The following is a 57,126-nucleotide window of genomic DNA, read 5'->3' as shown; positions in this document are numbered from 1 at the left end:
AATTAAACACGAAGGAAGAAAAATAATATACATATTTGATGATTAAGCTGCAAGTCGTAAAAATAACCTCCTCCTTTTTGGAAGTCGGTTAACAAATTATTTTAACGTCACATTAACACAAAAATAATCGGCCAAGTGCGAGTTGGATTCGCGTTTCGTACCACTATAGAGCAAACATAGGAAAAAACGTGTTTTTGTATGGGAGCCGCCCTTAATTATTAATTTTATTTTATTATTAAATATTGAAGTATAAATATAACAAAGTATTTTGTGAGCATCTCAGGTGGATAACTGTTGTCATCATTGATACCGAGCAAAAAATGTTTAAATAATCACTTTTGTTGTATGGGAGCCCTTAAATATTAATTTTATTTTGTTTTTAGTATTTGTTATAACCTGTGACGTACTTGAGTTACAGCCTGGAGACAGACGGACAGACGGACATACGGACAGACAGACAGACATCGAAGTCTCAGTAATAGGGTCCCGTTTATACCCCTTGTACGTAACCCTAAAAATACATGACGCTAAAGGTGTTATAATTGAGAAAGGAGTTAGAGAAAATCTTTTTTAAACCATTAAATTAAAAATATTTAATAATTGAAACCAATCATTTTCTGTAAACAGGTAAAGATAAAATGAGAAAAATATATTCTTAGGAGGGAGGCCATGCATATTTTTAACCGAGTTCAAAAAAGGAGGAGGTTATATGTTCTGCTGTGGATAAAAAAAAAATCTGTATGTTCTATGATTATTGTACTTTAGCAAGAATCTTCCCGTTGCGGTCAAAATCCCCGCTACGAGTACTCACCTCCGTGACGTAGCGTTAATCCGTAACCTTTGTGACAAACCCGCGCCGGCGAAACAATCGAATTGCACTTCTCTGAACTGATAAGGCAAAGCCTTTGTCATTTGATGACGAATTTTCATAGAAAGCATAAAGATTTCGTTTAAAATGAATTATTAACACGTAGTTGTAATTAGGTTAACTGTACCTGTTGTAAAGAGCATGTACTGTACCTGTTGTGAATGTTAATATTTTGGTTTTATAAAATAGATGTAATATAATATGTATCGAGTCCAATATAATACCAATGGATCATCAGATGACGGTTACCTGCATTACCTGTGGTGAGGGTCCCGACGCATCATCTACCGACCTTCGAGAAGGAGGAGTTCTGGCCGATTGGAGTCGTCTACAGGAGGTTCCGAGGACGACTTCCGAATACGTCGCGCCCCCGGCCCCACGTCGCAGACAATACGTGTTTAGTGTTTAGTGCTTAGTGTTAGTTTTAGGTATATAATATAATATGGGCCAAGATGCCTGATTTAAATAAAAAATTAAAAAATTACTAACTTACAAAACATGCGCTTTCTTGGCTTTAATATACTAAGGATGCGTTCTGCGTATATCAGATTACAACTAATATTGTATGAACTATATTTTCGGATGGCTTTAAACGGCTGGAGCAGTACATAGTACCTGGCTGCCTGGCGAACAAATTCTTTGTGGCATTCAAGTTTTTAGTGGATGGCTGTTTGACAAACACTCAAGCATATTTATTATTAAGCATGTGAATACTATTGCACGTCTTGTGAATAATAATGAGGAAGAAACTTATAGGTACTAGGGATGAATGATTTTCGGGGCTTTCCTTTTCCATCATGACTAATTCCTACGATGTTTTAGACACTAGACACTAAGGACAAAAGGGTATTTGCATAATTTATGCAAGTAAGTTTTATGAAAAACATAGGAATAGCATTTAAGATGTACAAGACATGCATTACCTACACCTACGCAGAGACTGTAGGAACGTGCTTCTAGACTTCTAGAGGTATAAGAAAATATAGAGATAATACTTTAGGGTGTGTATACCCTACCCTACCCTACCCTACCCTACCCTACCCTACCCTACCCTACCCTACCCTACCCTACCCTACCCTTGCCTACCGTTCACTGTGAAACAAGCAGCGCGGAAAGAGGGCTAGCGCCCCTGCGTCATGACTCATGACTTTTTCCATACAAAGTTTAAAACAGTTACTCTTTCAGCGCTGCTACTTTCACAGTGAACTCCATTACACCCCCTAAAGTATTATCACTCAGTTTTTTTACACCTTGTATAGCAATATTCACATAATTGTATTGGTATTTGATACCCGTAAGGTATTTACTATTTCGTATCTACTACTCGTATCTCCTTATGAATTTGGTTTAATAACAGCTATGATCTATGTTTATTCAGTTCCTAAACCTATTGATACTAATATTACAAATGCGAAAGTATGTAAGTACGTCTATTTCTTTGTTCTCCTCTACTTAAGCTGAAGCCTGAACCCATTTTGATGGAACATGGCATGGAGATCATATTTTCAGTCCCGAAGAAATACCATCTGAAAAATTGATTCTCAGGTGGACCTATTTAATTTGGTTATTGGTAAAGATACCTACAATAGGACTTTCAATTTCGTTTAAGAAACTCTCAACTCACAAGCAAGTATGTAGCATCTTTGCTAGTATAGAGATATTATCTAGTAAGTAACTAGCAGCTGATTCACCAATATTTCCATATCCTCCAGGAAGCATCTCATCTGCCAGATCTGTCGGGTCTCTGGCGCGGCGCCATCTGTCTCGTGGTCAGCAAGATTGTAAAGGCTTATACGGCTAGTAGGTATATCACAATAATACTAGAATCTAGTATTATTAGCCTAGTAACTAGATGATGCCCGCTACTCCATTGCGCTAAAATTTTCCATGATAAAAAGTATATCCTAATATGTCCTTTCCCGGGACTCAAAGAGTGTACCAAATTTCGGCAAAATCGGTTCAGCGGTTTGGGCGTGATGAGGTCACAGATACACTTTTGCATTTGTAATGGATTTGAAGTATGGATTATAGTGTGGTTATAGAGGTATCTACATTTATTTAAAATACGTAACACATTGATATTAATTTTTTGCTTTTGAATCAATACTTTTCTGTACTTTCAAAAAATCGGCCAAGTGTGAGTTGGTGTCGCGCACGGAGGGTTCCGTACCATTATAGAGCAAAAATAGGTAAAAAATATGTTTTTTTGTATATATTAACATTACTAGCTATTTGGCCGAGCTTAGCTCGGTATTCGATAAAACACGAATAAAATGACATTTTCTAAAAATGATTCCTAGCTAGATCGATTTATCGCCCCCGAAACCCCCTATATTATTAATTTCATGAGAATCGTTGGAGCCGATTCCGAGATTCCAATTATATCGTTTAAAGATATAAGATTTAAATTTTATTTAAATTTTATTATTAATTATAAATAAATAATAAAATAAATAAATAAAATAAAATATCTTTTTATTCAAAATGGGTATCATGATACACTTTTTGAAAGTCGAACGAAGAAACTACGTTGTCTACCACCGGTTCGGGAAATTATTAAATCATTAATACAACTAAGTATTTTGTGAACATTTCAAGTAGGTACCTACCTAATGTCATTATTGATATCGAGCAATAAATAGCAAAAAAAATATGTTTCCTGTATGGGAGCCCTTCTTAAATATTTAATTTATCTTGTTTTTGGTATTTGTTGTTATAGCGGCAAGTGGTAATAGTTACACACAATCTGTTCAAATTTCAGAAATCTAGCTATAGCGGTTTTTGAGATACAGCTTAGAGACAGACAGACGGATAGACAGACATCGAAGTCTTAGTAATAGGGTCCCGGTTTTGCCCTTTGGGTACGGAACCCTAAAAAGGAAAGAGTACAGTAACTTAGTCATGCCATTAAAATCTTGAAAGTCGCTAAACACAGAGACTAAGTTTTACATTCATGCGACGCGGTGCCCGTGCTCGTCCTGTATTGTTTTGATGAGAATGAAGATACTGAAAATAAATTATTTATTTAAATCAGGCTACGTAGACCCATAAAATAAATACCTTAATGACTAACAAATATAAAAATTATATAAACTTAACAACTACAATTTATCACGAATTAACGGCGTCACGTCGCCGTTAATTCTTGCGCGCTTCATTCCGGAGTCTCCTCCGGAATACTTCGGTAGACCACACCAGTCGGCCGAAATTCCTCCGCTTCTAAATTATACTTAGGGCCTGTTTCACCACTTCCTGATAAAGTGCTGGATAGCCTATCCACAATCCACCGGTGGTAGGCACCAGTAGTACTCGTATTTGAAAAAAAAATCTAAAAAAAAAAAAAACAACTTGACTTGACAGATTCTCCATACTCTATCTGTTAAGTTAAGTGGTGGATAGCCTATCCGGCACTTATCAGGAAGTGATGAAACAGGCCCTTAATGTTCTGTAAATACTATAAAGCGTGTTTTTTTTTCGCTAGACTGGTCATTTCGATCCATGGTAATTGCACTGGCTCTTAGGAAGCAGATATAGGTAGATAAGCAGTCGTGGCTTAAAAGAAAGTCGTATTTAAAGAGTTAAAGCTCCTGTAAACAGCTTCTACGACTCAACATGATGATGATGAGTGTAGTAGGAAGCGCGTGTCATATGTAATATAAGGTCTGTGGAGGAAAAGTCGGCTCATTCATACCACAACGCCGATTCTGCCCGTACTGCGATGGCGGTCTTACTCGTGAGTATTTTACGTTAATTTAACAGCAATTATAACTCAATACTCTTACTTGATAAATGAAAATGGCGCTTATTCCAAAGAAAACTTAATTTTCAGTTTTGCTAAATTTTGAAAAATACACCTATTTTGGTTAAAATTGATTTTAACTTATATAGAACAACCTTAATGTAATTTTTTTACAAATACTATGGTTTATGACACATAAAGTCTATACGCGTTAAGTTTGCAGTGTGTTACCTATATAAGGGTCAAAATGGCTACATTTTATTGGTCAATGGAAACACTTTCCTTTATTGAAAGTGCTACTAAAAGTAAACTCGAGCAGGCTGGCAACTAGGGCTTCTGTTGTCCAGTTCTCTGAAAGCTCTAATCATTTTTTTTTACCACACAGTCTGACAAATCACCCAAATATAAATTTAACACTTGTACGGTATACCAACCTATTGATTAAACTATGCTTTCTTTTGTTTTCTTCCGCACTTTAAGGTGCCGAAGTATTGTCACCCTAAAACAATTAATTGTTTTCGCGTGTTCGAATTATTGTTAAGTTTCGAAAATTGGTGTGTTTGATAATACCTTCCAAATGACATAAACATTATGTCACTGATGTAACATAAATATGAGACATTTCTGGACAATAGTATAATTGGAGTAATTAGCACGAAACTGTAACATATAGCTACCGTCGCGTGCCATTGCGACAGTGGTAGTGGTGACAGTGGTGTAATGCCCTATAATTATGGTGGTCACCACCTGACACACATACGGGAAAACTCTGAAAAAAGTTTTGAAGTCAGTTACTCTAACTCGAAAGTCAGTTTAAAAGTGTTTGCAAAGTTTGGTCTAGTACACACGCAATAACTATGTATGAGTTGAAGTATCAAAAGCCTGAACCATATCGTACTCCCAAAAAATGCGAAAATCGGATTACGATCTGTTTGTATACTAAGCATAGGTCGTGACTCGTGGGATCCAAACAAAGTTTAATAAACCAGTACTATGAAACAGTTTTAAGACTCAAACAATCGGATGAGAATGCCGCGTCCCGCTCTAACAACGTAATTTCTCGTTCCTTAGAGTAGGACGTGACATTTGTTTGAGTCTCAAAACGGTTTCGTGGTACGGCCCCAGGCTCGCGAGCTAGAAGATAGAGCCTCTATGTGTAACGAGGACAGCGTCGAGGTAGAGATACGAAATTCCAAGAAAATTATATTTTTCATTTTTCAAGTAAAGTTATTCGAAAACGAGATCACTTGCTGGCACTTGATTAACTTATCAAATGAAACTATGACAGGCAAACTTCTGATTCTACGATGCCAAAACTCTACATCGCATAAATATTCGGAAATACACGTCTTCAAATAAAATTCCATTTACCTGGGTGTAAGGCGAAATATTTTTTTAAATAGTGAATGTTCTACCTCATACTTATTTATTTTAATAAATATTAGATTGATTTTAATTTTATAAGACCGAAAAGACGGAACCAAAATATAATAAACGACCAGAGGGCATACTGCCTTCTGGTCGTTTAGTATAATATTATTTCGAGTAATAATAGAGTATATAATAACATCTGCTTCATATTTTATTTCTCTCGTGATCATGTTTTACTTTATGTTAATGAACTCTATATTTTCCGCAACCGGGTAGCAAACATCTTGATCTAGATAACCACCCTCCTACTGGGAACTAAAGAAACATCACATTTTTTTGCTCCAAACTGTGATAGACATAATATAATACAAAAATATTCCATAAACGTGCGCTTCTCAGATCAGAGATATGTCATAAGGTGTTAAAGCTACGTGGGACATTTTAATAGCAATATTACCGACTATTACATAAATAACATAATAATAATTATTATTGCATGTATAATATAATAAAAATTATAATATCAACGGCCTCATTAATACTAGACTTATGTTTGTAATGCTGAGCCTACACTAGAAGCTTTGTTATCTTAGTTGACGACCTCTGTGGCTCAGTGGTGAGCGCGTTGGTAGCTCAAGCCGGGGGTCATGGGTTCGAATCCATCGCCGACGGAACAAAAAAGTTTTCAATGTTCCCGGGTCTGGATGTGTATTAAATATGTGTATGATATAATAAAAATCTTAAATATATGTATAGTATAAGTATTAAATATATTTTTGTTGTCTGGTACCTGTAACACAAGTCCTTTAGGTACTTAGCACGGGACCAGACTGACGTGGTGTGAAGCGTCCATAAATATTATTATTATTATTTAGTACTAGAAATTACCGGCAACTTCGTCCGCGCATAATAAAACAATGTGCTTGCTACGAGCTGTCCATAGACACTTTATTAATTGTGAATAGACAAATATATTACCTAGTACAAATAAACTAATACAGATTAAATACACAAGGTGTCTTCTTCTTATTATTTTTATATATTACTAACATCGCAGAAATTCCTTTATCGTGCAGTAGATACACATCTTACTGCAATAAAAACTTATCTGCGTACCTAATTTTACCTAACTCGGTTTAGCAGTTTAGGTGACAGACAGACAAACACGTTTTCAAAGTTATAAAAGTAGAGTTAGTTACTCACGGTTAACTTAGAGATAAAACTTCTCAGCAAAACTATTCCAGTTTAGCTTTTTAATTTTACAATATACCCTTAATATGGCTTTACAGTCAACCATATCAGGACCTTTTGTTTCTTGAAACTTTCAGTTTCATCCAATTACATTTTTCTACCTAATACATTGTTTCTACCGAAGCATGGTACCTCCTGAGATAAGCACAACAATGCGAGTTCACACAATAAGATGATATCTCGTGTGTCAACGGACTGAGCCTTATCTACCTTTGTGCTGTCATACCACAGGTCACACCGTGCTATACGGTGGCTTCGTCCATGGACTCATTTTTACAGTCCTTGGGAATTACATACTAATATTGTTAATGGGTGTATTGATTCATTAGTAATACTTTATTAACTACTATAATTCAAAATTACGTTGAAGAATAATAATTAAGTAAGCAACTTATTTTCAAAAGTAAATCGTCTTCAAGAGGGTAGCGAGGGGCTTTTAATTTTGACGATTCTAAATGATTTTCATACAAAATATAAGTATCATAACAAAAAATAATTTAGCATAATATTATAGTTACATAGCTGTAGTTTTGGTAAATCCATAAAGCATTTACAACAAAATTATAAACAATAAACATGTTTTACACATATTTAAATATCAGCTGATTAACAGTTTTGCAAAGTAGGCCGTGCTGATCCAAATCCTTGAAGGAAAGATTCGCGAAGTTGTAGGTCGCGATTGAAACACATTGAATGTAAAACACACGGTTAGGTCACATGTGGGTGAAGGCTGCAGCCTTCCTTCCGACAAATAACAGAGTCCACGTCCGGACTTGCAGAACACAACTACTAGAAAGTACTCATCCGCTGTGACAAACAACATGTATTACCTTAAACAATAAAGGTACTTTGTTAAATTGCGACAACGATGTTGGATATCCAAGGTGTATGGAATTTGATGTAACGCATCGCAAAGTGCCGTGGCCTAGCTCTATGCAATGCTATGCAAAATCCATCCATCCAACCAGTCCCACTTTTTTTGCAATGTAAAACTTACAACAGCTGCTTTTCATTGTCTATTAGAGGCACAAAAAACCGTGAAAAGGCTTTCAGAAAAAAAGATATCAAAACTGTTGGTTGACCGAATTTATAGGGATGGTAAAAGCATCTTTTGAAACACAAAGTCATTTGTATCAAAAATATTACGGTGATATCGTTTCGTAGACCCTTTTAATCACAACTATGTGATTTAACATAGTATTGTCCTTACAACTTTATGTTGTTAATTGTCACTTACTATTCCCCTCAGTCGGTATTACGTAGCGGTCGTAACTCGTATTTATATCGATTAGATAAAAACGACATGTCTAAGTAATTTTAATTGTGGACAGACAAACAAACTAATGATTGCTAATATATTCCCGCGGCTTCCGACGTACGATGTCCCGATGACTCGGCTGTTATTGCATTATTCAAAAATCCATTCTTGGTCGATAGTGATAAGAGCTTACTTTGATGTCCATCTGTTGACTAGATAACAGAATCTGTTCTGCTATCTAGTCAACAGTTCCGAAGTCTAGATCTTGACATAACTCAACTATGTGATAAGCATAATATGGAAATAATGGAAAGCTAAGTTAGCAACAGTCAGGCTAATACGGGTGTAGGGAACCACATTTTTTTTTTCCTTTTCCATAACAAGTGTTACTTATAGTTGAAGCTTCCTTAATTTTGTTAATTTCAGCAATGTAAGTATTGAACTTATAATAGAATAAGTTTTGGAAAGTAATTAAATATTAACTCTAAAAGAGTGAGTTCCTAAATCCTAACTTAGAATTAAGCAAGTTTTTCATTTCACTACATTTCTGTATCGCTAGATTTTCAACTAACCACAGTGACATCTGTTAGGAAGTCTCTATCTTCTCAGAATTGGCTCCATGCCACCATATGCCAGCTATTATCTCGGATGCGAGCGCCAGCAATGTGTCATGGAGCTTGTAATTACGGATGGGCATGCAAATGATCGCTCTGGAATGCGGTTCTACTGTACCACCATGCGATGAAGATATCTGGTACATCTTTAGCTTTGGAACAAGTGGAATGCATGTAAACAATGCAAGAAAAACCCATTTTGGCAATGAAGATGCACGGAATATAATTAAAATGCTGCTTTTGGAAAATACCAGTGTATAAGGGGCATAATTACGATGTTGGAACTCGTTTCCACGATGCGATGTAGAGATGCAAACGACAATGAAATATCATACAATCCAGACAAACAGTAGAAATCGAATGTAATTTATGTATAGTTTATAATAATTCAGATATTGGCTACAAATTTGCAGCACTTTCACACATTTGTAATTTTTTTCCAGGGTGAAAACTCAAAATACTAAATTTTATCAAAATCGTTTCAGTGGTTCAAGCGTGAATAAGTAACACACACAATGAAAAAAAATAAATATCCACAGCCGAACGTATAACCTCCTCGTTTTTGGAAGTCGGTTAAAAAACAGTTTGATGCACTTTCGCATTTAATATGTTTTTGTAATGTAGCTACAGATATACAGACGTACGAAACAAAATTTAGTACGACGGAACCCTGCAAAGGATTTAGCCATAAGCCAACTGCTAACATTATAATAATAATAATAATAATAATATCTATGGACACTTTACACCACGTCAGTCTGGCCCCGTGCTAAGTACCTGAAGGACTTGTGTTACGGGTACCAGACAACGGAAATATATTCAATACTTTTATATTTATACTATACATATATTTAAGATTTTTATTATAGGATACACATATTTAATACACATCCATGACCCAGGAACTTTGAAAACTTTTTGTTCCGTCGGCGGGATTCGAACCCGCGACCCCCGGCTTGAGCTACCAACAGCCCACCAACTGAGCCACCGAGGTCGTCAATTATGACATGTTCAAGAGAGTGCCATGGTCAAAAACCTCTCATTTTCCTGCGGCCTGACCTAGGGAGCACTGACATGAATGTCAAGCGACGATTTGAATAGGCGTTTGGTCTGAAATCTGATAGACAGCCCGTCTGTAGGTGAAACGTGATAAGAAATTATTGCTTTTTATACCGATGATATTATGTTTTACTAACGTAACTGCAACTTTTCAGGGGATTGTCTTATAAGTGAACTATTATGAAAACGTTGTTATAAACAGAGTTGTTTTAGAAATTAGATTCATTTCAGAAAATTACCATTAAAACTTTTGGATTACAAATTAATAAGCATTTGAAAAATCGTTTTTCATTTTTTATAATATTCACAAACAATTTTAGACAGCTTTACTGTACTATTATGTTCTATAGCATAAAGTTATTTACAAAAAAATATATATAAAATACCTAAAAATATATTTTACTAGCTGTTGCCCGCGACTTCGTCCGCGTTAACATAGTTATACTTAATAACAAAGATGGATAGTTTTCCCCTTTTTGTGGTTCCTTATACAAAGGGTAAAAACGGGACCCTATTTAAGCAAACGTCAAACGCAAACGTCAATAAACTTTCATGTTTCTAATTTAAGAAATGACGGAATTTCACCCCCTTGGGGGTAGAATTACCAGAAACGCATAAATACGTATCCATTAATTTTTAAGCAGTAGCACAAAAATAAAGTTTCATGTTTCTAACTCAAGAAATGACGGACTTTCATTCAAAGTTTCAACCCCAATTTCACCCCCTTGGGGGTAGAAATTCCAAAAACGCTTAAATACGTATCCGTTAATTTTTAATCAGTAACTCAAAAATAAACTTTCATGTTTCTAACTTAAGAAATGATGGACTTTCATTCAAACTTCAACCCCTATTTCACCCCCTTAGGAGTAAAATTTTCACAATTCCTTCCTTAGTGGGTGTCTACTTAATAAAACAACCCTACTCACCAAATTTCGTTGCTGTAACTTTAACAGTTTTTGCTCAGCGATGATGAATCAGTCAGTCAGTCAGTCAGTCAGGACATGTAATTTTATAAGTATAGATCAATAGGTTTTTCATACTAACTTTCAACCCTTATTCCACCCCTTTAGGGGTAGGTTTTTCGGAAATCCTTAAATATGTATCTTTTTGTTTTTAATCAGTAGCCCAATAATAAAGCTTCATGTTTCTAACTCAAAAAATAACGGACTTTCATTCAAACTTTCAACCCCTATTTCAGCCCCTTGGGGTACAATTTCCAGAAACGCTTAAACACGTATCCATTAATATTTAATCATTAGCCTAAAAATAAAGTTTCATGTTTCTAACTCAAGAAATAACGGACTTTCATTCGCACTTTCAACCCCTATTTCACCCCCTTGGGGGTAGAATTTCCAGAAACGCTTAAACACGTATCCTTAATATTTAATCATTAGCCTAAAAATAAAGTTTCATGTTTCTAACTCAAGAAATAACGGACTTTCATTCACACTTTCAACCCCTATTTCACCCCCTTGGGGGTAGAATTTCCAGAAACGCTTAAACATGTATCCATTAATATTTAATCATTAGCCTAAAAATAAAGTTTCATGTTTCTAACTCAAGAAATAACGGACTTTCATTCACACTTTCATTCTCACTTTCAACCCCAATTTCACCCACTTGGGGGTAGAATTTCCAAAAACGCTTAAATACGTATTCATTCATTTTTAATCCGTAACTCAAAAATAAAGTTTCATGTTCCTAACTTAAGAAATGACGGACTTTCATTCAGACTTTCAACCCCTATTTCACCCCCTTCGGGGTAAAATTTTCAAAATTCCTTCCTTAGTGGGTGTCTACTTAATAAAACAACCCTACCTACCAAATTTAGTGACTGTAACTTTAACAGTTTTTGCTCAGCGATGATGAATCAGTCAGTCAGTCAGTCAGGACATGTAATTTTATAAGTATAGATAGTAGCCTGTACGGGGCCACCCTATTCCCAAGGTGTGTTGTCGTCAATGAAATCATTGCTTTGAGTAAACGTTATGTTACAACTTTCTCTTAATTTGTTAATTAAAGAGGCACATTGGCACTTTGTATATACACATCACAAGGGATAGAAGATTTATTCAGTGTCAGTAATATTATTTCACATGTATTTATAATTTGTCCCAGGTATTTCTGGCTGCTTGTCTGCTAGTAGACGCGGCGCCACCGTCCCAGGGCTTCTTCCCTCAGTCGCAGCTGCAGCAGAATCCGTGAGTATCCGCTCTACTTAGAGACTAGAAGATGCATTTCATCACTATTTTTTAAATGCGTTTAGTTTATAACGAAATGTTAACAAGATTTTTGTTACTTTTAGGTTGGACTATTACTTGGACAGCCAGGAGCATGAAAACTATCAGCAGCACCAAAAGCAAGGTAGTTATTTTTTTTGTAAAATTATATTTCATATTCAAGCTATCTGAATTCTTACGAAACTCTTCTACATTTGTGATAAAATTCTCAATTCGTTATTTTTTCTATAGCAACATCGCGACAGAATGTGGCTCCCGCCCGGTTGGAGAACCTCGATCCTAAAACTGAGGTGGAACTGATACCAGGCGCGCAGCAGCCGCAGCAGCCTCCACAACAAGTATGTATAATATCACTACATCAGCTGTACATCAATAGATTATTATTACAATAGTAGGTTCAAAACATAGTCGCTTTTCGTTATCTTTTCAAATTATTTAAATACTTATAATAATTAATAATTATTATAGCTTTAAAAAACTATGCACATTTTTTTCGTAAAATATAGTATACAGTGGAGCACGGGAAAGGCCATAATATCCTACTTATTACTGCTAAAAAACGCACGGTTCCAAAGTAATTTTATTTTTCGAAATTGCGGGAAAATTTCATGTTAACAAAAAAATATTCACTGCCTATTATTTTTACCGAGCAACGATAATTATTACTTATTGCATTTAGATTTTCACAGGCGTATTTAAATTTTTTTCCTGTTTCACAGAACCCAGTAGCTCCCAACATTCCCGGTCTGATACCCGGACAGCAAGTGTTCATAGTACACATGCCCATCCCTGGATACAGGTAAGATTAAGGATTTGAGTGTGGCGACTCTGTCGCAACTGTAGTTTAAGTTTTATAATGTATAGATTAATTATAGATAGCAACACTAGATAATTTGTTTAATGTTGGCCATCTGCAATTATTATGTTGGCAATACTGCCACGCTTGGCGTCACGTCTTGGCTTGGCGTTACACAACAATAATAATGATACACATAGACAGTCGTTACAGATTTTGAAAGTGATTAGTGAAACAAGTACGTTAACAACTTTTGTGGACTTTTGTGAATTGTAATGTACCAATTTAGAACTGTTGCACGGAATACTGAACACGTTTAATAAAATTAGTGGTGTGATTGTGTAAAGAAGACTTTTCTTTTGCCCTATCACCCCAAAGTGGTGACCGCCTTCGTTTAGTCAAGCCTACTTTTCCGGCACTGGGTATACCTAACTCCTGGCTCATTTGCTACACGACGCTTCCATTCGGACTTCGGGAACAGGAACTACACCTGCCCGCTACACTCCGTGCCTCGGCGTTAGCTGTAAAACGTGCGGGCGAAGCCAATTTTCGCCGACGCAAACAGGACCATTTCACCGGAATTTCCAAGACATTTGACTCAAGAATTAATTTCCTGCAAAGTTCTACGTTTTCCCAGCTGAAACACATCAATCCAGTCATTCTCAGCAGAATTTGGAAAAAAAATCTGTGAAGCATTCAGGAAGTTTCAGACTGGTCGCGCCATCTTTCGGTGTCTATTGAAACTTTCTCCTCGGCAATCGACGGCATCGGTACGTCTGTCATCCTATCTGACGTCTGTCATCCTATCTGACGTTTGTCATCATATCTGACGTCTGTCATCCTATCTGACGTCTGACATCTGTCAAAGACTCGAAAACGTAAACAAACACTCGTGAAAAAGTGCAAAGTGTTTTTCGACTTCTGTTTTCACTTTTAATTATGTTTTTTTTTAGGAAATTACAGTGAGTATTCAGTTTTAAGTTACAACAACATTATTTCGGTAAGCTTTTTTGATATTTTACTTATTTAACGAATTATTATCGGAGTTGTTATAGCTCGAAACTAACTTTTGTTTTCTAACGTTATACCGTACTCATATTTTTCCTCATTATTTGCCGCTTTTCGGTGAGGGTACGCTTTCTACCTTAATTTGTTGTGTGTTTTCGTGGTTTTTGCCTGATTTATATTATGTTTTGGTTTTAGGATATTTTACAAACATAAGTTTTGTTTTTACACTGTTTCGCTGTAAATATTACATTTTGTTTGCCTTACCTGCTAACTATATTAACAGGCAAGTTTGCCAGTGGTTTTGGATATTATTATTATTTTTTTTAACATAATTTGGTAAAACTTATTTTTTTTTTCCAAAGGTGTTACTCTTTTTTGAAAAATTGTTTATTGGTGTAACTTATAGTTACTTATACAAACTTACTAACTATATTTTTGTATCAGCGTTGCCACACCAAATTTTTTAAAAACTAATTTCGGGTTTATTTGGTTTTGTTTTTCTGCACTGCATGTCTGTGATCTTTGGTTGTGGTTTCTAATAGTTACTAACAATGGCTGAAACTCCTCAAGATATCATTCTTCGTTTGGAGGCCGAGAAGGCAGCTCTACAGCAACGGCTAGAACGCCAAAACAAACCCCTATCACCCCAAATGAGTTTTGACACACCGCGACCGAACTACGTAGGCACAGTATAGCAATATGACATAGGGACTAATATTGCTATACTGTGACGTAGGTCATCCATTTGTCTATGAATCAACTTCTCTGATATACATATTACTATGTACTAGTAGTCTGTGCTAAGCATTTAAACTAATTTATAGCCTTACGGCCATTCCCAATATTCAATCTATATCTGGTTTGACATACAACCGATCGCAGCTAACATTGAATTGACATAAAATGTATGTCTCTAATGTCTAATGTGAGTTATTCCTATCTCTAGTAGGGCAAAACCAGAGATAGATCAAATATTGGGAACGGCCGTTAATAAATAAGACGACAGATAACATTCCAAGTTTTTTTTTCTGTCGTCTCGTAGAGCTTAAACAAGTTTTCACTTCAAAGACCTAACTTTTTCAGCCCCGGGACAGTGGGTGGCTACCAGCCGGTGTATATAGTCGCGGCGGCGCCCCAGGGCAGCGCCGGCTATCCCGGTAATGGTGAGTTACCGTTTTATAGCTATAAATATAAAAAAAAAATCGTGATTTTTGTTCGCGCTCATAAAACACACTGTTCATAAGGTTTGAATTGAAATTTTTACGTTATGATAGTCAAATGATAGTACACTGTATTATTTACCGTTTCTGATTTTACTGTGGTGCCAAACTAAGGACTTGCTTATCCAGGCTCTATGTTTAACTAAAAATTGGACGTAGCATTTTAATTTTTTTTTGCTTACAAAAAGAAAATTTTGTAACACACCTGCTTATAAGCCTGAAACCTCAATTTCCAGGCTACCAGAACGGTGCACTCGACCCCGCCCAGGCTGCGTATCCCGGGCAAGCTGTCTATCCTGGGCAGGGTGTGTACCCTGGACAGGGCGTGATATACCCTGGGCAGGGTGCCATGTACCCCGGCCAGAATCTCCTGTACCGCACGCAGCTGCTTACTCGCCCTGACCTGCTGTATCTGCAGGACCCTAATGTGCAGTACCAGTAAGTTGATGGTTTTATTATCCGACTTACACGTCTAGTTCTAGCTAGAGCCTATCCTAGGATATTTTGAGCTTTAGAATCACCGTTAAGTACCCCGTACACGGTAATTCAGCATGACCATTCATTTACGTGAATTACATGCTGCATGATGAACGCTCATTTTTCATCATGCAGCATGATAATTCAGGAGGATAATTCAAGAGTATAATAATGTTATTTACTAAACTAAAAAATACGTGGGAGAGCCATGCTTCGGCACGAATGGGCCGGCTCGACCGGAGAAATACCACGTTCTCACAGAAAACCGGCATGAAACAGAAGCGCTGTGTTTCGCCGAGTGAGTGAGTTTACCGGAGGCCCAATCCCTTACCCTATTCCCTTCCCTTCCCATCCCTACCTTCCCCTCAGGGGCGTCTTTCCCATAGGTGCAACGTGTGCGGTGCACACGGTCGCCGCGGTCCTAGGGGCACCGAGCGCCGCTCGCACTTGGCGCGCGCCCGCGCTGGCCGGCCGCCACGGCCCACGGTTTATTGACCAACGTAAAAAGAACTCCAGTTTGCAAACATTTTTGGGTAATTTTTTTTTCTAGAAGGCAGGTCTCTGTAGCCCTGACGTCACTGCGACCCATGAGGATCTATTGTGACTCCTTCGCACTAGAGTATCATCCCCAACCCAATACTGCTCATAAATTGAACGATATGGTTGGGGTTGGTGCCACGAATTTCCTCTGTGGACGAGTATTCGTGGCGACCAAGGTGCCTGTTCCTGCTCTGTAGTAGAGCAGGGCAGTCGAGGAGAAGGTGAATAGGTGTTTCATCCTCCTCTTCACAGAATCTGCAAGTCCTAAACAGAATGGGTATTTGTAGCATAATTTTTGTGTAATATCCGAAGCTCTTCTTATATATTTTGTAGAATTACAGCAAAGCAAGGCGCGCTATTAGCGGCTCGGCTTTTGCAATATAAATATTATAATCTTTATTTTTCAACGTGAAATGAACCTTAAATGTGAAAAGCACAGTGATGTTTAATAAGTATATAACATGAAATTTAAAGTAAAATTGAAGTACTTAAGTTAAATTTTAAAAATAATTTAAATAAAAAACTTTTAAGTTAAATTTTTAAAATATTAACGGACTCGTTAACTTCCTTTAATAAGCAGAAGTCCGTTAATCGTTAATCCAATGCCTACTATTTACCGCACGGCACCGCGGCACGGCGCGAAAACAGGTTCAGACAGTTAGTATGAAACGACAAGTGCCGGGCAGCGCGGCGCCGCGGCACGGCAGCAGCGAAACAAAAACAATATTAGTCTATTATATTTTCAGTCGCATGCGAGTAAGAAGAGATTTGTTTCGTTTTATCATTTCATTACTCAGCGCCGGTGCTTATAGAGAGAGTGATTTGTTTATTATTATTATACTTTATACGTGGGAGAGCCATACTTTGGCACGAATGGGCCGGCTCGACCGGAGAAATACCACGTTCTCACAGAAAACAGGCGTGAAACAGCGCTTGCGCTGTGTTTCGCTGAGTGAGTGAGTTTACCGGAGGCCCAATCCCCTACCCTAATCCCTTCCCTATTCCCTTCCCTTCCCTACCCTCCCCTATTACCCTATTCCCTCTTAAAAGGCCGGCAACGCACCTGCAGCTCTTCTGATGCTGCGAGTGTCCATGGGCGACGGAAGTTGCTTTCCATCAGGTGACCCGTTTGCTCGTTTGCCCCCTTATTTTATAAAAAAAATAAAAAAAATATAAATCATTTGCATGTTGATAAAGAAGAGTGCAGTATAATTTAGTTAGGTAGAATACAACAGGTTTTGTATGTAGACTAACGCAATGATATAAGTTACAACAAGGCCATATTACACATATTAACGGATTAACGATTAACGTTAACTTGCGTTAATTTGTCCGAAATGTAACTGTTTAACGTTTAACGAAGGTAACATTTTTTTTAACGGATTAACGATTAACGAAGTTAACTATTTGATTAACGGTGCCCAGCTATGCCTATAGACTTCCTCAATAAATGGACTATCTAACATTGAAAGAATTTTTCAAATCGGACCAGTAGTTCCTGAGATTAGCGCGTTAGCCCTTTCAAATAATTTTCCACATTTTCATCTATTTATTCGCTCCTATTAGTCTTAGCGTGATAAAATATAGCCTATAGCCTTCCTCGATAATTGGGCTATCTAACACTGAGAAAATCATCAAAATCCGTTGCGTAGTTTTAAAGATTAAAGGGACATGAGGGCAAAAAGCGACTTTGTTTTATAATAAGTACTAGCTGCCCCGGCAAATGTTGTTTTGCCTGTTTACCCAGTTTTCCTGCTTTTCTCTTGAGGTTTTTCTGATTTTTTTTTGTTTTATAAACCTCACGGAGCCCGAGACCTTTCCAACGAATGCAAAATCGTGGAAATCGGTTCGTGCGTTCTGGAGTTATAGCGTCAGGAAGGAAACCCCGACTTATTTTTATATATTAGCTGTGATATTAGATAGATACAGATATGTATTGAAAGAAGTTACATATTAAAACACTATATTGAACAATAAAACTAAAACGTAAATTAATAAACTAATAAAATGAAATAAAAGAAATGCGAAAACAAGTTACCGCGTGGAGCTCTTTTTCTATTCTATTATTAAATTTCGAAATTCAGAACAGAAGAAAAAAAACACATACCTATTAAGTATATCCGATAAGTATACTTATATTTTTTTAATTTATGTTTAGGCACAGAATATATATTAGTAGTAAGTACCAAGTTTAGGTTAAACATTTTAAGAAACATTTCAGTCTAAACTCTAAACTGCAAAAAATTAAAAAAAAAATTAGCTCGAATAAATGTATAATTTCACTAAAATATTTCACACACCATAATAACGGAAAATAAACAAAAAAAAAACTTGAGAGGTGTCAAAGGACACTCGGGCTTAGATAGGTATTATTTCTTATGTAAGTAATAAAAACCTGTATAGGGGAACTGAAGCAAAATTGTATATTTAAGGCAAAACTCGTCTTACATCAACAAATATAGCTTTACTATTAATTTTTTTATAGAATATCTTTATTATTAATCACTCTACAATTCCTATTAATCACACACGCCATTTTGCGTGTGAAGGTAAAATGGACCACGGTAAAGGGCAAAATGGTCCCAATGCATATGTCATTTGGGGAATACCTTTTACAAATAAATGTTGTGTACAACTAAACTACAATGTGCCTAGAGGAGACAAATCATGCACTGCACCCGTCTTTTTTGTTTTTAGGTTCTCATGAATAAATGTCACATTTTGAAGTTAACCGTTTTACCCCTTTCATTCTTTACATACTATATTAAAGTTAAAATCATGCAGAACACTGTGTCATATCATTAAATAGAAAATATTAATTACAACAAAAGTGCGGACTGCTCAAAAATTGTGTTTTTTACATCAAAATGTGAAAAAAATATTTAACCGCAATAAAAATCCGCTGTTCCGTATGACAGTTTCGCCGGCAATGACCGAGAACGGGAAGGGCCCGAGTAATTAGTAGCGTTACCTAGCAAATAGATGGCCCTAGTAGGTTTCAAGTAATTTGACCGTTCCGTTTTGCCTGCATGGTCCGTTTTGCATGCAGTTCCCCTAAACTCAAAAATAGACGTCGCTTCACCGCACTGTTCAATGCCAGAGAGGGGGAAAGAAACAAGCACTACCGCACGGCTTACAAGTTTACAACTATTTAGCATTCTATTCCTTTTACTCTCCTAGCCCAGTGGGCCGAAAGAACGACACGACTGGCGAAAGATCAGGCGCAGGGCCGACTTTTTACATGCCCATCCGACGCATGGATCATTACTTGTCAGACGATTAGGTGATCAGCCTGCATTGTCCTAACCAATCTTGGAAATAAAATATTGTTTCCAACGCGAGAATCAAACCCACGACCACGCTAAACCACTGGACCACGGAGATCACGATACGTTCTTGTAAATACTTACCGACGTTTTTTGTATTAATTAAATTGAAAAAGTTATTATTTCATCATCATCATCTTATCAGCCTATATTCGTCCAAAAGTTATTTATTAGCAATAAAATATTATATTATGGCAAAATATATTATTTGATTTATTAATTTTGCGCACATTAACAGTTTGTATGCCCTGTTCAAAGAAACGCATAATTTTTTTAAGTGTTCGGGAGCACCACCCTGGAACTGAGTTGTCCCATGGGCATGCCGATGACATGCCGATCGCGCGATCCGCTGCATTATTGCATGACGAAAAATTAAACCACTTGTAAATCAATGTACAGCACGTAGTTTGCATGTCATTCGCGTCATTCACTACAATAAACGATCATGCGTGAATTACAGCACGTAACTCATGTCGTGCTGAAAAATTAAAGAAGTTGTCATTCAATGTACAGCACGTGGTACAGCACGTAGTTTGCATGTAATTCGCATCATTCACTGCAATACACGATAATTCGTGCATTACAGCACGTAATGCATGTAATGCAGAATTACCGTTTAGCGTGCGCATTAGATTCTAGAATCTTAAGTCTATCCTAGGATTTAAGCTTGTAAGTTGTATGATATTATGTGTATCATAGTTAGCAGTCGTGAGAAGACAATCGCATCGCAGTCGGGATTATTGACCTTATATATTATACGAGCTTTTGCCCGCGGCTTCGCTCGCGTTAAGAAGTATTATTATATACAAACTGTCATCCCCTATTTTAACCCCTTGGGTTAAAATTTATCAAAATCCTTTCTTAGCGGATGCCTACGTCATAGCATCTACCTGCATGCCAAATTTCAGCCCGATCCGTCCAGTGGTTTGGGCTGTACGTTGATAGATCACCATGTCAGTCAGTCAGTCACCTTTGAGTTTTATATATATAGATAATTGGGCCAATTGTTTATGTGACAGTGGTATTATTTTATGGCATCATGGAAAAAATTAAGTAATGCATATTAAAAAAAATAAGCTTATACTAGTAACCTATACGTTTCAACTTCATAGCGTAGACTATTTTCGTGCCTACTAGGCTAACTATGTTTTTTAATAACAATAATCAGTAATCACAGTCATTAGTTGAACTGTAGGTACAATCACCTGTGAATTGTGATACAAAAGCACAAATTGAGCACCTGCGTGTGACAGTGTAAAAACTGGCTTTATAAAGTTGCAATAATCTACGGCGCAGCGTCAAAAAAATTTCAACTTCATCTCATCCTGCCAGTAAAGAAACTTTGTTTATTAGTTAGAAAGTGGTAGTAAAGTTTTACTGCAGAATATAACATTAATTGGCGCTAATGGCGCATAAACCGAGAACATTACTTTTACTCCACAATCTTACATCGAAGAAAGTACGGATATCACATGAGTTGCAACCAGTGAAACTTTCTTTGTAATTAATTTTAAATACATTTCAATATAGGTATTATAATAGAAACAGATAAAATTGGCAATGTTTTACAATACACTCCACTACACAATATTACAATTTACAATAATATTCTTTACAAAAACTTACAGAATGTATAAAAAGTTAACCGAAATTTGATTCTCAAAGCCGATTAAACGATTAGTTACTACTTGGATGGATCCTAGCCAAAAATTACCCCATCTAAGTAACCCTAATATCAAAACAAAAGCCCTCGTTAACCTCGTATAAAAATGTCTCATGTCTGCCTTTCGAAATAACATTTAAAAAGTTTTAAGACAATTTTGCTAACAAGTGTTTATTATTGTAGAGCGGCGCAAGGCGGGCAGCTAGTCGGCGTCCCAGTGGCCCAGTCACCGGTAGCGGCGAAGCAAGGTAATTATACGATATATTGGACTTCATAATTTCTAGATTCATATTAGAGACAGCTAAAAAACTATAAAGAATTGGAACGTAGATATGCTGCTCGTGGCGATGTTGGCTAAAAAGTTTGGTAACCCGCAACACAGGAACTAACAGTATAGCAAAACCAAATTTAATTTAGATCGACATGGTTTAAACGTGAAATGGTGACAGCCAGACATACAGGCATACTTCTATAGAGTCAAAAATTAAAAAAAAAATGTTGATTACAGTTGATGCAGCAAATTCAAGTCCAAAGAATGCACAAATAAGAGTTGAAAATAAAGAAGAGGAGAGACACAACGCGAGACCGGCGCCGCAACATAGAAATAAGGCATAGATAGAAAAACTTTTCTTAAGATGAAAATTGAAAGCTGCTACGAAATCCTTCGATAATACAGGGTGTTACTAAACTTGATGACAATACTTTGGGGTGTGTATAAGCCCCTTGAATAGAGTTCACTGGGAAAGAAGCAGCGCTGAAAGATAACTTTTTTTAAACTTTTGCATGAGAAAATTCATGACCCTGGGGCGCTTGCGCATACGAATTCTACATTCAGGACCTATACACACCCTAAAGCATTATCACTCAGTTTTGTTTCACCCTGTATAAATACCCCAAAAAACCAGAGAGAGTCGAGACGGGGATAAAAGTTGTTACTTTGCAGTATCTTCGTCCTTTGAAATTTCCTCGACTAGTTGCTTTTTTAATTAATTGTACTACTGACATTTCTGTATTTGTAGCACTTAGTGGTAGTTACCTGCTTTAAAATGCTTGATGATAATGATTTTAAGCTGACTTAATAACTAAACAAGTTCTTGCGAATGCTTCAACATGATTGAGGCATTTAATTGCTCAAAATAGAAACTAAACAATTAAAATTTAAAAGCCAATAACACAAGAAAGTATGAATTTTGCTAAAATTCGCACTTTTACTGAGTAACAATTATTATGTAACATAGAAAACGAATAATAACAATTAAATTCGTAAGGTTTATGAAAATTATAAAAAAGTGAAATTATTTATTAATTGTAAATAAAGTGACGTTTTGTACCTGACATATTTTTTTTGCAATTTTGTTTCATTTATCTCACCCATACTAGGAACAATAATAAGAACAATATGAACATTTTTATTTTTTATAGACATGGTTATTTTGAGTTACTTAATTGAAGAAAGAATCCAAAAAAAAAACACAAGTTATGCAAATCAAAATCATTTAGGTTCTCCTGCAGGCTTAGCATGGTCGCCATAAAAACGGTTTCTTTCTACGGAAGAATAGACAAAGTGATAGTTAGACAAAGGAAATCCGCCATTTTTAACCAACTTCCAAAAACGAGGAGGTTATACGTTCGGCTGTGGATATGTTTTTTTTTTGTCACTTAAATCTGTCAGTATGTCAATTCTTTCCCATTTCTACTGTTGTTATGCTAAGCATCCTGATGTAGTTAACAAGAGCTTAAACTCTAAGGCTGGTTTTATAGTTAAGCGTTTCGGCAGCGCCGTTGGAGCGCCGCGCGTTCGAAGATGTATGGGGGTAGTAGTTGCGTTTCTAAGTCGCGCGCTTGAGCAGCGCCGTTCGCCCGTATGTTCGTTACATCTTAGAACGCGCGCGCTCCGACGGCGCTGCCGAAACGCGTGACTGTAAAACCAGCCTAACTAATGGAAAAGAAGCGGTCCAAAAATCAAACCTAGTTCTAATGAACTACTAATAATTCGATCTAACACTCACATTAAAACTAAATAAATAATAGTCAAAGTAGACCACGTACATTGTAATCAATTTCGACATTCACACGTACGCTTTATTATCTCCAGCACCAAATAAAAGTAAACAATACCCACAAACCCAGTAACCGAATTTCAGGACGGATGCATTCGTTGACCTTCATACTGCATCATTATATGGACACTAGTGTATGATTATGACTAAACGAGCACCTTTCGATATGCTAAGCGAGAAGCGACTGTATTTTAAAGGAGCAAAGTTTATTTTAAGTTGCGATCAACCTGAGAGACAAGTCAACCCAAGTTTAGCGGCTGGTGTAACTTGACCCGCGATTCTGATTGTCCGCTTCCCGTGTCGTAGAGAACGCCTAGACGAATTTATTGCAATGGTTCCCGCTCCGGCGGTGCACATATTATCGATGAGTCACTCGAATTAAGACGGCAGCTTTCCAAACGAAAGGTCCGCAGTAGCGGGGCAATTATCTTTTTGCTCGGAACCCGTTACTTAGACGCGGAGGAGGCTGCGATCGGCCGCAGTGTTCAGCCGCATCCCGAGCACGGTGGTCGGTCACCCATCTCGCCATGTCTCGAGCACTGGTCCTGGTCGCGCTGGTCTGCGTGGGTCTCGCGAGCGCGCGGCCGGTGCGGAAGACCCTGAACTTCAACATGTTCTTCCTGAAGCCGCAGGACTCGACGGAGCGGACGGTCGTCACCGCCGATGGGATTTCTAGGTTCGGCCCCATCCTGGAGTACCTGGTGCAGCGAGTCCAGAACGTGATGTCAGTGCGGCTGCCCCCGAAAGAGGATCCTTCGGGGGCACCCGAACAGCAGGTGCCCCACGCGGACCCGGCGGAGAACGACATCGACTCCCCTATGGCCAGCGAGTCCAAGATGCTGCCGGGGGTGGTGGTGCGGCCCTCGCGGACCAGGCCCGGGACCTACGAGGTGGAGATCGACGTGGTGGTGGACGAGGAAGCTCCCCAGAGACAAAGCTAAGACTCGGTATTAGTTAAGTTTATTTATTGCCATATTGTTAAGGAAAATAAAATGTGTTAATTTTATCTATGTTTAATTTAATATCATTGTCAAAGCCTAGGGATAACAATTTTTAGTGCATTCAATATTAATCGGCATAAAATGAAACTCTTAGTTCGATCAATTTTGATTAGCATACAATTTTCAGACGTGTATTCTTGACTCAAGGTTCTGTTGGCGGGTAATCCTGTCAAAATAACAAATCAAATATAACGAGTGCAAAAAGACAAGACTTTAATTTTCCAGGACTTTAAGTATTTCCATACGCATAATATGATACGTTCAGCGTAAGTAACCGACACAATTTTCAACGTATAATATAAGCAAGATTTATAAATTATAATAGAACTTATTAGAAGTTCTGTTCTCATATTAAGTAAATAGAAATTCACATGATATTTAACATCTAAGAGGTGAGTAAATAGAAATAGAACCCCATACCACTTACTCAAATACTTACCCATATACCAATAACTAGTCTAAAAGCCGCACTCAAAGACGAACATTAATTACTTAACTGTAATCAAATGAAGATTTTGACATAAGCCCCATACAATATCTGTCAAACTCTTCGTTAAATTGAAGTATAATCATCAATAAATGTCTCTGAGTGAGGCCGTTTTAGGAGAGTTAATGATTACTTAATCTGAGTGAATATTTTATCATAAAATTTTCTGTCAAAGTCTTTATAAATTAAAGTTAAGTCATTAAAAGTTTAGAGTGGCGCGTAATTTCATGACATACTATCAAAGAAGCTGATTCATTGGCAGATGGCGAACCCACGTAATTTGGTTTCATTATAATATCCCAGCCGACAAATTACTCCTACCCTACCTAAGTCGTAACATTTAATTGACATCTGCCAATATACCAATTTCCTCGATGGTCCAATGTATAAAGCAATCATAATGTTGTAACTACCACATAAAATCATACCACACAAATTGACGACCTCTGTGGCTCAGTTGGTGGGCTGTTGGTGGCTCAAGCCGGGGGTCGCGGGTTCGAATCCCGCCGACGGAACAAAAAGTTTTCAAAGTTCCTGGGTCATGGATGTGTATCATATACTTAATAAAAATCTTAAATAATTATATGTATAGTATAAAAGTATTAAATATAATCCGTTGTCTGGTACCCGTAACACAAGTCCTTCAGGTACTTAGCACGGGGCGAGACTGACGTGGTGTGAAGCGTCCACAGATATTAAATCTCCATAAACACTCCTCTAATAAAGATTTCAAGTCGTAACATCAAATCCTTTTATGTCAGCACTTCCTCGTCCTATAAGTGGGTGTCATTTGCGGGAAATGGCGGGAATACTGCGAAGCGCTAAATGGTCCCACGTAGCGCACAACCGGGTTGATAACGGGCTGTAACGGGTTGCTGATGGTCGCCAACGGGATCTAGGTGCTCGATCATGGGACCTAGGGCTTGTAAGTATGATGTAGCATGACAGGTCTATTGGTTACTTGCCGGAACGCTTGTAAAGAGGAATGATGGCGCAGTATTTTGTTGTAAAGTTACTTGCAACATTAGTGAGCATTGTAATTTGTTGCAATAAATCTGTTACGAGTATGTGTCCTTTATAAAATAGGCTTGTGTTGTGGTAGGAAATATGTGGAACTTTTTACAATATTGGTCACGCCTGCAGCCTAAATGTTTTCAATGTAAGGTATTATATACAAATAACACTTAACAATGTCTTTCAGGGGACTAATTAAGTTTCTTAAGGCGGGAATTAATCTCAATCCAAAACGAACCTTGCACACAACCAAAGACCGAGCGTATACACATCGCAATAAGACTCATTTTAGCTTAGCATAAAACTCCAGTTACTCGGGCGGATCTTCTCTATTTTTCATGTTTTTTTTAAATATCTTTAAAAATAAACATTAAGAAACAAAATTGTTCGGTTAAGGGCATTTTAATATAGATTTCCTAACAATTTATTCAAATAAAATGTATAATTATTCTAGTTAATACTTATATTTCGATGAAATAGATTTTTATCGGAGGTGAGTTTGTAAATTAATTACAGCCAAAGTATTACGTTTTATTAAAATGTTTATGGTTTAAAGTATTTTAAATATTGTGCTTTATATCTCATATTTTTTAACACTTCGTTATTATATTGGAACTAGGTAAACCGGGAGTCACGGAATAACAAATTGGGCTTTATCCTCGCCTTAAGTAAAAAGTGAATTTTTCAAAACTTAGTCAAAAATGATAGCCTCGTAGAATAAAATTATGTAATAGCATCCTGCAACTACATTCGGATTGTTTGTAAGGGTTAATCAATAGATGTATGGAAGAATGTTTGTTACTCCTTCACACAAAACAAACTACTGAACAGATTTAAAAAAAAATGTAGGAGCACATGCATCTTTTTATACCGAAATAGTTTAATAGTAGGTACTGCAGCTGTATGTAAACAAATAGGGCCACCGGCAGTAAGCTAGTTAGAATAAAATATCGAGTAACAAGTTAGACAATTTATCCACACATTCGCATTCCAGAATTGCCTCGACGGTACTATAAAATTGATCTCTATCTATATCAATATAAGGATCTTGTCAGAGGTGAAATGATTCTGAACGCTATCTTAGATTTTCCTAGACCGGCCGTCTATAGGCAGTACAACCTAATTTGTCAATTGCGATGGGAGATAGCTAGAACAGGTTCAGGAGATGTAGACCGAACAAGTTCATTATACCCGATATGATAGAGTTTTCACTTCAACATTATAAGAAGGAAAAGTTTTATGATTTACCTATCTTAATAATATACTTTCATCAAAATAATTGACATTTTAATTCAGTCGGTTCTTTTCCTTCATAGAGTAAAATAATAATAATTTTATTGTAACTGATGACCGACTACGATCTACTGGTTTACGCAGTTAATAAAACCTTAATCCCTTTGAACACTTCAAAGCCTCAAACTAGCTATATATTTCACGAGTAGAGTCGAAATGCGCTTGTAGATCTGTCGTCAGAAAACGTACACTAGGTATAATAGGTACTATATTTTTGCCCGGGACACAAAATATCTTCATAGGGTCCAAAACTTGTCCAAATCAGTTAAGCAGTTTAGTAAACAGATACACTTTAAAACTTATAAAATTAGTAATTTGTTAAATTAACGGGTGTTATTATTACTGTTGACTTCATAATTAATATGCACCACCATGAGCTCACAAGGTCAGGAAAGTCTGTCTGTATCGTCATAACTCATAAATATATCGAATATGAAGAATGGTTAAAAACCGATTAGTCCGACGTGACGTGAGTGTTAAGTATGTGCGAGTTGGGATTTTCGTTCTTGGGTTCTGTATAATAAAATAAGCAAATGTTTTGATAAAGATTTTCATGAATCGTTGCTCAATAAAATAAGTCATATTATGTGTCATGTTTTAAATTAATTTCTAAAATGCCGTTATGTCCTATACTATTGTTTTTTTGTAGTGTATATCTCAATCACACTAAAGCGCCTCACGGCGCCTTTGTCACTTTTGTGAGGAGCATTTTTTTAAAGTATACTAGTTAACTAAACTACACGATGTACAGTTGTTGCCAAATAAATCTGCTGAAAGGCAGATTAATAATCATCCGTTCCCTTTTTTGAAGCAGGTAAAAAATCTCTGTTTATAGTAGTTAAGTAAAAATATATGAATCAAACCTTTAAAAAAATATTTTTTGCATTGCAATCAAAAAATTAACGCGTGCGCTACACCATTATTGAAGGAACTCCAAAAAAGAAAGTCCTCGCAGGGTCAGTCGTCCTGTCAGTGGGTCACTGAGTTTCCAACACATTCGGTTCCGGACAACATGAGAAACACAATGTGTTGACGCAAAAAAAACTCAATTTTTTTTTAAGATAAGTGATAACTGAAAAAAAATTGCGATTGGACATAATAAATTCTCAAGCGATATCGCACAAAAATTGAATTCGCAATTCACATCAAAGTGTTAAAGTGAAGTGTGAAATAAGTGAAAAAACTGTAAACTAAAATGTGGCGGCTATACTTGATGTTATCACTACAAGTGATGACTACCAAGTCATTGCCAATGTATCTACCGGAGATGATACCACAATCACCACTACCGTTGCTGCAAGAAGAACTGATGAGGCTGCAAGCGATGCAAGTACATCATGCAACCGAAATGCAGCAGTTTCAAGTTCAAGCTTTACCAGGGATGCAACAACTTCAGAATATGCCAGGAATGCAGCAAATTCAAGCTGTTCCAGGAAATCAGCTGATGCAGCATTTACAAGATATGCAGCAACTTCAGCATTTACAAAACATGCAACAACTTCAGCAGGCACAAGACATCCAGCAGCTACAAGCTATGCCAGCTGTAACTATGTAAGTAGAAAGACGTCCTTATTAGTTATACTACTAGGATATCTGTTGGGTGTTGCCATGCATACCTAATTATTTTGGGAAGCGATTGTAAGCAAATTATAATTTAGGTTACTATTTATCAATAAATGTTCCTATATTAATATTATAATAAACTGAGCGTGAGTATATACAAATAATTTATTTATTTACACAGTTCTCTATTGCAGGAATCAAATCCAACCGATAATTGTGCTAATACCTGGACAAAACATTGTACGTGATAATAACCCTAAACAAGCAACAAAAAGGAATAAAGATAAAAAAGAACACAAAGAAACAGTTGACGAAGACTTAGAATCAGTAGCGATTGAAGCAGAAGAACCGATACCAATTATAGAGGACCAGAAAGCGATACTTCTGATGCCAAATCCCAGGTTTTCTCTCAACGCCATAATATCTGCGATACCCTTCCTACCTTTTGAGATAAACGTACCAGATACTATCGCATGGATGTACAACGGTATAATTTCGATTATTGGACAGATACAGGGTTCGCAAGGTAACAGACTGAAGTTCAAAAATTTTGGTAACTTTGGTAATCGGGATCAGCAGCTAAGACCGATCATTGTTATACCTTTGTAATTTAAAAATAGCATAACTTAAAGACTGAAAAATTGTATTTTATGATAAAACAGCTGTAGGTATTTTATTTATAGTGAAGGAAACTAACTGTCTACAATTAGAACTATCGAAGAAAATACAAAGGCAGATGGCGGACGTATTACGTAATACGGTCAACAAGCCAAGTCAACATTGACTTAACATAGTTCTTCCCTACGAATAATAAAAACTAGTTCTTCCAAATATACTTTATTTGGACCGCCATCTGCATCAGTTTACAACAATGGAGTGAATAAAAATAAAAAGTATAGCAAATATTTTATTTAAAAATAGTTTCCATAAAAATATTCACTGGTATAATTTTAATAGACGGTAAAGACTAGTGTTCAAGAGCTTAACAATTTTTGATAAGTAACTAAATGTACTTGTTTGTAAGTTGAAGCAAGCAAAATCTAGTTATTGATATTTGCAAGCATCAAAACTGTTACACTATCAAACACTCGTCTAAGAAATTGGTATGGACGTCACGTAGCCTAAGTGTTCGAGTTAAAATTAAACATCCTGTATAAGAAAGTAAAACCTAAGTAATGCATATAAATGACTCACTTAAACTACATTTTAATGGCAATCATAATCACATTGGCTTTTACTGATTATAGGGAGTAAATGAGCAAATGGATCGCCTAATTGTAGGCGATATTCGCAACGCTTGTGGTCTTCTGATGGTAATTTTTTAACTTAATTTTTGTCTTACTACATTTACCCGTATGGCAATCTAATATTTAATTGTAGTTTATGATGTAGTTTCAAATTTTACATTTGCCATCTTTGAATAACATTGGCATAGAAACTTAGCCCCTACGTGAATACATTTAGATGTTATAATTGAGTTGGCCGTGCGCGACGGTGTCGTGGTCTACGGGGTGTCCGGCCTGGTTGAGCTCGTTCTTGGGCACGATGATGGACACGGGGTAGTTGAAACTGTAGAAGAAACCACGTGGGGGACCCTGGAACGATGTATTTGGGTGAGTTATTAAGATATGGGGTAAATACGAGTGTTAAGAAATTAGAAGTAATTAATTAATGTCTTATTAAATAGGAATTTCATTTTTTAGATTTTTTACAAGCCATAAGATACACCATAATAGAGGTCGGCACACATATTTTTCTCAGTTTGATATCCATCAATGATATACGATAGCTACCAATAATGTGGCATCCATTTCTCGACCCACCAAAGAAAAAAGAGCCGAACACTGCTTTTTACCCAAGTTTTACCTCATATTATAAAGTGTTGATCATAAGTTGAGAGTGATCTCACCTTCAAAAGTAAATGCCGACAAAAATTATGGAACTACTTATTTTCATTGTTCGATTTAGCCATCAGCAATTGGGTCCCTCTGGTAAATACGCCTAAGACGTGAGTACAGTTATTATAAAAAAAGTAAACTCACAGTAGGCTCCGGCTCCGGTGTGGTATAGTACTGTTGGTCAGCACTATACTGAGTAGGGGTCTGATTCGGCCTGACGTACGCCGCCTGCTGCTCTGATGCGGCCGCGTCGGGCTGCACGGCCTTGATGTATGACGGTAGCGCCGGCAGCGGGTTGGCGTATGAGGCCTGATTCTGGGACGCCGATGCTTGGTATTGAGGGTAGTAGTCGCCCCTGGGGAGATAATTATTAGTGTCAGTTGTAAGTTTTAGACTAGCCATAGACGGACTAGCCATATCATTGTTCGGACTAGCCGTATCATCTAGCCATATTATTGTTATGGTAGGATGTTAAAGAATACCTAGGCAAAAAAATCTAGATTGATGTATTTATTTAGCAGAGAATTAATAGAACACGAATTCCAGCAAATTTCAGAATGTGTATTTTAAAATTTCATTCTGTAAAATAAATGATTGGTTAATCAACACTCACTGCGGGTCAGGTTGTTTCCTGGAGGCAGCGGCGGCCTCCTGCCAGGCCTTCTCGTGTGCGAGGCGCGCCTGCCTCACGTCCTCGGCCTCCTCCTGGGGTTTCAGCACTACCTTGGGCAGGTTGTCTTCTTGGTGGAAGCCCTGGCTGTCGGCCCAGTAACGGACCTGGGGAAGGATGAAAAGAAATCTTAATACAATATAGAAAAAGTCATCTAGACCCACATTATGACCTTCGAACAGGATTTAGCCAAGCTGATTATATTGATATTTTATGAAACATCTACGCTAACTTAGATCCTTGTGATCTAAGTTAGCGTAGATGTTTCATAAAATATTTGAGTAACTGCAGATATGACATGGTTATATTTAAATCATCATTAACTTTATCCTAGATCCGAACATGTGGGACTTGACTTATTGTCAAAATGAAGTCAAAATTTCTCATCCAATTCAATTTTCTCTTTTCGTCACTTAAGTCCTATTCTCGTTCTTCTTTTAGTCTTACCTTGATGAGGTCGTTCCCAGGTCCAGCTCTGTATGTGCACTCTCCGGCGACATTGCCAGCTCGTTTGCGGTTCTCCATCTTAGCTGACTCAGAAATCTCGTACCTGTACGCCAATCCTTAAGAAAGGTCCCAATCTATTCCTTAGTCTTACCTTGATTAGGTCGTTCCCAGGTCCAGCTCTGTAGGTGTACTCTCCGGCCACGTTGCCAGCTCGCTCGCGGTTTTCCACCTTGGCGGATTCAGGAGTCTCGTAGCCGTACGCGTATGCTCCCAAACCGTCTTGTCCGTGGAACTGGCTGGCGTCGTATACCTGGAAATTGTGATTAAAAGATAAAGCTAGAACAAAATTGGTCCATCCGTTTGGATGCTGTGTAGATACGGATAGACAGACAGAAACTCTCTTTCTGTGGGGTGTGCTAAGAAACAGACTATTTTTGCCTTTAAATATGTAAATAATATTGAGATAGCCTTCATAACTAGGTACTACAACATTGCTATGTAATTAGCACAGGCGGAAATATCAGAACACTTCCTCCATGACTAGCAAATTGGGTTTCTAGGTCAAAATAACATACTGGATGCTAAGTTGTAACTTATAAGATGTTGTCACCAATTTCTTTGTACCAAAACTAATGAGTTTTGGCACAAAGAAATTGGCGATAAATAATCGCGCGATAACCATACATTTGTCCAGGCTAAAAATTATCCTATGTCTTTTTCTGTGAGTTAAAGTATCTATCTCCGTCCGATTTCATCTTTTCTAATTATTGTATTATTAGTATTCATTGCTCTTTCTTTGTTTTACTTACCTCTTCAACATAGTCGTCTGTATTCTCGATCTCTTTGCCGTTCTTCCAGTAGTGTCCGTTGGTGGGACCGGACTCGCCTGATCGGAACCGCGGGTCGTTGAACCTAATCTAAAATTCATTCACATAATATAATTATTATCTCTGCGTAACTAAATACTTCCGATTAAAGTCAGGCAACCGAAGTTAAGAATTCGGGCTCTTAATTGAATTATGTTCATTAAACTATCCATCATTGCGATTGATTTTTTTAATAACCACAAAAACAATATATTTTATAAATCCTGTAGTTCTATACTATCCATATTATTTGTATTATCATATTTTATCAGTGTCTATTTTACCTTGCCCTGACAGGGAACATATTATTTTGTCATTACTAGTACAGTTAGAACGTGACTAACTAGGTACGAGTTTCACTGATAACTATGTCCATTTGTTACTATCATACATTATATTATTGCATTTCCAGTCTTCGAATAATTGTCTGTAAATTGTATGTTGTAATGTAATTTTTAGACATGCTCTTGAAATCAAAACAGCCCTAAACATTAGAATCCTCCTGGTCTTGTGACTTCCACAGGCTAATTTTGTTATCTTTTGTTTCTTAAGGAATACCTAGATTAGGTATTCCTTAAGAAACAAAATGTGTCAGGGAGAAACCTACCAGTGGCAGTACAGCGGTGCGTCCAGAAAGCTGGGGGGTGTTGAAGGGGGGCTGGCTGAGGTACTTCTGCGCCTCCTCGGGGGTGAGGTCCAGCTCCAGCACATTGTAGGGCTGAGGGGCTGCAGCGGCGAACGCCACCTGCAGAGAGAAAAGTGGTTAGTACTCATTACATAATATTCTGGATCAAAATGTTTATATCACACAGATGGTTAAGCAGAAAACCCTGATGATCCAAGAATATTAAAACCTATTAAATCTAATTATACATGTTTCGTTTTATCTTGATTTTCCTATTTTGTATAAGATGTTAGATAGAAATTGGGCTGCAAGCCCGATTTCTATCTATCACCCTTTGCAGTATCATTTTAGTATTCTATTTGTTATTATTTTATTATTATCTATTATTATGTTATTTGTTATAGTTTTAGATTTTGTCGTGTTATATCTAAGTGTCACAGTTAACACACTTAGGGCGCTTCCACACGATGTTTTTTTACGCTCGTTTGTATCGATACAAACGCAACTTGAACGCTCGGCAAACGCAAGGAAGCCGACACGTTATAAACTTTGTATCTGCCAAAACGCATTAAAAACGCGCGTCGTCAGTGCGCAAAAATACGTCGTTTGGAAAGGCCCTTAAGTTATGTAAACTATCATTCCATAATGACAATAAGTAACAATATTATTTCAATTATATATTTTAGAAATCGCAAGTGATGTTGGCATAAAACCAATATATTAAAATATGAGTCACATAAAATATATAGATAAGGCTAAACCTTTAACATATCAACATATTTACACACCCTAAAGTATTATCACTTATTTTTGTTACACCCTGTATATATATATATATATATATATAAGATATATATATATACATACATAACTCGAAGGTGACTGACTGACTGAATGACTGACACAGTGACCACACTGACACAACCACTGGTCGGATCAGCAGATAGATGTTATGACGTAGACATCCGCTAAGAAAGAATTTTGATCAATTTTATTTTCAAGGGGATGAAATAGATGACGAAAGTTTGTATGAAACTATCAATTTTAAACCGATCGAGCTGAGACTCTGCATACATAAAACTATTATGATGTAGGCAACCCTTAAGAAAGGATTTTGATTATTTCCACCCCTAAGGGGATAACATAGGGGATGAAAGTTTGTATAAATCTTTTGAGATTTTCGACTGATTGAACTGAAATTAGAGATTGGAGCTACTATGATGAAGACGTTCGCTTAAATAGGGTTTTACCCTTTTATAAGGAACCACAAAATGGGGAAATTTGTTATTTACTATACTATGTTAACGCGGACGAAGTCGCGGGCAACAGCTAGTCCAGTATGTTTTCAATTCCTCACGTTTTTATCCTAAGAATTTTTCGACCAAGTAATTTTTATCTTGGTAGTAAACAGTAGGTATCCTAATTCAACGATTTTCATGCAAAGCCCGTTTCCCATTAAACTACCAAATGGTATTAACTATAACGTTAAATCGATGGTTTGATACTTGTATTTCAAAAAACAATTAACATTTCGTCGTTTAATAAAAAACGGATTGGATCCATCAAGTAAGCTGCATTTATGTCACATTAAATAGAAAAGTAATAGGACTCGGCACAGCTCGGCATATACAATATCTACAAGTCCTCGTTGACTACAAAACCTTAAACGGAACCCTAACCAGCTGATTTGTTTGTATATTGATAGGTTAATATTGATTTAATTTAAGAGTAACATTGTCCTACAAATGGAACAATCCATATTTTAGGACCATCAAATCGAAATATTAAATCCTTTCTATATCTGTTAGCTACCACTTTCGAGAATTTTTGCAGAGGAAAATGTTGTTCGTCTTATCAAAATAAACCTCCTTACAAAAATTTGCTTGTTAATAATCAAAAACTTATCAAAATAAACCTACTCACAAAAATTTCCTTGCTAGTAATCAAAAACAAATTTGTTCTAGGAAACCTGTACCATATACATTATAGCATTGATTCTAAGGCTTGTTCTTAATAGGTTAACTATTGTAGGCAAGATTGACGTATCCAAGTATTATTAACAAGTTACTATATTACGTACCGCATTACCTACACATTCAGGGTTTATCCGGTTATCACGATTCATCAATTATTATCTTATGCCGGGTTTTTGTTCAAATATTAATTGACCCTGACCTATGATAGACCATTCAAGCTTTTCCTCAAAATTTGTTTTTTTTTCACGTACCACTTCTGATTCTGAGAAATTGCATAATTATATAGATTTTAAATATTTTCATAAATGACTGACTACAATATTGAAGTTAATATTGTTTGTTACCTGCCTGCCTAGCATACGCCAACGAGATATCTCACCCTCGAGATAATTAAAAACTACTCATCTTATAATGTCAAAATCTCGACATTATCTCGACAAAACTCTATAAAAATGTGTTATTTCGATGATAGATCTACGCGAGAAAAAATGTTAGGGTCAATAGAGATGAAGAGACAAACCATCAAACATCGAGAAAACATGTAGAGTGTGATATTTCGTTGGCATATGCTAGGCAGGCTGGTTAAAGAAGTTGGATTTAGTGGCCAACATTTCATCAATAGTAGAGTCTTGACTCTACTGTAATATTATAGTAGTATACTTATTACTGTGTACAATATAGTAGCGTAGCTCAAGAGTTAACATAACACTTATTTGTTTGTCAATGAATAATCATATAAATTAATAATCCTTCTAGAAACAAATGGAATAAAATTTGAATAAACTCGGTAAGAGGAGACGTAACTTGTTTGAGGGACCGATTCGACGCAGTTCGTTCTGCATATTTTTAACGGCTGCCATATTGTTTGTGATGTACAAAATATTACGCACAGCACCTTGACACATTATATTTCAAAGAAAAACATATTTTGGCCTCGATGCACACGCCAAAAATTTACGCAAACGCATCTTTCCGTAATGAAGGTTCGATGTGGACTTTTTGGGTTTCAAATCATTAAAACATTTTCTTTGCTTTCTGGTTTTTACATACTGTGTTATTTTTTTCAAAATGCTCGTATTTCTAATTTGAAATTATATAAAACAAAACTTATTTATAACGGAAAAGATCTCTTATATACTTACCTTAATGTCTAGATCTTAATAAAATATGCAAGTCCAATATAGTGAACTTTATAACGAATAAAACACCGACAACTGGAATGTTTGCTAACAATACAAGCTATAATACATTATATCAAAATCTAAGCCTAAACCAGTCAAAATTATCGTAATTCACAATACTACTTATGCAAATATTGGTATTAACATAGCGAGGAGTGATCTGTCACACCCAGCGTCGTGATTTTGAGCTTGTGATGACATCAAAAAAACAAAATTTACAAATTACAAGTAGCCGTAGAGAATTACAAATAATTCCGATGACGTTTTTACTCTCAATAGTAATCGCGAAATATTTTTTCATACCGCATCAAAAAAAGGTTGAAAAACACTAGTTTAAACGATTCTCTTCACGTTGGCACTTAGCCCACGAATCAAAATGGGCAATGATTATCTCCATGATTGTGAAACTGATAATATGCATGATCGTCGTTGATAATAATGACAACAGAAACATAATCCATCCGTGCTAATATTTTCTGTCTGTCTGTTTATCTATCTGTTACTTCTTCACGCCCAAACCGTTGAACCGATTTTGTTGTTTGGTATGGATATACTTTTCATACCGTCAAAATGTACGATTCCTAAATATACAGGGTGTAACAAAAACTAGTGATAATACTTTAGGGTGTGTACATGTTCCTTGTAGAGAGTTCACTGTGAAAGTAGCAGCTCTGAAACACGAGCATTTTTTTTCACATTTGTATGGGCAAGGGCCCGAGCGTCACGAGTTTCCCCATACAAAAGTGAAAAAAAATTTTGGTCTTTCAGCGCTGCTACTTTCCCAGTGAACTCTCTACAAGGAACACGTACACACCCTAAAGTATTATCACTTGTTTTTGTTACACCCTGTATAAACGAATTATGGCGCAACGAAGTTGCGGGCTTTATCTAGTAATAATATTATTATAACATTATGTTCCTCTACAGTTTTTCGCAATCGCTTGTATTGTTCTATCATCGTCCAACAATTACAAGTTACAACCCAATATTAGGACTGACGTAAACAAATTGATGTCATCGTTATTTTTCCCTATCCAGGATATGAGAAGTTCAACGATGATTCATAATTTAATAATAAGGATTATCGTATTCGTTTAAGCGACTCAATATAATATTAAAAAATAAACATCAAAACAAGTCGGTATTCTGGTAATAAAGACTACGTACGAGCTAAATAAATGCAGCGCTGGGTGTGCTTTTTCCATCTCGGTTTTTTTACAAAATAAGGGGGCAAACGAGCAAACGGGTCACCTGATAGAAAGCAACTACCTCCGCCCATGGACACTCGCAACATCGGAAGAGCTGCAGGTGCGTTGCCGGCCTTTTTAGAAGCCTTTTCAAAATATGTTTTACTATCTCTCCATCTCTCCTCATGCAGACTAGGACTTCTCTTTGAAGAGGAACCAAGCTTCACATAGTTCTTATTTGTACATAGTACATATTGTAATATAACTTGTCTGATTAAAAAAAATACAAACATGCCAATTAAGAAGATATTATGTGATTATCGAAAAATTAACTTTTTGCGTGAACTCCGTGACCGATTCTATTATACGGAACTATTAATAATTACATTCTTTAATAAACAACGTGTTATTAACTGTATATAAATAAGGATGATTTTATAGCACAAACAAAAGAAAATAAAAACTTAAGTGAAAAGTGTCTTGCAACAAAATCCACAGATGTTTAAGAACATTATCAACAGGACTATAATGTAGCATTTCATTTAAAATTAAAGGTCAGAGTTTGTTTGAGCAGCCTCTTCACGCCTAATCCGCTGAACCAATTATGCTGTTTGGTAAAGAGATAGTTCGAGTTTGAGAAAGGACATACTTAGGATACTTTTTATCCAGAAACATGTGCGGTTCCCGCGTGAAAACCAATTTTGGCGCAACAAAACAAAAAGTAATTGCGGGCGTTGTCTAGTAGGTGTATAATTTCTTATCGTCGCAGACATAAAATAACTGAATGAGCTAACTGCTAAGGGTTTCGAGATAATTCCTACACTACTACGTGTGATGAGTAATGTTGGTGTAGCCTTGGAAACCGGTACTGTGAACATCGCGTTTATTTGGTCATTTACTTTAATACTAATGATCCGATACTATTATTGTATACTCTGTGTATGACGTCTGTTAACCCGCAGTAGGAAGAAATTGTACAGACAAGTTCTCACTCTAAGAGGTATAAAAAAGGTAGAGACTAAGTGAGACCAATGTAACCACACCGGTTTCACAGTAATTATATAGTGCCCAAGTGTGGGCGCAGTACACAGTGGGACGGAAGACCTACAGGACCGGCGAGAGATCAGGCGCAGGACCGACTTTTTACATGCCCATCCGACGCATGGATTATCTTACTTGTCAGACAATCAGGTGATGAGCCTGCATTGTCCTAACCAAACTTGGAAACAACATGTTTCCAACGCGGGAATCGAACCCACGACCTCCGAGTCAAGAGCCGCGCTCTATACCACTAGACCACGGAGGCGTGGATATGGCAATAGTAGGTACTGTCGAAGAAGGTAGCACATGGGATGATGATGATAATTAAGCAGATGATGATAGTTAAAACAGACTCATAAATGGTGATGCAAAAAGTATATTTTAGTGTCAAATGATGTTTTAGGAACTCATTCAAATAATAATATTATTAGAATGAGCTGTTTAAACAACTATTACTTTTGTCCTTCAAGCTTTCTAAAAAAGGTCAAACCTTGAGTATGTAGATGTTATTTTTGTGAAGAATATGATAATAATTAATAAATATATTTTATTAGTATCCACTAAGCTTAGATTTCAAGTTTCATCTCAAGATTGTTGGCTTTTTATGTATCAGTCAATCAATCATCATCAACGTCTTACAGCTGTTTATTAAGTTTCCTATAATATTTCATTTTTAACAATTTCTTTTAATTATTGTACTTTATAGCATGTTAGTGTCGTGTTGCACACAGAGTATCCTGTATGACCACTATTTTACAGCATTCTTATAGCAGCTGTATCCTTGAATTTGTGTATATAACATAAAGGAAATAATCCACAAATTATTAAACAGTAATGTAGTTACGTCTATTAAAGTTATAGTTAAGTAAAGTTTTTATAATATTTATTAGGTATACACAGTGCACACACATAAAACTATAAACTGCAAAAAGCTTTTAAGAAGTAGATCTGTTATTTTGAGGCGTTAAAATAGTTCTCTAATAATTATTACTAGCTGTTTGACCGAGGTTTGCTCGGTCTTCGATAAGACACGAATAAAATGACATTTTCTAAAAATAATTCCTTGCTAAATCGATTTATCGCCCCCGAAACCCCCTATATACTCATGAAAATCGTTGGAGCCGATTCCGAGATTCCAACTAAACAATATACTAGCTGTTGCCCGCGACTTCGTCCGCATCAGCAAAATATGATAAAAAAGAAAAAAGAGAGAAATTTTCTTTACCCAAATAGTAAAAATGGGATCTTGTTAAGTAGTTAATCTGATAACTTTTCATGAACCTAAAGTTAAAGATAAAAACGCCAATACTGTATAGAAAATCGTAAGGATAACGAATAAGAGTAAAATTATTATTTTTAAACAAAAATTTAAACCGACTTCCAAGGTCTTGACAACAGTAATTTTCTTAAATGAACTAAAAAGTATTAATTAATAATTCATATTCTGTAGGTACTTTGTATTTCTGTTCTCAATCTTCATAATTTGAAGTCGGTACCAGTCATATAAGTTGCAGTTATATTTTGTCATAGAACTGGCGATTAGGTTAGCTGGTGGTTGGTACCGACATCAAAATAATGAAGACTGAGAACAGAAATACTGAGTACAGAATATGAATTATTTAATACTTTTTAGTTCATTTAATCTAGATCTACAAAAAAAGCGGTAAATTGCACATAGAAATTGCGCTAAAGTTAGCTGCTATGGAGTAAAACATTATGAAGATTGAATACAGAAATAGTTGACGCGTCTATGTGTGTCCCAAAAAATATCCAGGAGTTCCCTCTATATCTCACGAATTTCAGTATCAGATCACCACTTTCGTAAGTATTGTACCAAATTCGGGTTATTGCACCTCTACAAACAGTAAGTTACTACAACAAAAGAGTTTTGAAAATCAGTCAACAAACCGTGGAACAATAATATAATCAAAGGCAAGAGTTTTTTAAATTAATGTGAAGACTCATGGCATGATTATAGTGATGATGATGATTAGTATTATTGACACATTGACATAATAATATGCTTTTAGTTATTGAAACAACGCCAAAATTGCCGAACATTTATCTATAAGGATTTAAGAGTTCTGTACAGCACCTTCGGAACCAGGGTGTACTTCGGCGCAAATTCTTATTTTTTGGTAGTTTAAGCTTAGAATCCTTCAGAAAAACGTAAAATCACTATATATTTCCATATAAATTTTAAGGAGTCCTATCGATTTCTCATGGATTGCATCATCAGATCACCACCTTTGTGATCATGTTACCAAATTCGAGCTAAATCTCATACAACAACAAAAGAATTTTGGAAATCGGTCTACAAACGACGGAGTTGTCCGCGAACCAAAATAAAAAAGTGAAATATAGGATATATTTCACTTTTTTATATTGGTTCGCGACCTCCTTTTCGGAAGTCGGTTAAAAAGTAGCCTAAGTTATGCCTTACTACATCAGCTATGTGCCAAAAAAAGTCCCGTCAAAATCGCTCCAGCCATTTCAGAGATTAGCCGAAACAAACAGACAGACAGACAAAAATTGTAAAAAATGTTGTTTTGGTGTATGTACCCTATATACATTCATATGCATTTAGTAAAAAACTGTTCTTTCAATATTACAAACAGACACTCCGATTTTATTTATATGTATGTATGTATGTATGTATGTATGTATGTATGTATGTATGTATGTATGTATGTATAGAGTATAGATGTATAGATGTATAGATTAGGTATATACAAGAATTGCTCATTTAAAGATATAAGATATCTATTTCCCATTTTTTTGCTAATCTAATGCTATAGTATATCAATGTCCACTTTACATAATTTCATACGTAACCGCTGCGCCCGCGCCGCTTGGCCTCCTAATCTTGAACTTTAAAGATGTTGTTTGAAACACCCTGAGGTCGTTATAACACCCGAAAATATTATCTCGTGTGACCTTACTCTACTTTACTTAAACATATTTTTTAATTAATATAATAATGATTAATTACAGTCAACGTAATATTGAATTCATTATAATGTACTGTTGCCCGTCTTCGTCCGCGTATAAAATTGTTTAGCGCGAAGGAAAGGTATATTTTGCGATAAAACTATCCTTCATCTTTTCCTGGAACTCAAAGTGTCTTCGTGCTCAGCTAAATCGACTTAGCGGCTTAATATTGAAGAGTTACTATAGATGTAGATATCTATATAGACAGACAAACATAATATCAATATTATGGATGGTACACATTAAGATGCGCAGGCGCAACAGATATAATATTTCCGACCTCGGCACGTCTCACCCTAACACTATGTTTTGTTTTATCTCGTGAAAAACAAAAGTTTCAACCTTTAAATTGCATACATAATGCTTTCCGAGAACCTCCAGGATGAGTCCCAAGGCGAGCCAGACGAAACCGGAAATCCATAAATAAACTAAATCGACAAAAAAAAGCTTTCACACTCAAATCCGATGATGGAATGTTGTGAAATATTTTAATTCGCGTCGTTAAATTTGCATTGACACGTTTGGAAAAAGGCAATTTTGATGATTTAATGTTTTTGTCCTAAATTCTAGTAGGCTAGAGTTTTGGCGAATATTAACGTATTAACGTATCTTTTAATAAATATTGTTATTTATTGTATTCGTGCTGTTTTATAGAGTAGTTTTTCGTAAGTTATAGTTTGATTAGCCTAAATAGTTTTTTTCCGCTAAATAAATACCTTTTTGATGGAATTGAACATTACAATATGGATATTTTGTATTAATATTATCACGCTCGAAAGCCGAATGTATGTATAGCTTTCAGAAACTACTCGTTCTAAATGGGATAAATAAAATATGAATGGCAAAAATATACAATCAGTAATCACCTTTCTAAATCTCTATTCCATTTTAAGTCTAGTCTATTCTAGCCAAAAGACATTAAATAGCGTAGAACATTCAAAGAAAACATTTTTAAATAAATTTTAAATTACATGCGGCTGATGAAAAAAGTAATTAACATAAAGTATGTAAAAGTATCCTGGAATAACCAACATTCCTTGTTTTTATGTGGGCGTTGAATATAGCACAGCTATGTTAAAGACAATTTTGCAAATTAAATACAGGACAAACCAGTGGATCCCATATAGAGTTTATTGTAAGAAGAATATTCGCATAAAAATTCTTTTCAATGTTTTCTTCACATTTAATCCTAATTAATGAACTTCTGTGGTTTTATATCTGCTTCTATATAGTTAAAGACTAAAGTGTAAATCCATACTAATGTTACAAATGTGAAAGAGTGTCTGTCCGTCTCTCTGTTACCTCTTCACGCCCAAACAGCTGAACCGATTTTGCTGAAATTTAAAATTGGGATACTTCGAGTCCCGGGAAAGGACATAGGATACTTTTTATCCCAGTAAAATATGCAGTTTATACGCAATAAACGAATTTTAGCGCAACGGAGTTGCGGGCGACATCTAGTATGAGATAATTGTAGAGCCGCAGATGTTCCATCCAAAACTACTTCACAAAACGTAGAACTCTCACACACGACCTCTGTGGCTCAGTTGGTGGGCCGTTGGTAGCTCAAGCCGGGGGTCGCGGGTTCGAATCCCGCCGACGGAATAAAAAGTTTTCAAAGTTCCTGGGTCATGGATGTGTATTAAATATATGTATTAAATAATAAAAATCTTAAATATTATATGTTTAGTATAAAAGTATTAAATATATTTCCGTTGTCTGGTACCCGTAACACAAGTCCTTCAGGTACTTAGCTCGGGGCTAGACTGACGTGGTTGTGGTGGACAGTTTTTGCAGTGGGAGAGTATGTGTATTGCCATGCTTGGGCCGGCTCGACCGGAGAAATACCACGTTCTCACAGAAAACCGGCGTGAAACAGCGCTTGCGCTGTGTTTCGCCGAGTGAGTGAGTTAACCGGAGGCCCAATCCCCTACCCTATTCCCTTCCCTTCCGTCTCCTATTACCCTATTCCCTCTTAAAAGGCCGGCAACGCACTTGCAGCTCTTCTGATGTTGCGAGTGTCCATGGGCGACGGATGTAGCTTTCCATCAGGTGACCCGTTTGCTTGTTTGCCCCCTTATTTCATAAAAAAATAACTTTACATGGTTTAGCAGTTGAATAATAATATACAGATAGGTACTCGTATGTATAATATATTATAATGATAGGAACAAGCTGCCCTGCCTACCTAGCATACGCCAACGAGATATCTCACTCTACATGTTTTCACGATGTTTGATGGTTTGTCTCTTCATCTCTATTGACCCTAGCATGACAAACATTTTGCTCGCGTCGATCTATCATCGAAATAACACATTTTTATAGAGTTTTGTCGAGATAATGTCGAGATTTTGACATTATTAGACGAGTAATTTTTAATTATCTCGAGAGTGAGATATCTCGTTGGCGTATGGTCGGCAGGCAGGGGAGATTTTTTCAAATACATAACTCTACAATCTACATATTGACAAACCTATAGTAGAATGATTGAATGATTAATGATTATTATCAATAGTTCAACAAGTAATATGTTGTTACTTCCGTAGACAAATTGTTTCATTAACGAAAATCTTTAATAATAATAATAATTATATATATATATATATATATATATATATATATATATATATATATATATATATATATATATATATATATATATATATATATATATATATATATATATATATATATATATATATATATATATATATATATATATATATATATATATATATATATATATATATATATATATATATAATTATTATTATTTTAATATATATATATATATATATATAATAATTACTCGTCTAATAATGTCAAAATCTCGACATTATCTCGACAAAACTCTACAAAAATGTGTTATATTAGAGATGAAGAGACAAACCATCAAACATCGTGAAAACATGTAGAGTGAGATATCTCGTTGGCGTATGCTAGGCAGGCAGGGCAGCTTGTTCCTATCATTATAATATATTATACATACCTATCTGTATATTATTATTCAACTGCTATACCATGTAAATTTACGAAATTCCACAAATTATAACAAACATCTAAACGCCATCTTCCTCTACAATTAACGATAACGATCTACATCGAAGATCCCTGCGGCTCTATCGTACCAAAAACTGCCTCTTTTCGGCTTTATTTCCGTAGGCATAAGAGCGAAATTTGGTACACGAGTTAAATATTAGCTGTAGGCTGTATACGAACATATTATCGACGGTTTCCTGTGTCGTAATGTCGATGTGTTTGATATGGATTAAGAGATGTGACGCTAAGTTGAAGAGACAAGATGACTTAAGTACCTTTAAGTAATAAATAATCGGCCAAGTGCGAGTTGGACTCGCACACGTAGGGTTCCGTACCATTATAGCTCAGAGCAAAAAAGGTAAAAAACGTGTTTTTTGTATCGTAGCCCCCTTTAATTATTTATTTTATTTAAATTTTATTATTAATTATTTAAGTATAAATACAACTGAGTATTTTATCAACATTTCAAGTGCCTATTGCCATTATTAATCGAGCAAAACATAGCAAAAAAATACATTTGTCGTATCGGAGCCCTTAAATATTCCATTTATTTTGTTTTTAGTATTTGTTGTTATAACGGCAACAGATATACACAATCTGTGACTGAAATCTAGCTACAGCGTTTCTTGAGATATAGCCTGGAGACAGACAGACGTTGAAGTCTTAGTAACAGGGTCCCGTTTATACCCTTTGGGTGCGGAACCCTAAATATAGTACTTATTTGAGTTTCAGTTACCACCCCTAAGAGCTTCAAGCGATACAAAAGACTTAAACGCGCACGTAGTTCAGCTATTTCAATTAATTTTTATTTTTGGACTTGTTAGTCATTTTATGTGAGTAGATGTAACTATATGATAATATTTCATCATAGTCCATTCATGATAATAATAACTGTTTTCCAATTATTATGAATAAAGCTTTTTAAAATGTAATTTCTTTGTTTTGTGAGATGCAATAAGTTTTATAATAATTAAGTTAATTTTATTATAAGCAAAGTGTTTTAATACTTTAACAATTGTAACATAATATTATAAAGGGTTATTTTCAAAGTCAACTTCATATAATGGACACATACTCACCCTAAGTTCTAAAGTTTTTTTTTTTTTTTAATTCTGTAGAACCCATGATTTCAGTACAGAAGTACTATTGTATTACTTATTACATAAATTACCAACAATACGGGATTATAATGATGCAAAATGAACGTGCGATTGTTTGATAATGAACTTGTTATCAAAATAATTACAAGCTGCAGGTCGCTATCTGCTCATCGCTGAATCGAACAACAAAAAGGTCTTATTAATACAACATCATTTTAGATTCGTCCCCGCATCCGGGTTTTTGCCAGTTTTTGCGAATATCATGTTTCTATCGTTTCTGTGCATGTTCACGATGACTTCAAATTTGACTTAGGTACACTGATACTAATATGTACAGAGTGTAACAACACTAAGTGATAATACCACTGTGAAAGTAGCAGCGCCGAAAAACCATTTTTTTTTTCACTTTTGTATGGGCAAGAGCACCAGCGTTACGAGATTTCCGGTACAAAAGTAAAAAAATGGTATTTTAGCGCTGCTACTTTCACAGTAAACTCTCTACAAGGAACAGGTATACGCCCTTAAGTATTACCACTTAGTTTTGTTACAACCTGTAGGTGCTAAAAGTTGTCTCTTTGTCACCTCTTCACGCTTAAGCCAAAGAACCAATTTTGTCTTATTTATATGAATACTAGATAGGCCGGTGAACTTCGTATCACTTCCCGCCGCAGAATACTTTCATGAATATATTTTCAACACTTAAATATAGCAAATCGGTTCAGCGCATCTATAGTTTTAGCGAAACTAACTAAATAGTAATTCGTATCTATTTATACAGGGTGTAACAAAACTAAGTGATAATACTTTAGGGTGTGTTTGTGTCCCTTATATAGAGTTCACTGTGAAAGTAGCAGCACTGAAAAAACATTTTTTTTCGTTGTGTAACGTCAATTCCCTTGCTACTGAAACATTATTAAACAAACCACAAGAAACCGCGAAGAAGTCCGTTAATAAACACTCTTCATACTATCCTTGTTTACCTAGTCTACCTAAACATATTTACGGTAGCAACGCGTTGCCACTTCGAAGATGCCTGCAGGCATATCTCACATACATAATGACATAACGAATATATGACTTGACATTGTCTTTTGAACAAAAAAGTGGTTACGCATTTCTGAGAATCTTTTACAATATGATTTATGACATATTTATTATTTTTAGTACTAGTAGCAGTTTACACAAGGCTTATAACTCAACTAGTTACTAATAACTTAATGTTTAGAAATAATTTAGAAAATACTGTAGTCGGAAATGTTTTTGTCTGAAACAAACCTAAATGAAGATTTTTTTTTAAACTCAAAGTTCCAAATAGGACCTTTCTTCCTCATTTAGATATTTTTCATTTCAGCCGAAAAACCCTTATTCAAATCATCTTTGATTTTAACCTAGATTACAAACACACTAAATACTCACAGAAACTGCTAAGACTCCGCACCACAGCATATTTCTGTCAATATTCTGTTATTCTGTCAATATATTCACACAAGAGCTCACCGAAATACTTGAGTGATGTTCGCGCGCATCTCCTATATACTACAGCCTCCGTGACGTCATATACGACCCCCCCTTCCCTCCTGTCCCGCCACCTGGCTCATCTTCGCGACATTTGACCCTTGGGTGCTGTGCATTGAAGGTTGTATATAAAGTGTGTGCGAGGAGTGTTGTGGAAAAAGCGCAATGTATTAAAGTAATTATTTGATATGTTGAGTAGACAAATAGGAGCTGACCACGGCTGTGGTTTTCATAACAATGTATACCTACAATTTTGTCATATAGTAATCCTCAATGTGCACATATTAGGTATAGTTTATGCAAACCGTTCTATTAATGTTAAATTATTAATGTATTTGTCTGTCAAACTTTATTCACAAAATTTGTAAGGCACTTTGAACATAGACTCCGTGAAAGGACGTCGAATAGTTTTTGGAAGGAAAAAAATTAAAATGAAAAATGTACGATTCAAGGACGACCAACCAATTTCTGGGCGATCGAAGTTGCGGACAACATATTCTATAGTCAGTCAATTTAAGGTGGCACCAGCGATCATTGACCTCGCACAGCATTCTGTTAAATAAAGACTAAAATTTAATTCTTGTAAAGAAAAAGACTATTATAGTTTGATAGGAAAACGCCTTGGTTTCTCTTCGTATGATAATCACCAAATATTTATGAGTTTCAAGTGATATAATTCATACTCTATTCACATCGTGTATGCAAAAGACGATATCACGTTTAGACTAGAAACATCTGTCACTTCATTGTCAATGGCGGATTATATAGAAAACGATGAAATATGACAATTAGTTTTTTGACAGGGAGTCAAGGACCGCTACAGACAGAATTTCGCGATTTGAGAAAAGTGCTTTCTTTCTTGGAGTAGGTAGTTGTATATTCAGCATCCTATTTTAATACAGCCGGTAAATTTTCCCGTCTCTCTCAAGGTTTAGTAGCATCTGTATGTAAATTGCCATTTAAAATATATAAAAAAACCTTTTGCTTATAAAATATTCATAAAATATATAGCTTTTAAAAAAGTTCCTCGTTTATGAGTTCCTCTCGTTTGAGGGTCGTGGCGTTCATGGTCATAACCATCCCCATCCATAGGGTCATCGTAAGGCCTTGATTACACTTACCGAGTAGAGTGTCGAGAGAGTGCTTTCGGCTAATTTGATTGGCCGAGAGCACTGTCTCACCTCTGTTTCACCTGTCTACTCGGCAGGCCTAAGGGCAGAGCCTTATTAGCTCTATGGATGGTAAGTTGAGTAGACTTGAGTGTCTAGTTTGGATTTGGTTAGACGCGGTCAACTTTACTCTATCTTCAGCCTGATCATTACTTATTCAATTTGTCCCCAACAAAACGAACAATTAATCTACTTGAAGGAGACTTCATCCTCTAAGGTTGTTTTAAAAACATGTTTTTAATTGATTAAAAGTTATTTCTAAACAAGGATGTTAAGTAGCCAGACAATTTGGCGACAGCTGACACCATTAATAAAATGATTTCAATCCGATTTCGGTGACGATATAACATTATATAAAATGAAATGGAATAGTTTATATTATAATCAAGTTACATAGACGCACTTGTTAGGAGAAAGCTTATAAAATATGTTTCAGTAGGTATATATGAGTTTTTATAATATACACTTTACGCTGAAGTAATTCATGTATGAAACCCTGAATATTGTTACGGACACATAGAGCCATCTAGCGTCACACCAGCGCAACTTATTGAAGAAACGCAGACTTGGCTACGACCTAGGACAGTGATAGTGCTTAGTGATTGGACCTAGTGATTAGTGTTTGGACCTAGTGTGTGCTTGTGTGACCTAGACTTAGTGAATAAAGTCTTCAAGAGAGTCAGCAGGTCTTTCTCTCCAAATCCTCGAACCCTAGCACGTAACAATATAATCTATGATATTTTTCAGAGCCTATGCTGTTGATATTATAAGGTTGAAACGCTTAGGTACGGATTTTGTCGCGGAGCACTTTTATAAATCCCGACGTTTCGGCTGCTTTACAGCAGCCGTACTCGCGTGAGTACTCGCGTAAACATGAGACAGCCTATGCTGTTCCACTGCTGAGCAAAGTCCTCCCGTAAAGTCTTCCACTCCTCTCGATCCATCGTAATTATATGATACCTATTATATTATATAACTAAGGTTCATCTCTATTATATACATAGCTTAGATTCAGATTTCAGATGCTATAAGGCATCATTCAAGCCTCGATTCACCAAGGTTCCATGTCTGTATGTCTGTCTGTGGTATCACAGCTCGCAAGGGGACGAACTTTATTTCATCGTATTCTATTTGAACTAAGGCGTGATTGAGATTATTCTTAAAGCCTGGTTGAACCTATCAAGTAGTGTGGTGAAATAAACTCTCAGTCTCGGTATGCATATTAAATTGGCCTGATGATACTTAGGACATATAGTTGCAGATGATTTGTCAGATGACGATGATATAGAACGGGAGCGAAGGGCTCTGGCTGTTCGAGCCAACATGCTGGCACGCAGATTTGCGCGCTGCTCGTGTGAAGTTAAGATAACTCTTTTCAAGGCCTATTGTCAATCCTTTTATTCGAGTAGCTTGTGGTTTCGTCATCGGCATCGGACAGCCAGTGCCCTTCGTGTACAGTACAATGACATTTTCAGGGTGTTGTTGCGGCTGCCTCGCTTCTGTAGCGCTTCTTCAATGTTTTGTGAACGATTTTTATGCGATTATTCGCAAAAAAGTAGCGTCTATGCGTCAGCGATGATATATTTAAGATTTGACTATCCCATTCAAGATAAATGGATGAAAATCTTAATGGGACTAAAAATAGGATAGGTTTTGTCATAATTTTAATTTTGAACCGTAAAATTAATAACATTTAAAGTGATGATTTGTATAATGTTCTGATAATGTTTGGTAACGTAATGACTTAAAAAAATACTATGTATGTTAATCTGAAAATAAAATGATTATTATTATTATTATTTTAACTGCCAAGTAGGCCACTCCACTTGGTTGTTAATTGGAAAAGTATTTAGAATCACTAAATTTACTTAAAAATGTAAGTAAAGTTATCTTATTTACATTTCCCTACATAAAACGGTTGCCATGGGAAAACAAATTAAGATATAAGCTTAATAGCCAATTGTATAAGGCTGTTAATAATAATTGTATATTATTGAATGAAACTGAGAATAAGATAAACATTATTGACATTAATAATATTCTTAATTATAAATTATGTAAGTTGACATTAGATAGATATTTTCTATCATTTTACTTTACACGACTTATAGCAAGTACGCTATTCAATTTTTTATTTTTAAATTCAGCCAAGAACTTGGCTAGTAGGACGATAACTGCTTCTGTTGAGCAGTTTGGTCATAATGATATGACATCTAATGACAGCTTGGAATATGTTCCAAATAAAAATAATTTAAATTAGACTATAAGACAACAGAGGATGTCTCTAGCACTGTAGATCTAATTCAAAATAGTAAACTTAGTTCACTTACGCTGGTGCATCAAAATATACAAGGAATGTCAAATAAGGAACTAGAAATTGATTTATTTTTAAATAACAATAATGTAGATATTTTATGTATTACTGAACATTGGTTCAAGAAAAATGAAATAATGTTAAATTATAGTATGCACCAGCTGGCAAGTTCTTTCTGCAGAGAAAAAGCCATAAGAGGTGGTTCACTCATACTAATTAACAAGAATTTAAAATATAAAGAATGTAAGGACTTAGTGAGCCTCTCTACAGAACGAACAACTGAAATAGCCTGCGTAGAGGTGGGAAACTTTATTATTATATGTGTATACAGGCCTCCAATAGGATTATATGATATATTTGAAAAGGACATGGAGATTTTATTAACAAAAATAAGTGCATCTAACAAACACATTTTACTTTGTGGTGATTTTAATATAAATATTTTAGACAATAATTCAACCACTGTTAGATTCACTTCTTTGTTAAGATCATATAATTTGACAAATTTGTTTTATGAACCCACAAGGATCAGTGGCAACTCTGCTACATGCATTGCACCAATATAGACCCCTTAAAGAAAGAAGTCTTAAACATACTAAGCTCTGATCACTGTGGACAACGAGCTGTTTTCCCCACGAACAAGAATTTCAAAAAATTATGTTAAAACAAAGGTACTTGTATTCCAATTAATGATAAACGTATTGAGAAGTTTAGGGGTGAAATTATATCTAAGATTGGAAATTTAGAATATCATAGTAGTCCAGATATGACATTTGGTAATCTTTTCAAATTAATTAAAACAATTTTGATACTACCTTCACCTCTAAGACAGTTGGAAAAAACAATAAGAGTAAATTTAGTGAATGGGCTACACCAGGTATTATGAAAAGCAGATTAAAACTATATGACCTTTATAATGAAAGAACTATAAATCAAAGTGAACACTTTATAAACTATGTAAGATTATACTCAAAAATATTTAAGCAAGTCTGCAGGGCTGCCAAATCTATTCACATTAGAATAAAATTAAGACTTCAAAAAATAAAGTAAAGACAACGTGGCAAATAATAGCAAGTGAAACTAGAAGAGTCGCCAGTCACAACTCAGATTTTAAATTAAATATAGATAACAAAAATATAACTTCCGACAGTGATGTTGCGACTCCTTTTGAGAAATTTTTCGCTGACATTCCAGTTTCAATTACAAGTAACCTAAAATACTCTCCTGATGATGCTATATTTTTACTTAAAGAAAATGTAAATGAATGTGATATCGACTTCAGATTTAAAGAAGTAGGTCCTGAAGACATTATAAAAACTTTCAATTTACTAAATATTAAGAACACTACTGACTTGTGGGGCCTATCAATGAAAGTTATTAAATCTATAATCGATGTTATCGCGCCCTACTTAGCGACTATATTTAATGATTGTATAAAAAGTGGCGTATTTCCTGATCTAATGAAACACAGTAAAGTTTTACCTCTTTTTAAATCTGGTAGTAAGTTAGACCCGTCTAATTTCCGACATTGAGTAAAATTTATGAAAAGATAATACTGAATCAATTACTAACGCACTTTAATATAAATAATATTTTACATAACAAATAATTTGGATTTACAAAGGGACGGTCTACTACAGACGCAGGCGTTGAATTGATCAGTAGTATTTTTAATGCCTGGGAGACGTCGCAGGATGCTCTAGGAGTTTTTTGCCATCTCTCAAAGGCCTTTGATTGTGTGCAACACAAAACATTGGTCAGGAAACTCTGTCACTGTGGCATAAAACTCACAGCACTCGCCCTCCTAAAATCGTACTTGTCAAATAGAACTCAGAGGGTTGAGATAAATGGTAAAAAATCTGCTGGTGCAAAAATTGAAATGGGGGTCCCACAGGGGTCTATATTAGGACCCTTCCTGTTTCTTATTTATATAAATGACTTGCCATTCTTAATTAAAGATAAATATGGGATAGTATTATTTGCTGATGATACATCTCTTACATTCAATATCAAACGGCTTAATGCGTGTTATGACGAAGTAAATAATGATCTCTCAAAGATTGTACATTGGTTTAGCGTTAATAATCTTTTACTTAATAGTAAAAAAACGAAATGTATTAAATTCAAATTGCCCAATGTAAGGCAAACGGAAACCAATGTGCTTTTAAATGGTGATGTTATGGAGCTAGTGGATACAGCTGTATTTTTAGGTATTACACTAGACTCCAAGCTTCAGTGGGGCCCTCATATTGCTGGGTTGGCCGACAGACTCAGTTCAGCAGCATATGCAGTAAGTAAGATTAGACAATTTTCAGATGAAACAACAGCACGTCTAGTGTATTTTAGTTACTTTCATAGTATTATGTCCTACGGCATTTTGCTGTGGGGCAATGCTGCAGATATAAATACAATTTTTGTGCTGCAGAAGCGAGCTGTGCGGGCAATCTACAAGTTGGCCCGTAATACTTCACTTAGAGAAAAATTTAAGGAAACTGGAATCTTAACTGTTGCTTCTCAATATGTCCTATCAAATGTATTATATGTTAAAAAGAATATATATCAATTCACGAAAAAATGTGATACCCATGGGAGAAATACTCGTAATAAACATAAGCTTGAAATTCCGGTGACTAGACTTACTAAAGTCAAAAATTCTTTTAAAGGTCAATGTATACGCCTTTATAATAAGATCCCAGAAATCGTTCAAAATCTCTCAATTACTCGTAATAGATTTAAAAAAGTTGTTAAAGAGCGTTTGTGTACCAAAGCGTACTATAAAGTTACTGATTTCATGAATGATAGTACACCATGGGAATAAGGTCGCCCCCTGCAGAGCTGTTTCTATATAATATTATGTATAATAATTGTACACTCGTTGTATTTTATTTAGTCACACTGTTATTTTATAATATATTTTTTGCAATTTTCCATCTTTTTAGAAAAAGATGGCCCCGTGCGAGTTTCTTACGCCGGTTTTTCTCGCCGGGTTAGTTCCCGAACCGGTGGTGGGCATCTGTGTAGCCCCGGCGTTCAGAGAATATTTGAAAAAAATATTCTGAATAAAAATTTTTGAGTTTGAGTTTGAGTTATAATCAGGCCCTTAGCTTTCATTCATCCTGACCAGCTCGCTTCGTTTTCTTTAAGAAGTTTTCAATGTTGTTTTCGTTTTCATATTATACAGTTTCACCGTCTAGGACATACAGAGTGCTATTTCTCCGTACTCTTTTGTGTACATAATATTTGTGACACAGTGTGGCTCACGGTCGGCAAATATATCATATCTGAGTCATCGTTCACACGTTGAGGGCAGGATTTATTAGTACTGATCAGACGCATAGGTAATTTGATTCATACTATTTTTTGGCCGATACGATCTATAGACTATAGTCTATTAGCTTTTAGTTGGCTGTGAGATATTAGAGCTTTAGTATAAAGCCTCGTGTACATTAAACAAATTCAATGAGCTGTATTCACGTCCAACTAACACTTACAATATGAAGAATACAGAAATTTAAATAGGACGTATCAGGCTCACGAGTCCGTTGCATAGTAACTAATTAATAAATAAGTTATGTTTAAGTTTATTTAATTAATTGAATACCAAAAAAATCTACGAAAATAATATAATAATAATTTTGAAATGGTGCGCGTTCAAATCTTTTGTTCATCAATTGGGCGTAGATTAATGTAGCAGCAGTCCAAGGCTCTCAAAAATTATAACACTATACAACTCTATATGATTACTCTAATATTATCAAAAAAAAAACTTATATGAACAATAATTAATATCTTGATAAGTTAAAAACAGTGTACAAATGCTGACGAAGGCACAGAAGTGTGTGCATCTTATATTTTGGTTACATAAACATATTATTATTTTAAAGTAAAATATAGTAGCAATTATACATTAATAAGAGCAGGGGCGAATCTTGAAAATGTTTTTGGTGGGATGTGATTTTTTCAAAGACTAGGTTTGACTTCCATATGTTAAGCAGGGTGTTAGGCAGATGTTCATGGCTTTGGCTTTTAGTTTTATTCGTATTTTTCCTTTGAACAGTTCCTTCATTGACCAGTATTTGTTCCAAGTTATCTTTATTCTCCGTTCAATTTCTTTATCAGAACAGGAATTGAAAGAAATAATATGGCCCAGATTTACATAGTCTTCTACATACTCTACTGGCTCTGACTCGATAAATATAGTATCAAGTAATATAGTAAGTATAGTAGAGTAGTAGTAAGAGTATCCTAAGTGCAAATTAATATAATACCAAAACATATAAGTACGGAAGTTGTATTATAACTTCGGAGTATTTTTCTAAATTGTTTGTCCTAAAAGCATCCTCCGTCAAGAAAACTTAATAATAATACTCTGTCACCAACAACATTTGCAGAAACCACGCAACCATTTTGCATTCGAGAGCAGTAAAGTGATATGAAGATAATAATATTTTTCTAAATTGTTTGTCCTAAAAGCATCCTCCGTCAAGAAAACTTAATAATAATACTCTGTCACCAACAACATTTGCAGAAACCACGCAACCATTTTGCATTCGAGAGCAGTAAAGTGATATGAAGATAATAATATTTTTCTAAATTGTTTGTCCTAAAAGCATCCTCCGTCAAGAAAACTTAATAATAATACTCTGTCACCAACAACATTTGCAGAAACCACGCAACCATTTTGCATTCGAGAGCAGTAAAGTGATATGAAGATAATAATATTTTTCTAAATTGTTTGTCCTAAAAGCATCCTCCGTCAAGAAAACTTAATAATAATACTCTGTCACCAACAACATTTGCAGAAACCACGCAACCATTTTGCATTCGAGAGCAGTAAAGTGATATGAAGATAATAATATTTTTCTAAATTATTTGTCCTAAAAGCATCCTCCGTCAAGAAAACTTAATAATAATACTCTGTCACCAACAACATTTGCAGAAACCACGCAACCATTTTGCATTCGAGAGCAGTAAAGTGATATGAAGATAATAATATTTTTCTAAATTGTTTGTCCTAAAAGCATCCTCCGTCAAGAAAACTTAATAATAATACTCTGTCACCAACAACATTTGCAGAAACCACGCAACCATTTTGCATTCGAGAGCAGTAAAGTGATATGAAGATAATAATATTTTTCTAAATTGTTTGTCCTAAAAGCATCCTTCGTCAAGAAAACTTAATAATAATACTCTGTCACCAACAACATTTGCAGAAACCACGCAACCATTTTGCATTCGAGAGCAGTAAAGTGATATGAAGATAATAATATTTTTCTAAATTGTTTGTCCTAAAAGCATCCTCCGTCAAGAAAACTTAATAATAATACCCTGTCACCAACAACATTTGCAGAAACCACGCAACCATTTCGCATTCGAGAGCAGTAAAGTGATCCAAGGCTGTGGACGATTCTTCAGGGATCACAATGGCCTATGCAATAAAGGTTACTGTATGTGGTATAAAAATACCATACATACATACATATTTATACGTGGGAGAGCCATGTTTCGGCACGAATGGGCCGGCTCTACCGGAGAAATACCACGTTCTCACAGAAAACCGGCGTGAAACAGCGCTTGCGCTGTGTTTCGCCGAGTGAGTGAGTTTACCGGAGGCCCAATCCCCTACCCTATTCTCTTCCTTACCCTCCCCTATTCCCTTCCCTTCCCACCCCTACCCTCCCCTATTAACCTATTCCCTCTTAAAAGGCCGGCAACGCATCTGCAGCTCTTCTGATGCTGCAAGTGTCCATGGGCGACGGAAGTTGCTTTCCATCAAGTGACCCGTTTGCTCGTTTGCCCCCTTATTTCGTAAAAAAAATAGGCTAAAACAACAAAAGCCTTACTGCTATTACATTTTAACGTTTGAACTATGACTACTACATGTGGAGTGTGGACAGACAGTTCGAGAGCCGAGCCATGCCGAGCGCGTGTACAAACACATAAATTAGTCTCATCTTAATCGTATTATGAATGAATAATATTTATATAACAACCGGACAAAAACGTATACTTTTTATCACATCGCGTCATCGCCATATTGCGCATCTTATACTACAATGGCTTATTAATTATTATACTTGATAATGATATTTATTATTAATAATATAATAAACGTGTAGTACACACGACGTTTAGTAAAAAATAATTTGTTTACGATATTATTCATATTTTTTTGGCTTGGTATCTAATTGTTACAAGAATTTGCGAACATTGAAATGTTCACTATGTTATTTTCGTCCGTATGAAAAGTATTTCTTGC

At 35.8% G+C, this 57,126-nt stretch overlaps 3 protein-coding genes across 4 annotated transcripts; 2 read left to right on the top strand and 1 right to left on the bottom strand.

Moving 5' to 3' along the window:
* The first annotated feature begins 4,520 nt into the window (after positions 1-4,520).
* Positions 4,521-22,765, top strand: LOC121731277 (calcium-binding protein P-like). Of its 2 annotated transcripts, none has more exons than XM_042120642.1 (9): positions 4,521-4,601; positions 12,279-12,361; positions 12,466-12,524; positions 12,635-12,738; positions 13,120-13,199; positions 15,288-15,367; positions 15,661-15,862; positions 21,614-21,678; positions 21,939-22,765. In XM_042120642.1, exons 1-9 carry the CDS (start codon positions 4,587-4,589, stop codon positions 22,043-22,045), a joined length of 795 nt encoding a protein of 264 aa, XP_041976576.1. In that variant the 5' UTR covers positions 4,521-4,586; the 3' UTR covers positions 22,046-22,765. The 2 variants fall into 2 exon arrangements, with proteins under 2 accessions (XP_041976576.1, XP_041976575.1); XM_042120641.1 differs by having other exon boundaries at positions 12,632-12,738.
* Positions 22,766-23,368: 603 nt separating this feature from the next.
* LOC121730986 lies at positions 23,369-24,496 on the top strand. Its single transcript, XM_042120249.1, has one exon. The coding sequence runs from the start codon at positions 24,018-24,020 to the stop codon at positions 24,429-24,431; it is 414 nt and encodes a 137-aa protein (XP_041976183.1). The 5' UTR covers positions 23,369-24,017; the 3' UTR covers positions 24,432-24,496.
* Positions 24,497-29,742: 5,246 nt separating this feature from the next.
* On the bottom strand, positions 29,743-47,382 carry LOC121731156. Its single transcript, XM_042120512.1, has 7 exons — positions 47,286-47,382; positions 33,337-33,474; positions 32,673-32,780; positions 32,015-32,173; positions 31,360-31,523; positions 30,891-31,101; positions 29,743-30,443 (listed from the first exon to the last, which is right to left on the bottom strand). Exons 1-7 carry the CDS (start codon positions 47,313-47,315, stop codon positions 30,309-30,311), a joined length of 945 nt encoding a protein of 314 aa, XP_041976446.1. The 5' UTR covers positions 47,316-47,382; the 3' UTR covers positions 29,743-30,308.
* Between the last annotated feature and the right edge of the window lie 9,744 nt (positions 47,383-57,126).

The sequence above is a fragment of the Aricia agestis genome, chromosome 10 (genome assembly GCF_905147365.1).
Source record: "Aricia agestis chromosome 10, ilAriAges1.1, whole genome shotgun sequence".
In the NCBI taxonomy this organism is placed as follows: domain Eukaryota; kingdom Metazoa; phylum Arthropoda; class Insecta; order Lepidoptera; family Lycaenidae; genus Aricia; species Aricia agestis.
This window is presented reverse-complemented; position numbering and strand designations above follow the sequence as displayed.

What these genes read in the sequence shown, in the direction of transcription:
- LOC121731156 (XM_042120512.1), bottom strand. Translation starts at nt 47,315, where the DNA reads ATGCTGTGGTGCGGAGTCTTAGCAGTTTCT. An exon ending in AGGAAACAACCTGACCCGCA is followed by an intron (nt 31,102 to 31,359) that starts GTGAGTGTTGAT and finishes TTATCTCCCCAG; the next exon opens with GGGCGACTACTACCCTCAAT. An exon ending in CACCGGAGCCGGAGCCTACT is followed by an intron (nt 30,444 to 30,890) that starts GTGAGTTTACTT and finishes ACATCGTTCCAG; the next exon opens with GGTCCCCCACGTGGTTTCTT.
- LOC121730986 (XM_042120249.1), top strand. Translation starts at nt 24,018, where the DNA reads ATGTCTCGAGCACTGGTCCTGGTCGCGCTGGTCTGCGTGGGTCTCGCG.
- LOC121731277 (XM_042120641.1), top strand. An exon ending in ATGCCCATCCCTGGATACAG is followed by an intron (nt 13,200 to 15,287) that starts GTAAGATTAAGG and finishes TAACTTTTTCAG; the next exon opens with CCCCGGGACAGTGGGTGGCT. An exon ending in CGCCGGCTATCCCGGTAATG is followed by an intron (nt 15,368 to 15,660) that starts GTGAGTTACCGT and finishes CTCAATTTCCAG; the next exon opens with GCTACCAGAACGGTGCACTC.